This window comes from Dipodomys merriami, unplaced genomic scaffold (genome assembly GCF_024711535.1).
Source record: "Dipodomys merriami isolate MVZ:Mamm:240054 unplaced genomic scaffold, mDipMer1.0.p SCAF_3, whole genome shotgun sequence".
NCBI classification, from domain to species: domain Eukaryota; kingdom Metazoa; phylum Chordata; class Mammalia; order Rodentia; family Heteromyidae; genus Dipodomys; species Dipodomys merriami.
Window position 1 is genome coordinate 78,023,254 of NW_027204492.1, and position 72,089 is coordinate 78,095,342.

The window sequence follows — 72,089 nt, forward strand, 5'->3', positions numbered from 1 at the left end:
TATGCCTGCCACGCCTGAATGTTTGCAACCGCGGCAGAGCTAGGCAGGCGCAATTGTGCAGCAATACAAACTGCATAATTTGGCCAAATTTCACGGGTGTACAAGAAACGGCGGGGGATTTACAAGGAGATGTTCACCCAGAACAGCCGGAGGCCTGCCGGCAGCAATATTCCGGAATTCTTCCTAAGAAATCTTGAAAGCAGTGAAACGCTCCTATGTTGCAATAACTCAGAAGCTCATACTGAGTGTTGTTGGCAGAGGTCAATCGGCTCAACACAACCGTGGACTAATTAGAGCCAGATGAAGGCAGTGCCGTCCATAGTGCTGGATGGACAGTGGTGGCGTGCCAAACAACTGAGCTCTAGTTCTCAACATTTTCACAAAGTACCCTAAGTTGAGGTTCAACTTACTGCTCTGGTTGAGTAGAGTGTAGCCGTCAAAACTGGAATCAGTAGCACTCAGGTGAGAAGAACGGGAAGCAGATATACCCAGTCCGTTGGCAGTGTCCGACGAGGACTAGCCTATCTGGCTGCCAAGCCTGAATGTTTGCAACCACGGCAGAGCTAGGCAGGCGCAATTGTGCAGCAATGCAAAGTGCATGACCTGGCCAAATTTCACGGGTGTATAAGAAATAACAGGGGATTTACAAGGAGATGTTCGCCCGGAAGAGCCGGAGGCCTGCCGGCATCAACATTACGGAATTCTTCTTGTGAATCTTTGAAAGCAGTGAAATGCTCCTATGGTGCAACAACTCAGAAACTCATTCTGAGTGTTCCCGGCAGAGGTCATTTGGCTGAACACAACCGTGGACTAATTAGAGCCAGATGTAGGCAGTGCAGTCCATAGTGCTGGATGGACAGTGGTGGCATGCCAAACAACTGAGCTCTAGTTCTCAACACTTTCACAAAATACCCAAAGTTGTGGTTCAACTTACTGCTCCGGTTGAGTAGAGTGTAGCCGTCAAATCTGGAATCAGTAGCCCTCAGGTAAGAAGAACAGGAAGCAGATATACCCAGTCCGTTGGCAGTGTTCGACGGGGACCAGCCTATCTGGCTGCCACGCCTGAATTTTTGCAACTGCGGCAGAGCTAGGCAGGCGCAATTGTGCAGCAATGCAAACTGCATAACCTGGCCAAATTTCACGGGTGTACAAGAAACGACGGGGGATTTAGAAGGAGATGTTCACCCGGAACAGCCGGAGGCCTGCCGGCAGCAACATTCCGGAATTCTTCCTAAGAAGCCTTGAAAGCAGTGAAACGCTCCCATGTTGCAACAATTCAGAACCTCATTCTGAGTGTTCCCGGCAGAGGTCATTCGGCTGAACACAACCGTGGACTAATTAGAGCCAGATGTAGTCTGTGCCGTCCATTGTGCTGGATGGACAGTGGTGGTGTGCCAAACAACTGAGCTCTAGTTCTCAACACTTTCACAAAAGGCCCTAAGTTGAGGTTCAACTTACTGCTCTGGTTGAGTAGAGTGTAGCCGTCAAAGCTGGAATCAGTAGCACTCAGGTGAGAAGAACGGGAAGCAGATATACCCAGTCCGCTGGCAGTGTCCTACGGGGACCAGCCTATCTGGCTGCCACGCCTGAATGGTTGCAACCTCGGCAGAGCTAGGCAGGTCCAACTGTGCAGCAATGCAAACTGCATAACCTGGCCAAATTTCACGGGTGTACAAAAAACCACGGGGGATTTATCAGGAGATGTTCACCCGAAACAGCTGCAGGCCTGCCGTCAGCAAGATTCCGGAATTCTTCCTGTGAAGCTTTGAAAGATGTGAAACGTTCCTATGTTGCAATAACTCAGAACCTCATTCTGAGTGTTCCCGGCAGAGGTCATTCGGCTGAACACAACCGTGGACTAATTAGAGCCATATGTACGTGCCGCGGACCGGGTTCTGTCGGGACGACGGAGGATACCTAGGGGAGGAACCTGGAATAGGACGGGGAGATGGCAAACAGACAACTTACACACATTAGGAGTGGATGCTGAGTGCTGAGTGCTGAGTGCGATTTAATGCAGAGGATAACAAACTTTTATAGCAAAAGTCTCCATAAGAAAGGGCAAAAGGTTACATAATCTTGCTGCAGGGCTTCATTCTTGGGCGGTCACCAGCTGGTCGCCTGAAAGGGCAAAAGGTTACACAACCTTGCTGCAGGGCTTCGTCCTTGGGTGGTCACCAACTGGTCGCCTGATAGGCACTTGTTTCCAGCTTTACCTCTATTTTTAAGAAATACAATGGGTTTCGATGATTGTCACCAATTAACCCCTACTTTTTTCTATAGAGGCCTTAACTGTCCCATTAAGATCTTTCCTGTTCCTTCTTTAATAGTAAACACCAAGGAGACTTAGATTTAGCAAGTCTCTTAGTAAATGAGGAAGTTCTTTCTCCTAAGTAGTTATCTCAGCAATTGCCATACATTCTTTCTGTTCTAGCCGCGCCTACAACTTTTTGTAAATTTCTTACAATTCTTTCTGGAGTGACTTTGTGAAACCCCCAATACTTTTATATTTACTTATAACTTGTCTACTAGCCTCCATAAGAGGGGTTTCAGGGTAGCACTTAACTCTGGTGAGTTAGTCATATTTTTAAGACACTCATCAGATATTGGAGTCGTCAACACTCTTAAGAAAGAGCTTTCAATAAGGGAACGTTGACAATGAGTAAGTACAATGAGCAGTAGAAACAGTAAAAGATTAATAGGCACTCTTATGAGGAAAAGATAGGCAGAAACACATCTTTTCCAGGGGTTTTTGCCAGCCTTTTCCCAGGAGTAGGCATCTTAGAAGCCCTATTCTCCGAGGTAGACTTCGGTGAAGTCCCAAAACTTGGAGATAGGTTTCTGTAAAGCCCCATTCTCTGAGGTAGACTTCGGTGAAGTCCAAAAACTCAGAGATAGGTCTCGAGGCCCCTATCATGGTCTGATAGATGGTTTCCCATGCTAAGCAGACTCTACTGGGGACGGCGTGGCATGTACGCAGTGCCGACCATAGTGCTGGATGGACAGTGGTGGCGTGCCCAACAACTGAGCTCTAGTTCTCAACACTTTCACAATGTGCCCTAAGTTGAGGTTCAACTTACTGCTCCGGTTGAGTAGAGTGTAGCCATCAAAGCTGGAATCAGTAGCACTCAGGTGAGAAGAACGGGAAGCAGATATACCCAGTCCGCTGGCAGTGTCCTACGGGGACCAGCCTATCTGGCTGCCACGCCTGAATGTTTGAAACCTCGGCAGAGTTAGGCAGGCGCAATTGTGCAGCAATGCAAACTGCATAACCTGGCCAAATTTCACGGGTGTACAAGAAACCACAGGGGATTTACAAGGAGATGTTCACCCAGAACAGCCGGAGGCCTGCCGCCATCAATATTCCGGAATTCTTCCTAAGAAGGCTTGAAAGCAGTGAAATGCTCCTAGTATGCAACAAATCAGAACCTCATTCTGAGTGTTCCCGGCAGAGGTCATTCGGCTGAACACAACTGTGGACTAATTAGAGCCAGATGTAGGCAGTGCCGTCCATAGTGCTGGATGGATAGTGGTGGCGTGCCAAACAACTGACTCTAGTTCTCAACACTTTCACAAAGTGCCCTAAGTTGAGGTTCAACTTACTGCTCCGGTTGAGTAGAGTGTAGCCGTCAAAGCTGGAATCAGTAGCACTCAGGTGAGAAGAACGGGAAGCAGATATACCCAGTCCGCTGGCAGTGTCCTACGGGGACCAGCCTATCTGGCTGCCACGCCTGAATGTTTGCAACCGTGGCAGAGCTAGGCAGACGCAATTGTGCAGCAATGCAAACTGCATAATCTGGCCAAATTTCACAGGTGTACAAGAAACCACGGGGGATTGACAAGGAGATGTTCACCCGGAACAGCCGGAGGCCTGCCGGCAGCAACAATCTGTAATTCTTCTTGTGAAGCCTTGAAAGCAGTGAAACGCTCCTATGTTGCAATAACTCAGAACCTCATTCTGAGTGTTCCAGGCAGAGGTCATTCGGCTGAACACAACCGTGGACTAATTAGAGCCAGATGTAGGCAGTGCCGTCCATAGTGCTGGATGGACAGTGGTGGCGTGCCCAACAACTGATCTCTAGTTCTCAACACTTTCGCAAAGTGCCATAAGTTGACATTCAACTTACTGCTCCGGTTGAGTAGAGTGTTGCCGTCAAAGCTGGAATCAGTAGCACCCAGGTGAGAAGAACGGGAAGCAGATATACCCAGTCCGCTGGCAGTGTCCTACGGTTACCAGCCTATCTGGCTGCCACGCTTGAATGTTTGCAACCGCGGCAGAGCTAGGCAGGCACAATTGTGCAGCAATGCAAACTGCATAACCTGGCCAAATTTCACGGGTGTACAAGAAACCAAGGGGGATTGACAAGGTGATGTTCACCTGGAACAGCCGGAGGCCTGCCGTCAGCAAGATTCCGGATTTCGTCCTAAGAAGCCTTGAAAGCAGTGAAACGCTCCTATGTTGCCACAACTCAGAACCTCATTCTGAGTGTTCCCGGCAGAGGTCATTCGGCTGAACACAACCGTGGACTAATTAGAGCCAGATGTAGGCAGTGCCGTCCATAGTGCTGGATGGAGAGTGTTGGCGAGCCAAACAACTGAGCTCTAGTTCTCAACAATTTCACAAAGTGCCCTAAGTTGAGGTTCACCTTACTGCTCCGGTTGACTAGAGTGTAGCACATAAAGCTCGAATCAGTAGCACTCAGGTTAGAAGAACCGGAAGCAGATATACCCAGTCCGTTGGCAGTGTCCGATGGGGACCAGCCTATCTGCCTGCCACACCTGAATGTTTGCAACCGCGGTAGAGCTATGCAGGCGCAATTGTGCAGCAATGCAAACTGCATAACCTCCCCAAATTTCACGGGTGTACAAGAAAGGATGGGGGATTTAGAAGGAGATGTTCACCCGGAACAGCCGGAGGCCTGCCGGCAGCAATATTCCGGAATTCTTCCTGTGAGGCCTTGAAAGCAGTGAAACGCTCCTATGTTCCAACAACTCAGAACCTCATTCTGAGTGGTCCCGGCAGAGGTCATTAGGCTGAACACAACCGTGGACTAATTAGAGCCTTGTAGGCAGTGACGTCCATAGTGCTGGATGGACAGTGGTGGCGTTCCAAACAACTGAGCTCTAGTTCTCAATACTTTCACAAAGTTTCCTAAATTGAGGTTCAACTTACTGCTCCGGTTGAGTAGAGTGCAGCAGATAAAGGTGGAATCAGTAGCACTCAGGTGAGAAGAACGGGAAGCAGTTATACCCAGTTCACTGGCAGTGTCCTACGGGGACCAGACAATCTGGCTGCCACGCCTGAATGTTTGTAACCGCGGCAGAGCTAGTCAGGTGCAATTGTGAAGCAATGCAAAATGCATAACCTGGCCAAATTTCACGGGTGTACAAGAAACCACGGGGGATTTACAAGGAGATGTTCACCCGGAACAGCCGGAGGCCTGCCGGCAGCAAGATTCCGGATGTCTTCCTAAGAAGCCTTGAAAGCAGTGAAACGCTCCTATGTTCCAACAACTCAGAACATCATTCTGAGTGTTCCCGGCAGAGGTCATTCGGCTGAACACAACCGTGGACTAATTAGAGTCAGATGTAGGCAGTGCCAACCATAGTGCAGGATGGACAGTGGTGGCGTGCAAAACAACTGAGCTCTAGTTCTCAACACTTTCGCAAAGTGCCCTAAGTTGAGGTTCAACTTACTGCTCCGGTTGAGTAGAGTGTAGCCGTCACAGCTGGAATCAGTAGCACCCAGGTGAGAAGAACGGGAAGCAGATATACCCAGGCCGCTGGCAGTGTCCTACGGTTACCAGCCTATCTGGCTGCCACGCTTGAATGTTTGCAACCGCGGCAGAGCTAGGCAGGCGCAATTGTGCAGCAATGCAAACTGCATAACCTGGCCAAATTTCACGGTGTACAAGAAACCACGGGGGATTTACAAGGAGATGTTCACCCGGAACAGCCGGAGGTCTGCCGGCAGCAACATTCTGGAATTCTTCCTAAGAAGCCTTGTAAGCAGTGAAACGCTCCTATGTTGCAATAACTCAGAACCTCATTCTGAGTGTTCCCGGCAGAGGTCATTCGGCTGAACACAACCCTGGACTAATTAGAGCCAGATGTAGGCAGTGCCGTCCATAGTGCTGGATGGACAGTGGTGGCCTGCCAAAAAACTGAGCTCTAGTTCTCAACACTTACACAAAGTGCCATAAGTTGAGGTTCAACTTACTGCTCCGGTTGAGTAGAGTGTAACGGTCAAACCTGGAATCAGTAGCACTCAGGTGAGAACAACGGGAGTGTCCTATGGTGACCAGCCTATCTGGCTACCACGCCTGAATGTTTGCAACCACGACAGAGCTAAGCAGGCGCAATTGTGCAGCAATGCAAACTGCATGACCTCCCCAAATTTCACAAGTGTACAAGAAACGACATGGGATTTACAAGGAGATGTTCATCCGGAACAGCCGGAGGCCTGCCGGCAGCAACATTCTGGAATTCTTCCTAAGAAGCCTTGAAATCAGTGAAACGCTCCTATGTTCCAAGAACTCAGAACATCATTCTGAGTGTTCATGGCAGAGTTCATTCGGCTGAACGCAACCGTGGAATAATTAGAACCAGATGTAGGCAGTGCCGTCCATAGTGCTGGATGGACAGTGGTGCGTGCCAAACAACTGAGCTCTAGTTCTCAACACTTTCACAAAGTGCCATAAGTTGAGGTTCAACTTACTGCTCCGGTTGAATAGAGTGTAGCCGTCAAAGCTGGAATCAGTAGCACTCTGGTGAGAAGAACGGGAAGCAGATATACCCAGTCCGCTGGCAGTGTCCTAGGGGAACCAGACTATCTGGCTGCCACGCCTGAATGTTTGCCACCTCGGCAGAGCTAGGCAGGCGCAATTTTGCAGCAATGCAAACTGCATAACCTGGCCAAATTTCACGCATGTACAAGAAACCACTGGGGATTTACGAGTAGATGTTCAGCCGGAACAGCAGGAGGCTTGCCAGCAAAAAGATTCCGGAATTCTTCCTAAGAAGCCTTGAAAGCAGTGAAACGCTCCTATGTTGCAATAACTCAGAATCTCATTCTGAGTGTTCCTGGTAGAGGTCATTCGGCTAAACACAACAGTGGACTAATTAGAGCCAGATGTAGGCAGTGCGGTCCATAGTGCTTAATGGACAGTGGTGGCGTGCCAAACAACTGAGCTCTAGTTCTCAACACTTTCACAAAGTGCCATAAGTTGAGGTTCAACTTACTGCTCTGGTTGAGTAGAGTGTAGCCGTCAAAGCTGGAATAAGTAGCACTAAGGTGAGAAGAACGGGAAGCAGATATACCCAGTCCGCTGGCAGTGTCTTACGGGGACCAGCCTATCTGGCTGCCACGCCTGAGTATTTGCAACCGAGGCAGAGCTACGCAGGCGCAAATGAGCAGCAATGCAAACTGCATGACCTGGCCACGCCTGAATGTTTGCTATTGTGGCAGAGCTAGGCAGGCCCATTTGTGCAGAAATGCAAGTGCATAACCTGGGCAAATTTCACGGGTGTACAAGAAACCCCGGGTTATTTACAAGGAGATGTTCACCCGAAACAGCCGGAGGACTGCCGGTAACAATATTCCGGAATTCTTTCTAAATTGACTTGAAAGCAGTGAAACGCTCCTATGTTCCAACAACTCAGAACCTCATTCTTAGTGTTCCCGGAAGAGATCATTCGGCTGAACACAACCGTGGAATAATTATAACCAGATGTAGGCAGTGCCGTCTGTAGTGCTGGATGGACAGTGGTGGCATGTCAAACAACTGAGCTTTAGTAATTAACACTTTCACAAAGTACCATAAGTTGAGGTTCAACTTACTGCTCTGAGTGAGTAGAGTGTAGCCGTCAAAGCTGGAATCAGTAGCACTCAGGTGAGAAGAACGGGAAGCAGATATAACCAGTCCGCTGGCAGTGCACTACGGGGACCAGCCTGTAAGATTGCCACGCCTGAATGTTTGCAACCGCGGCAGAGCTAGGCAGGCGCAATCATGCAGCAATGCAAACTGCATAACCTGGCCAAATTTCCCGGGTATTCAAGAAACCACGGGGAATTTACAAGGAGATGTTCTCCCGGAACAGCCAAAGGCCTGCCGGAAGCAAGATTCCGCAATTCTTCCTAAGAAGCCTTGAAAGCATTGAAACGCTCCTATGTTGCAATAACTCAGAATCTCATTCTGAGTGTTCCTGGTAGAGGTCATTCGGCTAAAAACAACAGTGGACTAATTAGCTCCAGATGTAGGCAGTGCGGTCCATAGTGCTTAATGGACAGTGGTGGCGTGCCAAACAACTGAGCTCTAGTTCTCAACACTTTCACAAAGTGCCATAAGTTGAGGTTCAACTTACTGCTCTGGTTGAGTAGAGTGTAGCCATCAAAGCTGGAATAAGTAGCACTAAGGTGAGAAGAACGGGAAGCAGATATACCCAGTCCGCTGGCAGTGTCTTACGGGGACCAGCCTATCTGGCTGCCACGCCTGAGTATTTGCAACCGAGGCAGAGCTACGCAGGCGCAAATGAGCAGCAATGCAAACTGCATGACCTCCCTAAATTTCCCGGGTGTACAAGAAACCAGGGAGTAATTACAAGGAGATGATCACCCCGAACAGCCGGAGGCCTGCGGGCAGCAAGATTCCGGAATTCTTCCTAAGAAGTCTTGAAAGCAGTGAAACGCTCTTATGTTGCAATAACTCAGAACCTCAATCTGAGTTCTCCCGGCATAGGTCATTCGGCTGAACACAACCGTGGACTAATTAGAGCCAGATGTAGGCAGTCCGGTCCATAGTGCTGGATGGACAGTGGTGGCGTGCCAAACAACTGAGCTCTGGTTCTCAACATTTTCACAAAGTGCCATAAGTTGAGGTTCAACTTACTGCTCCGGTTGAGTAGAGTGTAGCCGTAAAAGCTGGAATCAGTAGCACTCAGGTGAGAAGAACAGGAAGCAGATATACCCAGTCCGATGGCAGTGCCCTACGGGGACCAGACTATCTGGCTGCCACGCCTGAATGTTTGCAACCGTGGCAGAGCTAGGCAGGCGCACTTGAGCAGAAATGCAAACTGCATGACCTCCCCAAATTTCCCGGGTGTACAAGAAACCACGGGGGATTTACATGGAGATGTTCACCCGGAACAGCCGGAGGCCTGTCGGCAGCAACATTCCTGAATTCTTCCTAAGAAGCCTTGAAAGCAGTGAAATGCTCCTATGTTGCAATAAGTCAGAACCTCATTCTGAGTGTTTCCGGCAGAGGTAATTGGGCTGAACACAACCGTGGACTAATTAGAGCCAGATGTAAGCAGTGCCATCCATAGTGCTGGATGGACAGTGGTGGCGTGCCAAACAACTGCGCTCTAGTTCTCAACACTTTCACAAAGTGCCATAAGTTGAGGTTCAACTTACTGCTCCGGTTGAGTAGAGTCTAGCCGTCAAAGCTGGAATCAGTAGCACTCAGGTGAGAAGAACGGGAAGCAGATATACCCAGTCCACTGGCAGTGTCCTATGGGGACCAGCCTATCTGGCTGCCACGCCTGAATGTTTGCAACAATGGCAGAGCTAGGCAGGCCCAATTGTGGAGCAATGCAAACTGCATATCCTCCCCAAATTTCACGGGTGAACAAGAAACCACGGGGGATTTACAAGGAGATGTTCACCCGGAACAGCCGGAGGCCTGCCGGTAGCAAGATTCCGGAATTCTTCCTAAGATGCCTTGAAAGCAGTGAAACGCTCCTTTGTTGCAATAACTCAGAACCTCATTCTGAGTGTTCCCAGCGGAGGTCATTCCAACACAACCGTGGACTAATTAGAGCCAGATGTAGGCATTGCCGTCCATAGTGCTGGATGGACAGTGGTGGCGTGCCAAACAACTGAGCTCTAGTTCTCAACACTTTTCCAAAGTGCCATAAGTTGAGGTTCAACTTACGGCTCCGGTTCAGTAGACTGTAGCCCTCAAAGCTGGAATCAGTAGCACTCAGGTGAGAAGAACGGGAAGCAGATATACCCAGTCTGCTGGCATTGTCAAACGGAGACCAGCCTATCTGGCTGCCATGCCTGAATGTTTGCAACCTCGGAAGAGCTAGGCAGGGGTCACTGTGCAGCAATGCAAACTGCATAACCTGGCTAAATTTCACGGGTGTACAAGAAACCAGGGAGGAATTACAAGGAGATGTTCACCCGGAACAGCCGGAGGCCTGCTGGCAGCAACATTGTGGAATTCTTCCTAAGAAGCCGTGAAAGCAGTGAAATGCTCCTCTGTTGCAATAACTCAGAACCTCATTCTGAGTGTTCCCGGCAGAGGTCATTCCAACACACCCGTGGACTAATTAGAGCCAGATGTATGCAGTGCGGTCCATAGTGCTGGATGGACAGTGGTGGCGTGCCAAACAAATGAGTTCTAGTTCTCAACACTTTCACAAAGTGCCATAAGTTGAGGTTCGACTTACTGCTCTGAGTGAGTAGAGTGTAGCCGTCAAAGCTGGAATCAGTAGCACTCAGGTGAGAAGAACGGGAAGCAGATATACCCAGTCCGCTGGCAGTGTCCTACGGGGACCTGCGTATCTGGCTGCCATGCCTGAATGTTTGCAAGCACAGCGGAGCTAGGCAGGCGCAATTGTGCAGCAATGCAAACTGTATATACTCCCCAAATTTCACGGGTGTACAAGAAACGACGGGGGATTTAGAAGGAGATGTACACCCGGAACAGCCGGAGGCCTGCCGGCAGCAACATTCCGGAATTCTTCCTAAGAAGCCTTGAAAGCAGTGAAACGCTCCTATGTTGCAACAACTCAGAACCTCATTCTGAGTGTTCCCGGCAGAGGTCATTCGGCTGAACACAACCGTGGACTAATTAGAGCCAGATGTAGGCAGTGCCGTCCATAGTGCTGGATGGACAGTGGTGGCGTGCCAAACAACTGAGCTCTAGTTCTCAACACTTTCACAAAGTGCCATAAGTTGAGGTTCAACTTACTGCTCCTGTTGAGTAGAGTGTAGCCGTCAAAGCTGGAATCAGTAGCACTTAGGTGAGAAGAACCGGAAGCAGATATACCCAGTCCGCTTGCAGTGTCTTACGGGGACCAGCCTATCTGGCTGCCACGCCTGCATGTTTTAAACCGCAGCAGAGCTAGGCAGGCGCAATTGTGCAGCAATGCAAACTGCATAACCTGGCCAAATTTCCCGGGTGTACAAGAAACCACAGGGGATTTACAAGGAGATGTTCACCCGGAACAGACGGAGGCCTCCCGGCAGCAAGATTCCGGAATTCTTCCTGTGAAGCCTTGAAAGCAGTGAAACGCTCTTATGTTGCAATAACTCAGAACACCATTCTGAGTGTTCCCGGCAGAGGTCATTCGGCTGAACACAACCGTGGACTAATTAGAGCCAGATGTCGGCAGTGCCGTCCATAGTGCTGGATGGACAGTGGTGGCTTGCCAAACAACTGAGCTCTAGTTCTCAACACTTTCACAAAGTGCCCTAAGTTGAGGTTCAACTTACTGTTCCGGTTGAGTAGAGTGTAGCCGTCAAAGCTGGAATCAGTAGCACTCAGGTGAGAAGAACGGGAAGCAGATATACCCAGTCCGCTGGCAGTGTCCTACGGGGACCAGCGTATCTGGATGCCACGCCTGAATGTTTGCAACCGCGGCAGAGCTAGGCAGGCCCAATAGTGCAGCAATGCAAACTGCATAACCTGGTCAAATTTTACAGGTGTACAAGGAACCACGGGGGATTTACAAGGAGATGTTCAGCCGGAACAGCAGGCCGTCTGCCGGCAGCAACATTCCGGACTTCTTCCTGTGAAGCCTTGAAAGCAGTGAAACGCTTCTATGTTGCAATAACTCAGAACCTCATTCTGAGTTTTCCTGGCAGAGGTCATTCTGCTGAACACAACCGTGGACTAATTAGAGCCAGATGTAGGCAGTGCCGGCTCTATTGCTGGATGGACAGTGGTGGCGTGCCCAACAACTGAGCTCTAGTTCTCAACACTTTCACAAAGTGCCCTAAGTTGAGGTTCAACTTACTGCTCCGGTTGAGTAGAGTGTAGCCGTCAAAGCTGGAATCAGTAGCACTCAGGTGAGAAGAACGGGAAGCAGATATACCCAGTCCGCTGGCAGTGTCCTACGGGGACCAGCCTATCTGGCTGCCACGCCTGAATGTTTGCAACCACGGCAGAGCTAGGCAGGCGCAATTGTGCAGCAATGCAAACTGCATAACCTCTCCAAATTTCCCGGGTGTACAAGAAACCACGGGTGATTGACACGGAGATGTTCACCTGGATCAGCCGGAGGCCTGCCAGCAGCAAGATTCCGAAATTCTTCCTGTGAAGCTTTGAAAGCTGTGAAACGTTCCTATGTTGCAACAACTCAGAACCTCATTCTGAGTGTTCCCGACAGAGGTCATTCGGCTGAACACAACGGTGGACTAATTAGAGCCAGATGTAGGCAGTGCCTTCCATAGTGCTGGATGGACAGTGGTGGCTTGCCAAACAACTGAGCTCTAGTTCTGAACACTTTCATAAAGTGCCCTAAATTGAGGTTCAACTTACTGCTCCTGTTGAGTAGAGTGTAGCCGTCAAAGCTGGAATCAGTAGCACTCAGGTGAGAGAATGGGAAGCAGATATACCCAGTATGCTGGCAGTGTCCTACGGGGACCAGCCTATCTGTCTGCCACGCCTGAATGTTTCCAACCCCTGCAGAGCTAGGCAGGCACAATTGTGCAGTAATGAAAACTGCATAACCTCCCCAAATTTCACGTGTGTACAAGAAACCACAGGCGATTTACAAGGAGATGTTCACCCGGAACAGCCGGAGGCATGCCGACAGCAACATTCCGGACTTCTTGTGAAGCCTTGAAAGCAGTGAAACGCTCCTTTGATGCAACAACTCAGAACGTAATTCTGAGTGTTTCCGGCAGAGGTCATTCGGCTGAACACAACCGTGGAATAATTAGAGCCAGATGTAGGCAGTGCCGTCCATAGTGCTGGATGGACAATGGTGGCGTGCCAAACAACTGAGCTCTAGTTCTCAACACTTTAACAAAGTGCCCTAAGTTGAGGTTCAACTTACTGCTCGGGTTGAGTAGAGTGTAGCCGTTTAAGCTGGAATCAGTAGCACCCAGGTGAGAAAAACGGGAAGCAGATATACCCAGTCCGCTGGCAGTGTCCTTCGGGGACCAGCCTATCTGGCTTCCACGCCTGAATGTTTCCAACCCCGGCAGAGCTAGGCAGGCGCAATTGTGCAGCAATGCAAACTGCATAACCTCCCCAAATTTCACGGGTGTACAAGAAACGACGGGGGATTTAGAAGGAGATGTTTACCCGTATCAGCCAGATGCCTGCCGGCAGCAAGATTCCGAAATTCTTCCTGTGAAGCATTGAAAGCTGTGAAACGCTCCTATGTTGCAACAACTTAGAACCTCATTCTGAGTGTTCCCAACAGAGGTCATTCGGCTGAACACAACCGTGGACTAATTAGAGCCAGATGTAGGCAGTGCCGTCCATAGTGCTGGATGGACAGTGGTGGCGTGCCAAACAACTGAGCTCTAGTTCTCAACACTTTCACCAAGTGCCCTAAATTGAGGTTCAACTTACTGCTCCGGTTGAGTAGAGTGTAGCCATCAAAGCTGGAATCAGTAGCACCCAGGTGAGAAGAACGGGAAGCAGATATACCCAGTCCGCTGGCAGTTTCCTTGGGGACCAGCTTATCTGGCTGCCACGCCTCAATGGTTGCAACCTCCGCAGAGGTAGGCAGGCCCAACAGTGCAGCAATGCAAACTGCATAACCTAGCCAAATTTCACGGGTGTACAAGAAACTACGGGGGATTTACAAGGAGATGTTCACCCGGAATAGCCGGAGGTCTGCAGGCAGCAAGATTCCGGAATTCTTCCTAAGAAGCCTTGAAAGAAGTGAAACGCTCCTCTGTTGCAATACCTCAGAACCTCATTCTGAGTGTTCCCGGCAGAGGTCATTCGGCTGAACACAACCTGTAGGGAGCCGAGGCGAGACTCCGCCCACTCCCTTGCAGTTTTGAGGATTACCACTCCAGACGGTGCTTGGCGGGACGCCTGGGCTGTGTGCGTGCGCGAGCCCGGTAGTTTCCCCAGCCAATCCCATGACACCTGGTGACGGTAAAAGGCAGGCGACCAACAATAGAAAAGACCCGTGTTCGAATTCCCTATATAAGCGGCTGTGTTTCGGGTGCACGCTCTCTCGCGCCCAAGCTCTCCTACAACTAAAAGGCTCTCCAATAAAGCGTGATCTGAGAAGACTCCTGGAGTGGTGGTTGTTTTTCCTCGCTGGTCGAGTAGACGGTCACTACAACTGGTGCTGAAACCCGGGAACGAACCTGGGACGGGACCCGCGCGAGAGGCTGAATTGGAGCCAGAACTCAACACGCGGAGAGGAGACGTCGGTAAATATCCCCCGGTATGCTGTTCACTGTAGATTTAGATATTTATTGGTTGCTTGCATTGCTTCTTCCCTTGTGGCTTGTCTTTTTGATGGTGCGCACTTGCCTCGAGGAGGGAGGGTTTGATTTAATCCAGGAAGGACGCAAAGTACTAACGCAGCATCAGGATAGTCTATCAGAGTCAGCATACAGTAAGGGGGAGGAAAATAGGCCTAAAAGAAAAAGGGAAAAAAGACAAAAGGATCCTAAAGAATTAAAGCAAGAGGGGCTGCAGCCCTCACAAAAGGAGAAGGGTTTTAGGGAGGGGCTCTCGAGGAGACCCCCGCGCCCTTCTTTAAAAGCAAACCGGTTCTCAGCCCTACATGTGGAAGGGCGGGACCAAGAATATAGTAATCTTGTGAGTGACTCAGAGGAAGAAATGTTAGAGGAGGAGGGAGAGCAGCTCGATCCAGCTGATAGTGAAGAGTTAGAAGAGGCTGCGGCGGAGCACGTGGCAGACAGATATGGAGGGTGGCGCCCCCTGGGGTGGGAGTACCGCAGCAGCCAGGGAGAGGAAACGGAGCTGCCCCTCACCCGTCGGCCCCCCCGCCGTGCCCGCCGGCAGGGAAGAGTCACTTTATAAAAGGCAGCACCTGGTCGCCGTTAGCGGCCGCCTTTCCAGTTTTTGAAAATCCCATTACTAATGAGAGAATTCTTGAGCCGGTTTCCTACTCCCAGTTAAAAGATTTAGTTGAGGCAGTCAGGACTTATGGGGTGACGGCCAATTATACCACTGCCTTGCTTCAAAGGCTAACTATTAATGCTATGATTCTGTGGGAGCAAAAACTGTTCAATATTTTCCTGAATTAGTGGCTAAACAGGCAATTTTGATCTGAGAAAAAAAATAAAAATAAAAAAATAAAAATAAAAAATAAAAAAATAAAAATAAAAAAAGCAGGCAATTTTGGGTATAAAGTGTTGTTTAATGCATTTTGCAAAAATTCCAGATAAATTAATTATTCCATACACCCGTGAACAAGTTAAAGTTTTAGCAGCCACAATGGATATGTGGGCAATTCTTGTTTGCTCATTTCCAAATGTAATTGATAATCATTATCCTAAGCATCCTCTGCTTGCCATAGTTAACAAAAATTTAGTGTATTTTCCTGTTGTCACTTCAAAGGAGCCCTTGGTTGATGCTCTGACCATCTTTACGGATGGATCAAAATCTGGACAAGGTGCCTTTTTTGTTCAAGGACACAAACAGCCGGTAGTTTTTAATTTTCGGCCGAATGTCCCACAGGCTGTTGAATGTTTAATTGTGCTTGAAGTTTTTAAAAGATTTGATCAACCTTTTAATTTATTTTCTGATTCGTTATATGTTGTAAATGCCGTTGCTTCTCTTGAAGTTGCTGCTTCAGTTAAGCAGGCCAGTACAATTTCTAATGTTTTGTTACAGATTCAATCCCTTATCTTAAACAGAAAACATCCTTTTTATATTGGACATATTCGTGCCCACTCCATGTTGCCAGGCCCGATGGCAAAGTGTAATGATTTGGTGGACCAGGCAACTCGGGCTGTGGCTCTGGTCGCTGCTGATCCTGTAGAATTGGCAAAAGACTTTCATAGATTGTATCATGTACCTGCTAATACCCTTAGGAAAAGATATAATTTGTCCAGGCATGTGGCAAGAGATATTGTTAAAGCCTGTAAATCTTGTGTTACCTTTCTTCATCCTCCCCATGTGGGGGTAAACCCCAGGGGGTTGAGACCAAACGCCCTATGGCAAATGGATGTTACTCATCTGACGGAATTTGGTAAGTTGAAATATTTACATGTGTCTGTGGACACCTTTTCCGGTGTCATTCATGCCACACCTCTGGCAGGAGAAAAGGTGTCTCACGTCAGAATACACTGCTTAGAAGCTTGGGCAGCTTGGGGAAAGCCCCTTAGACTCAAGATGGATAATGGCCCTGCTTATACTTCCCATGGTTTTCGCGCCTTTTGCGCACAAATGCAGGTTGCCCACACCACCGGATTGCCCTACAATCCTCAAGGACAAGGTATAGTGGAAAGAGCTAATAGAAGCATAAAAGAAATGCTTCAAAAACAAAAAGGGGGAGTTGCTGAGTCCGCGTCCCCCAGGGAAAGACTTTCTCTTGCGCTCTTTACCCTTAATTTTTTAATTCTAAATGACAACGATCAGTCTGCCGCAGATCGGCATATGACAAGAGACTCCATGGATACTAAAGACATGGTTATGTGGAAGGATGTTATTAATAATAAATGGTATGGACCGGATCCGGTAATAACGAGATCCAGGGGAGCTGTTTGTGTTTTTCCACAGAGTCAAGAAGTACCTCACTGGGTGCCAACGAAACTGACCAGGCCAGTGGAGACTGCAGAAGAACCCCATCTTGAAGATGCCATCCACTCGTCTCCTGATACAGCTGATCTTCCTGCTGTTAGCAACAGTGCTAATAGCAATCCCTGTGATAGCTAAACCAATGATGCTGTGGGCTGTTACAATTTACTGACTGGATTGCCTCTGTGGTGTCCTTTGTCAAAGAGCGGGTGGGAGTCGGAATGTTTTTAGCCTGCTGCTTGGGAGGATGCGTGGTCTGCCTATGGTTGGTCTGTTGCCTTCGAGCCCAAACCAGAAGGGACAAGGTTGTTATCTTGCAAGCATTAGCCGCTTTGGAGAGTGGATCCTCACCCCAGATTTGGCTGTCGGCCCTGAGAGGCAGTAAAGCCTTACCATCCTGCATAGCCTTAGCACCCCGAGGGATCAGGGGATCCCATTGCACCGGGACAGGTATGCAATTTGCAATTTGGGACAGGGTGCAAGGCAAGTGCACTGCACTTGAGGAGATGGTTCTCATCTCCTCAAGAAGAGCATGCTGGGTTGCAAGTGGGTTGATGCCCAAGATCCCACCTCTGCAAAAAAGGCATCGGACGGGCCTGGTCATCACTGGGGAAGGCGCCCCTCAGGCGAAGGCCAGTGCAAGGTCCTCTCATTAATGTCTTAGACAGAGGCCCAACCTCTACTCTTACCTGTTGCCATAAAACAAAGAAGGGGGAACTGTAGGGAGCCGAGGCGAGACTCCGCCCACTGCCTTGCAGTTTTGAGGATTACCACTCCAGACGGTGCTTAGCGGGACACCTGGGCTGTGCACGTGCGCGAGCCCGGTAGTGTCCCCAGCCAATCCCATGACACCTGGTGACGGTAAAAGGCAGGCGACCAACAATAGAAAAGACCCGTGTTCGAATTCCTTATATAAGCGGCTGTGTTTCGGGTGCACACTCTCTCGCGCCCAAGCTCTCCTACAACTAAAAGGCTCTCCAATAAAGCGTGATCTGAGAAGACTCCTGGAGTGGTGGTCGTTTTTCCTCGCTGGTCGAGTAGACGGTCACTACAACAACCCTGGACTAATTAGAGCCAGATGTAGGCAGTGCCGTCCATAGTGCTGGATGGACAGTGGTGGCGTGCCAAACAACTGAGCTCTAGTTCTCAACACTTTCACAAAGTGCCATAAGTTGAGGTTCAACTTACTGCTCCGGTTGAGTAGAGTGTAGCCGTCAAAGCTGGAATCAGTAGCACCAAGGTGAGAAGAACGGGAAGAAGATATACCCAGTCCACTGGCAGTGTCCTACGGGGACCAGCCTATCTGGCTGGCACGCCTGAATGTTTGCAACCGAGGGAGAGCAAGGCAGGCGCAATTGTGCAGCAATGCAAACTGCATAACCTCCCCAAATTTCACGGGTGTACAGTAAACCACGGGGGATTTACAAGGAGATGTTCACCCGGAACAGCAGGAGGCATGCCGGAATCAACATTCCGGAATTCTTCCTAAGAAGCCTTGAAAGCAGTGAAAAGCTCCTATGATGCAACAACTCAGAACCTCATTCTGAGTGTTCCCGGCAGAGGTCATTCGGCTGAACACAACCTTGGATTAATTAGAGCCAGATGTAGGCAGTGCCGTCCACAGTGCTGGATGCACAGTGGTGACGTGCCAAACAACTGAGCTCCAGTTCTCAATACTTTCACAAAGTGCCCTAAGTTAAGGTTCAACTTACTGCTCCGGTTGAGTAGATTGTAGCAGATAAACCTGGAATCAGTAGCACTCAGGTGAGAAGAACGGGAAGCAGATAAACCCAGTCCGTTGGCAATGTTCTCGGGAACCAGCCTATCTGGTTGCCACGCTTGAATGTTTGCAACCGCGGCAGAGCTAGGCAGGCACAATTGTGCAGCAATGCAAACTGCATGACCTGGCCAAATTTCCCGGGTGTACAAGAAACCACAGGGGATTTACAAGAAAATATTCACCCGGAAGAGCCGGAGGCCTGCCGGCATCAACATTCCGGAATTCTTCCTGTGAAGCCTTGAAAGCAGTGAAACGCTCCTATGATGCAACAACTCAGAACCTCATTCTGAGTGTTCCCGTCAGAGGTCATTCGGCTGTACACAACCGTAGACTAGTTAGAGCCAGATGTAGTCAGTGCCGTCCATATTGCTGGAAGGAAAGTGGAGGCATGCCAAACAACTGAGCTCTAGTTCTCAACACTTTCACAAAGTGCCCTAAGTTGAGGTTCAACTTACTGCTCCGGTTGAGTAGAGTGTAGCCGTCAAAGCTGGAATCAGTAGCACTCAGGTGAGAAGAACGGGAAGCAGATATACCCAGTCCGTTGGCAGTGTTCGATGGGGACCACACTATCTGGCTGCCACGCCTGAATGTTTGCAACCGTGGCAGAGCTAGGCAGGCGCAATTGTGCAGCAAAGCAAACTGCATAACCTCCCCAAATTTCACGGGTGTACAAGAAACGACAGGGGATATAGAAGGAGATGTTAACCCGGAACAGCCGGAGGCCTGCCGGCAGGAAGATTCCGGAATTCTTCCTAAGAAGCCTTGAAAGCAGTGAAACGCTCCTATGATGCAACAATTCAGAACCTCATTCTGAGTGCTCCCGGCAGAGGTCATTCGGCTGAACACAACTGGGGACTAATTAGAGCCCGATGTAGGCAGTGCCGTCCATAGTGCTGGATGCACAGTGGTGACGTGCCAAACAACTGAGCTCCAGTTCTCAATACTTTCACAAAGTGCCCTAAGTTGAGGTTCAACTTACTGCTCCGGTTGAGTAGAGTTAGCAGATAAAGCTGGAATCAGTAGCACTCAGGTGAGAAGAATGGGAAGCAGATATACCCAGTCCGCCAGCAGTGTCCTACGGGGACCAGCCTATGTGGCTGCCACGCCTCAATGGTTGCAACCTCGGCAGAGCTAGGCAGGCGCAATTGTGCAGCAATGCAAACTGCATAACCTGGCCAAATTTCCCGGGTGTACAAGAAACCACGGGTGATTTACAAGGAGATGTTCTCTCGGAACAGCCGGAGGCCTGCTGGCAGCAAGATTCCGGAATTCTTCCTAAGAAGCCTTGAAAGCAGTGAAACGCTCCTATGTTGCAATAACTCAGAACTTCATTCTGAGTGTTCCGGGCAGAGGTCATCCGGCTGAACACAACCGTGGACTAATTAGAGCCAGATGTAGGCAGTGCCGTCCATACTGCTGGATGGATAGTGGTGGCGTGACAAACAACTGAGCTCTAGTTCTCATCATTTTCACAAAGTGCCCAAAGTTGAGGTTCAACTTACTGCTCCTGTTGAGTAAAGTGTAGGTGACAAAGCTGGAATCATTAGCACTCAGGTGAGAAGAACGGGAAGCAGATATCCCCAGTCCATTGGCAGGGACCGACGAGGACCAGCCTCTCTGGCTGCCATGCCTGAATGTTTGCAAGCACGGCAGAGCTAGGCAGGCGCAATTGTGCATCAAAGCAAACTGCATGACCTGGCCAAATTTCACGGGTGTATAAGAAATCACAGGGGATTTACAAGGAGACGTTCGCCCGGAAGAGCCGGAGGCCTGCCGGCATCAACATTACGGAATTGTTCCTAAGAAGCCTTGAAAGCAGTGAAATGCTCCTATGGTGCAACAACTCAGAACCTCATTCTGAGTGTTCCCGGCACAGGTCATTCGACTGAACAAAACCGTGAACTAATTAGAGCCAGATGTAAACAGTGCCGTCCATAGTTCTGGATGGACAGTGGTGGCGTGCCAAACAATTGAGCTCTAGTTTTCAACACTTTCACAAAGTGCCATAAGTTGAGGTTCAACTTACTACTTTGGTTGAGTAGAGTGTAGCCGTCAAAGCTGGAATCAGTAGCACTCAGGTGAGAAGAACGGGAAGCAGATATACCCAGTCCGCTGGCAGTGTCCTACGGGTACCAGCCTATATGCCTGCCACACCTGAATATTTGCAACCGCGGCAGAGCTAGGCAGGCGCAATTTTGCAGCAATGCAAACTGCATAACCTGGCCAAATTTCACGGGTGTACAAGAAACGACGGGGGATTGACAAGGAGATGTTCACCCGGAACAACCGGAGGCCTACCGGCAGCAATATTCCAGAATTCTTCCTAAGAAGTCTTGAAAGCAGTGAAACGCTTCTATGTTGCAACAACTCAGAACCTCATTCTGAGTGTTCCCGGCAGAGGTCATTCACCTGAACACAACCTTGGACAAATTAGAGCCAGATGTAGGCAGTGCCGTCCATAGTGCTGGATGGACAGTGGTGGCGTGCCAAACAACTGAGCTCTAGTTCTCAACACTTTCACAAAGTGCCCTAAATTGAGGTTCAACTTACTGTTCTGGTTGAGTAGAGTGTAGCAGATAAAGCTGGAATCAGTAGCACTCAGGTGAGAAGAACGGGAAGCAGATATACCCAGTCCGCTGGCAGTGTCCTACGGGGACCTGCCTATCTGGCTGCCACACCTGAATGTTTGCAACCGCGGCAGAGCTAGGCAGGCGCAATTGTGCAACAATGCAAACTGCATAACCTGGCCAAATTTCCCGGGTGTACCAGAAACCACGGGGGATTTACAAGGAGATGTTCACTCGGAACAGCCGGAGGCCTGCTGGCAGCAAGATTCCGGAATTCTTCCTGTGAAGCCTTGAAAGCAGTGAAACGCTCCTATGTTGCAACAACTCAGAACCTCATTTTGAGTGTTCCCGGCAGAGGACATTCGGCTGAACACAACCGTGGACTAATTAGAGCCAGATGTAGGCAGTGCCGTCCATAATTCTGGATGGACAGTGGTGGCTTGCCAAACAACGGAGCTCCAGTTCTCAACACTTTCACAACGTGCCCTAAGATGAGGTTCAACTTAATGCTCCGTTTGAGTAGAGTGTAGCCGTGAAAGCTGGAATCAGTAGCACTCAGGTGAGAAGAACGGGAAGCAGATATACCCAGTCCGCTGGCAGTGTCCTACGGGGACCAGCCGATCTGGCTGCCACGCCTAAATATTTGCAACCGCGGCAGAGCTAGGCAGGCGCAATTGTGCAGCAATGCAAACTGCATAACCTGGCCAAATTTCACGGGTGTACAAGAAACCACGGGGAATTTACAAGGAGATGCTCACCCGGAACAGCCGGAGGCCTGCCGGCAGCAACATTTCTGAATTTTTCCTGTGAAGCCTTGAAAGCAGTGAAACGCTCCTATGTTTCAATAACTTAGAACCTCATTCGGAGTGTTCCTGGCAGAGGTCATTCGGCTGAAAACAACCGTGGACTTATTAGAGCCAGATGTAGGCAGTGCCGTCCATAGTGCTGTATGGACACTGGTGGCGTGCCAAACAAGTGAGCTCTAATTCTCAACACTTTCACAAAGTGCCATAAGTTGAGGTTCAACTTACTGCTCCGGTTGAGTAGAGTGTAGCAGATAAAGCTGGAATCAGTAGCAATCAGGTGAGAAGAACGGGAAACAGATATACCCAGTCCACAGGCAGTGCCTTACGGGGACCAGCCTATCTGGCTGCCACGCCTGAATGTTTGCAAGCACAGCAGAGCTAGGCAGGCGCAATTGTGCAGCAATGCAAACTGCATAACCTGGCCAAATTTCACGGGTGTACAAGAAACCACGGGGGATTTACAAGGAGATGTTCACCCGGAACAGCCGGAGGCCTCCCGGCAGCAAGATACCGGAATTCTTCCTGTGAAGCCTTGAAAGCAGTGAAACGCTCCTATGTTGCCATAACTCAGAACACCAATCTGAGTGTTCCCGGCAGAGGTCATTCGGCTGAACACAACCGTGGACTAATTAGAGCCAGATGTAGGCAGTGCCGTCCATAGTGCTGGATGGACAGTGGTGGCTTGCCAAACAACTGAGCTCTAGTTCTCAACACTTTCACAAAGTGCCCTAAGTTGAGGTTCAACTTACTGCTCCGGTTGAGTAGAGTGTAGCCGTCAAAGCTGGAATCAGTAGCACTCAGGTGAGAAGAACTGGAAGCAGATATAGCCAGTCTGCTTGCAGTGTCCTACGGGGACCAGCCTATCTGGCTACCACGCCTGAATGTTTGCAACCCGAGCATAGCTAGGCAGGCGGAATTGTGCAGCAATGCAAACTGCGTAAGCTGGCCAAATTTCACGGGTGTACAAGAAACCACGGGGGATTTAGAAGGAGATGTTCACCGGGAACAGCCGGAGGCCTGCGGCATCAACATTCCGGAATTCGTTCTAAGAAGCCTTGAAAGCAGTGAAACGCTCCTATGTTCCAACAACTCAGAACCTCATTCTGAGTGTGTCCGGCAGAGGTCATTCGGCTGAACACAACCGTGGACTAATTAGAGCCAGTTGTAGGCAGTGCCATACATAGTGCTGGATGGACAGTGGTGGCTTGCCAAACAACTGAGCTCTAGTTCTCAACACTTTCACAAAGTGCCCTAAGTTGAGGTTCAACTTACTGCTCGCGTTGAGTAGAGTGTAGGCGTTAAAGCTGGAATTAGTAGCAATCAGGTTAGAAGAACGGGAAGCAGATATACCCAGTCCGCTGGCAGTGTCCTTCGGGGACCAGCCTATCTGGCTGCCACGCCTGAATGTTTGCAACCCCGGCAGAGCTAGGCAGGCGCAATTGTGCAGCAATGCAACCTGCATAACCTGGCCAAATTTCACGGGTGTACAAGAAACCACGGGGGATTTAGAAGGAGATGTTCACCCGGAACAGCCTGAGGCCGGCCGGCAGCAACATTCCGGAATGCTTCCTAAGAAGCCTTGAAAGCAGTGAAACGCTGCTCTATTGCAATAACTCAGGACCTCATTCTGAGTGTTACCGGCAGAGGTCATTCGGCTGAAATCAACCGTGGACTAATTAGAGCCAGATGTAGGCAATGTAGTCCATAGTGCTGGATGGACAGTGGTGGCGTGCCAAACAACTGAGCTCTAGTTCTCAACACTTTCACAACGTGCCCTAAGTTGAGTTTCACCTTGCTGCTCCTGTTGAGTAGAGTGTAGCCGTCAAAGCTGGAATCCGTAGCACTCAGGTTAGAAGAACGGGAAGCAGATATACCCAGTCCGCTGGCAGTGTCCTACGGGGACCAGCCTATCTGGCTGCCACGCCTGAATGTTTGCAACCGCGGCAGAGCTAGGCAGGCGCAATTGTGCAGCAATGCAAACTGCATAACCTGGCCAAATTTCACGGGTGTACAAGAAAACATGGGGGATTTACAAGGAGATGTTCACCCGAAACAGCTGGAGGCCTGCCAGCAGCAAGATACCGGAATTCTTCCTAAGAAGCCTTGAAAGCAGTGAAACGCTCCTATGTTGCAATAACTCAGAACCTCATTCTGAGTGTTCCCGGCAGAGGTCATTCGGCTGAACACAACCGTGGACTAATTAGAGCCAGATGTAGGCAGTGCTGTCCATAGTGCTGGATGGACAGTGGTGGCGTGCCAAACAACTGAGCTCTAGTTCTCAACACTTTCACAAAGTGCCATAAGTTGAGGTTCAACTTACTGCTCAGGTTGAGTAGAGTGCAGCAGATAAAGCTGGAATCAGTAGCACTCAGGTGAGAAGAACGGGAAGCAGATATACCCAGTCCGCTGGCAGTGTCCTACGGGGACCAGACTATCTGGCTACCACGACTGAATGTTTGCAACCGCGGCAGAGCTAGGCAGGCGCAATTGTGAAGCAATGCAAACTGCATAACCTGGCCAAATTTCACGGGTGTACAAGAAACCACGGGGGATTTAGAAGGAGATGTTCAACTGAAACAGCCGGAGGCCTGCCGGCAAAAAGATTCCGGAATTCTTCCTGTGAAGCCTTGAAAGCAGTGAAACGCTCCTCTGTTGCAATAACACAGAACCTCATTCTGAGTGTTCCCGGCAGAGGTCATTCGGCTGAACACAACTGTGGACTAATTAGAGCCAGATGTAGGCAGTGCCGTCCATAGTGCTGGATGGATAGTGGTGGCGTGCCAAACAACTTAGCTCTAATTCTCAACACTTTCACAAAGTGCCATAAGTTGAGGTTCAACTTACTGCTCCGGTTGAGTAGAGTGTAGCCGTCAAAGCTGGAATCAGTAGTACCCAGGTGAGAAGAACGGGAAGCAGATATACCCAGTCCGCTGGCAGTGTCCTACGGGGACCAGCCTATCTGGCTGCCACTCCTGAATGTTTGCAACCGCGGCAGAACTAGGCAGGCCCAATCGTGCAGCAATGCAAACTGCATAACCTGGTCAAATTTTACAGGTGTACAAGAAACCACGGGGGATTTACAAGGAGATGTTCAGCCGGAACAGCAGGAGGTCTGCCGGCAGCAACATTCTGGAATTCTTCTTGTGAAGCCTTCAAAGCAGTGAAACGCTTCTATGTTGCAATAACTCAGACCCTCATTCTGAGTGTTCCTGGCAGAGGTCATTCGTCTGAACACAACCGTGGACTAATTAGAGCCAGATGTAGGCAGTGCTGTCCATAGTGCTGGATGGACAGTGGTGGCTTGACAAACAACTGAACTCTAGTTCTCAACACTTTCACAAAGTGCCATAATTTGAGGTTCAATTTACTGCTCCGGTTGAGTAGAGTGTAGCCGTCAAAGCTGGAATCAGTAGCACTCAGGTGAAAAGAACGGGAAGCAGATATACCCAGTCCGCTGGCAGTGTCATACGGGGACCAGCCTATCTGGCTGCCACGCCTGAATGTTTGCAACCGCGGCAGAGCTAGGCAGGCGCAATTGTGCAGCAATGGAAACTGCATAACCTGGCCAAATTACCCGGGTGTACAAGAAACCACGGGGGATTGACAAGTAGATGTTCACCCGGAACAGCCTGAGGCCTGCCGGCAGCAAGTTTCCGAAATTCTTCCTAAGAAGCCTTGAAAGCAGTGAAAGGCTCCGATGTTGCAACAACTCAGAACCTCATTCTGAGTGTTCCCGGCAGAGGTCATTCGGCTGAAATCAACCGTGGACTAATTAGAGCCAGATGTAGGCAGTGCCGTCCATAGTGTAGGATGGACAGTGGTGGCGTGCCCAACAACTGAGCTCTAGTTCTAAACACTTTGACAAAGTGCCATAAGTTGAGGTTCAACTTAATGCTCTGGTTGAGTAGAGTGTAGCCGTCAAAGCTGGAATCAGTAGCACTCAGGTGAGAAGAACGGGAAGCAGATATACCCAGTCTGCTGGCAGTGTCCTACGGGTACCAGCCTATATGCCTGCCACGCCTGAATGTTTGCAACCGCGGGAGATCTGGGCGGGCGCAATTGTGCAGCAATGCAAACTGCATAACCTCCCCAAATTTCACGGGTGTACAAGAAACCACAGGGTATTTACAAGGAGATGTTCACCCGGAACAGACGGAGGCCTGCCGGCATCAACATTCCGGAATTCTTCCTAAGAAGCCTTGAAAGCAGTGAAACGCTCCTATGATGCAACAACTCAGTACCTCATTCTGAGTGTTCCCGGCAGAGGCCATTCAGCTGAACACAACCGTGGACTAATTAGAGCCAGATGTAGGCAGTGCCGTCCCTAGTGCTGGATGGACAGTGGTGGAGTGCCAAACAACTGAGCTCTAGTTCTCAACACTTTCACAAAGTGCCCTAAGTTGAGGTTCAACTTACTGCTCCGGTTGAGTAGAGTGTAGCTGTCAAAGCTGGAATCAGTAGCAGTCAGGTGAGAAGAACGGGAAGCAGATATACCCAGTCCACTGGCAGTGTCTTACGGGGACCAGCCTATCTGGCTGCCACGCCTGAATGGTTGCAACCTCGGCAGAGCTAGGCAGGCCCAATTGTGCAGCAATGCAAACTGCATAACCTGGCCAAATTTCACCGGTGTACAAGAAACTACAGGGGATTTACAAGGAGATGTTCACCCGGAACAGCCGGAGGCCTGCCGGCATCAACATTACGGAATTCTTCCTGTTAAGCCTTGAAAGCAGTGAAACGCTCCTCTGTTGCAATAACTCAGAACCTCATTCTGAGTGTTCCCGGCAGAGGTCATTCGGCTGAACACAACCGTGGACTAATTAGAGCCAGATGTCGGCAGTGCCGTCCATAGTGCTGGATGCACAGTGGTGACGTGCCAAACAACTGAGCTCTAGTTCTCAACACTTTCACAAAGTGCCATAAGTTGAGGTTCAACTTACTGCTCCGGTTGAGTAGAGTGTAGCAGATAAAGCTGGAATCAGTAGCACTCAGGTGAGAAGAACGGGAAGCAGATATACCCAGTCCGCTGGCAGTGTCCGACTGGGACCAGCCTGTCTGGCTGCCACGCCTGAATGTTTGCAACGGCTGCAGAGGTAAGCAGGCGCAATTGTGCAGCAATGCAAACTGCATAACCTTCCCAAATTTCATGCGTGTACAAGAAACCACAGGGGATTTACAAAGAGATGTTCCCCCAGAACAGCCGGAGGCCTGCCGGCATCAATATTCCGGAATTCTTCCTAAGAAGGCTTGAAAGTAGTGAAACGCTCGTAGTATGCAACAACTCAGAACCTCATTCTGAGTGTTCCCGGCAGAGGTCATTCGGCTGAACACAACCGTGGACTAATTAGAGCCAGATGTAGGCAGTGCCGACCATAGTGCTGGATGGACAGTGGTGGCGTGCCAAACAACTGACTCTAGTTCTCAACACTTTCACAAAGTGCCCTAAGTTGAGGTTCAACTTACTGCTGCGGTTGAGTAGAGTGTAGCCGTCAAAGCTGGAATCAGTAGCACTCAGGTGAGAAGAACGGGAAGCAAATATACCCAGTCCGTTGGCACTGTCCGACGAGGACCAGCCTATCTGGCTGCCACGCCTGAATGTTTGCAACCGTGGCAGAGCTACGCAGGCCCAATTGTGCAGCAATGTAAACTGCATGACCTGGACAAATTTAACGGATGTATAAGAAATCACAGGGGATTTAAAAGGAGATGTTCGCCTCGAAGAGCCGGAGGCCTGCCGGCATCAACATTACAGAATTCTTCCTAAGAAGCCTTGAAAGCAGTGAAACGCTCCTATGTTTCAACAACTCAGAACATCATTCTGAGTGTTCCCGGCAGAGGTCATTCAGCTGAAATTAACCGTGGACTAATTAGAGCCAGATGTAGGCAGTGCCGTCCATAGTGCTGGATGGACAGTGGTGGCGTGCCAAACAACGGAGCTCTAGTTCTCAACACTTTCACAAAGTGCCTTAAGTTGAGGTTCAATTTACTGTTCCGGTTGTGTAGAGTGTAGCCGTCAAAGCTGGAAACAGTAAAACTCAGGTGAGAAGAACGGGACGCAGATATACCCAGTCCGCTGGCAGTGTCCTATGGGGACCAGCCTATCTGGTTGGTACGCCTGAATGTTTGCAACCGCGGCAGAGCTAGGCAGGCGCAATTGTGCAGCAATGCAAACTAAATAACCTTCCCAAATTTTACGGGTGTGCAAGAAACGACGGGGGACTTAGAAGGAGATGATCACCCTGAACAGCCAGTGGCCTGCCGGCAGCAAGATTCCGGAATTCTTCCTAAGAAGCCTTGAATGCAGTGAAACGCTGCTATGTTCCAAAAACTCAGAACCTCATTCTGAGTGTTCCAGGCAGAGGTTATTCGGCTGAACACAACTGTGGACTAATTAGAGCCAGATGTAGGCAGTGCCGTCCATAGTGCTGGATGGACAGTGATGCCTTCCAAACAACTGAGCTCTAGTTCTCAACCCTTTCACAAAGTGCCATAAGTTGAAGTTCAACTTACTGTTCCGGTTGAGTAGAGTGTAGCAGATAAAGCTGGAATCAGTAGCACTCTCGTGAGAAGAACGGGAAGCAGATATACCCAGTTCTTTGGCAGTGTCGGACGGGGTCCAGCCTATCTGGCTGCCACGCCTGAATGTTTGCAACCGCGACAGAGGTAGGCAGGAGCAATTGTGCAGCAATGCAAACTGCATAACCTCCTCAAATTTCACGGGTGTACAAGAAACCACGGGGGATTTACAAGGAGATGTTCACCGGGACCAGCAGGAGGACTGCCGGCAGCAAGATTTAGGAATTCTTATTGTGAAGCCTTGAAAGCAATGAAAAGCCCCTATGTTGCAATAACTCAGAACCTCATTCTGAGTGTTCCCGGCAGAGGTCATTCGTCTGAACACAACCGTGGACTAATTAGAGCCAGATGTAAGCAGTGCAGTTCATAGATGAGATGGACAGTGGTAGCGTGCCAAACAAGTGAGCTCTAGTTCTCAACACTTTCACAAAGTGCCATAAGTTGAGGTTCAACTTACTGCTCCGGTTGAGTAGAGTGTATCCGTCAAAGCTGGAATCAGTAGCACTCTGGTGAGAAGAATGGTAAGCAGATATACCCTGTCCACTGGCAGTGTCCTACGGGGACCAGCCTATCTGGCTGCCACGCCTGAATGTTTGCAACTTCGGCAGAGCTAGGCAGGCGCAATTTTGCAGCAATGCAAACTGCATAACCTGGCCAAATTTCACGCATGTACAAGAAACCACTGGGGATTTAAGAGTAGATGTTCAGCCGGAACAGCAGGAGGCTTGCCAGCAAAAAGATTCCGGAATTCTTCCTAAGAAGCCTTGAAAGCAGTGAAACGCTCCTATGTTGCAATAACTCATTCTGAGTTTTCCTGGCAGAGGTCATTCGGCTGAACACAACCGTGGACTAATTAGAATCAGATGTAGGCAGTGCCGTCCATAGTGCTGGATGGACAGTGGTGGCGTGCCAAACAACTGAAATCTAGTTCTCAACACTTTCACAAATTGCCATAAGTTGAGGTTCAACTTACTGCTCCCGTTGAGTAGAGTGTACCTGTCAAAGCTGGAATCAGTAGCACTCAGGTGAGAAGAAATGGAGTGTCCTACGGGGACCAGCGTATCTGGCGGCCACGCCTGAATATTTGCAACCGCGGCAGAGCTAGGCAGGCGCAATTGTGCAGCAATGCAAACTGCATATCTTGGCCAAATTTCACGCACGTACAAGAAACCATGGGGGATTTACAAGGAGATGTTCACCCGGAACAGCAGGAGGCCTGCCGGCAGCAAGATTCCGGAATTCTTCCTAAAAAGCCTTGAAAGCAGTGAAACGCTCCTATGTTGCAACAAGTCAGAACCTCATTCTGAGTGTTCCCAGCAGAGGTCATTCGGCTGAACACAATCGAGGATTAATTAGAGCCAGATGTAAGCAGTGCCGTCCATAGTGTGGGATGGACCGTGGTGGCGTGCCAAAGAACTGAGCTCTAGTTCTCAACACTTTCACAAAGTGCCATAAGTTGAGGTTCAACTTACTGCTCCGGTTGAGTAGAGTGTAGCCGTAAAAGCTGGAATCAGTAGCACTCAGATGAGAAGAAAGGGAAGCAGATATCCCCAGTCCGCTGGCATTGTCCTATGGGGACCAGCCTATCTGGCTGCCACGCCTGAATGTTTGCTAGCGCGGCAGAGCTAGTCAGGCGCAATAGTGCAGCAATGCAAACTGCATAACCTGGCCAAATTTCCCGGGTGCAGAAGAAAGCACGGGGCATTGACAAGGAGATGTTCACCCGGAACAACCGGAGGCCTGCCGGCAGCAAGTTTCCGAAATTCTTCCTGTGAAGCCTTGAAAGCAGTGAAACGCTCCTATGTTGCAATAACTCAGAAGCTCATTCTGAGTGTTCCCGGCAGTGGTCATTGGGCTGAACACAACCGTGGACTAATTAGAGCCAGATGTAGGTAATGCTGTCCATAGTGCTGGATGGACAGTGGTGGCGTGCCAAACAACTGAGCTCTAGTTCTCAATACTTTGACGAAATGCCCTAAGTTGAGGTTCATCTTACTGCTCCGGTTAAGTAGAGTGTCCCAGTCAAGGCTTTATTCAGTAGCATTGAGGTGAGAAGAACGGGAAACAGATATACCCAGTCCGCTGTCAGTGTCCTACGGGGACCAGCCTATCTGGCTGCCACGCCTGAATGTTTGCAACCGCGGCAGAGCTAGCTCGTCGCAATTGTGCTGCAATGCAAAGTGCATAAACTGGCCAAATTTCATGGGTGTACAAGAAACCACGGGGGATTGACAAGGAGATGTTCACCCGGAACAGCCGGAGGCCTGCCGGCATCAAGATTTCGAAATTCTTCCTAAGAAGCCTTGAAAGCAGTGAAACGCTCCTATGTTGCAACAACTCAGAACCTCATTCTGAGTGTTCCCGGCAGAGGTCATTCGGCTGAACACAACCGTGGACTAATTAGAGCCAGATGTAGGCAGTGGCGTCCATAGTGCTGGATGGAGAGTAGTGGCGTGCCAAACAACTGAGCTCTAGTTCTCAATACTTTGACGAAATGCCCTAAGTTGAGGTTCATCTTACTGCTCCGGTTAAGTAGAGTGTCCCAATCAAGGCTTTATTCAGTAGCATTGAGGTGAGAAGAACGGGAAACAGATATACCCAGTCCGCTGTCAGTGTCCTACGGGGACCAGCCTATCTGGCTGCCACGCCTGAATGTTTGCAACCGCGGCAGAGCTAGCTCGTCGCAATTGTGCTGCAATGCAAAGTGCATAAACTGGCCAAATTTCACGGGTGTACAAGAAACCACGGGGGATTGACAAGGAGATGTTCACCCGGAACAGCCGGAGGCCTGCCGGCAGCAAGATTTCGAAATTCTTCCTAAGAAGCCTTGAAAGCAGTGAAACGCTCCTATGTTGCAACAACTCAGAACCTATTTCTGAGTATTCCCGGCAGAAGTCATTCGGCTGAACACAACCGTGGAATAATTAGAGCCAGATGTAGGCAGTGGCGTCCATAGTGCTGGATGGAGAGTAGTGGCGTGCCAAACAACTGAGCTCTAGTTCTCAATACTTTGACAAAATGCCCTAAGTTGAGGTTCATCTTACTGCTCCGGTTAAGTAGAGTGTCCCAGTCAAGGCTTTATTCAGTAGCATTGAGGTGAGAAGAACAGGAAACAGATATACCCAGTCCGCTGGCAGTGCCCTACGGGGACCAGCCTATCTGGCTGCCACGCCTGAATGTTTTCAACCGCGGCAGAGCTAGGCAGGCGCAATTGTGCAGCAATGCAAACTGCATAACCTGGCCTGCCGGCAGCAAGATTCCGGAATTCTTCCTCTGAAGCCTTGAATGCAGTGTAACGCTCCTCTGTTGCAACTACTCAGAACCTCATTCTGAGTGTTCCCGGCAGAGGTCATTCGGCTGAACACAACCGTGGAATAATTAGAGCCAGATGTAGGCAGTGCCATCCATAGTCCTGGATGGACTGTGTTGGCGTGCCAAACAACTGAGCTTTAGTTCTCAACACTTTCACAAAGTGCCATAAGTTGAGGTTCAACTTACTGCTCCGGTTGAGTAGAGTGTAGCCTTCAAAGATGGAATCAGTAGCACTCAGGTGAGAAGAACGGGAAGCAGATATACCCAGTCCGCTGGCAGTGTCCTACGGAGAACAGCCTATCTGGCTGCCACGCCTGAATGTTTGCAACCGCGGCAGAGCTAGGCAGGCGCAATTGTGCAGCAATGCAAACTGCATAACCTGGCCAAATTTCACGGGTGTACAAGAAACCACCGGGGATTGACAAGGAGATGTTCACCCTGAACAGCAGGAGGCCTGCCGGCAGCAACATTCCTGAATTCTTCCTGTGAAGCCTTGAAAGCAGTGAAACGCTCCTATGTTGCAATAACTCACAACCTCATTCTGAGTGTTCCTGGCAGAGGTCATTCAGCTGAACACAACCGTGGACTAATTAGAGCCAGATGTAGGCAGTGCCGTCCATAGTTCTGGATGGACAGTGGTGGCGTGCCAAACAACTGAGCTCTAGTTCTCAACACTTTGACAAAGTGCCATAAGTTGAGGTTCGACTTACTGCTCGGCTTCAGTAGAGTGTAGACGTCAAAGCTGGAATCAGTAGCACTCAGGTGATAAGTACGGGAATCTGATATACGGAGTCCACTGGCACTGTCCTACGGGGACCAGGCTCTCTGTCTGCCACGCCTGAATGTTTGCAACCGGGGCAAACCTAGGCAGGCGCAATTGTGCAGCAATGCAATCTGCATAACCTGGCCAAATTTCACCGGTGTACTAGACACCACGGGGGATTTACAAGGATCTGTTCTCCCAGAACATCCGGAGGCTTGCCGGCAGCAACATTCCGGAATGCTTACTAAGAAGCCTTGAAAGCAGTGTAACGCTAATATGTTGCAATCACTCAGAACCTCATTCTGAGTGTTCCCGGCAGAGGTCATTCGGCTGAACACAACCGTGGCCTATTTAGAGCCCGATGTAGGCAGTGCCGTCCATAGTTCTGGATGGACAGTGGTGGCGTGACAAACAACTGAGCTCTACGTCTCAACACTTTCACAAAGTGTCATAAGTTGAGGTTCAAATTACTGCTCCGGTTGAGTAGAGTGTAGCAGATAAAGCTGGAATCAGTAGCACTCAGGTGAGAAGAACGTGAAGCAGATATACACAGTGTGCTGGCAGTATCCGACGGGGACCAGCCTATCTGGCTGCCACGCCTGAATGTTTGCAACCGCGGCAGAGCTAGGCAGGCGCAATTGTGCAGCAATGCAAACTGCATAACCTGGCCAAATTTCACGAGTGTACAAGAAACCACGGGGGATTTACAAGGAGATGTTCACCCAGAACAACCGGAGGTCTGGCAGGAGCAAGATTCCGGAATTCTTCCTAATAAGCCTTTAAAGCAGTGAACCGCTATTATGTTGCATAACTCAGAACCTCATTCTGAGGGTTCCCGGCAGAGGTCATTCGGCTGAACACAACCGTGGCCTAATTAGAGCCAGATGTAGGCAGTGCCATCCATAGTTCTGGAAGGACAGTGGTGGCGTGCCAAACAACTGAGCTCTAGTTCTCAACACTTTCACAAAGTGCCAGAAGTTGAGGTTCAACTTACTGCTCCGGGTGAGTAGAGTGAAGCTCTCAAAGCTGGAATTAGTAGCACTCAGGTGAGAAGAACGAGAAGCACATATACATAGTCCGCTGGCAGTGTCCTACAAGGAGCAGCCTATCTGCTGCCACGCCTGAATGTTTGCAAACGCGTAGGCAGGCGCAATTGTGCAGCAATGCAAACTGCATAACCTGGCCAAATTTCACGTGTGTACAAGCAACCACGGAGGATTTACAAGGAGATATTCATCCTTAACAGACGGAGGCCTTCCGGCAGCAACATTCCGGAATGCTTCCTAAGAAGCCTGGAAAGCAGTGAAACGCTCCTATGTTGCAATAACTCAGAACCTCATTCTGAGTGTTCCGGGCAGAGGTCATTCGGCTGAACACAACCGTGGACAAATTAGAGCCAGATGTAGGCAGTGCTGTCCATAGTGCTGGATGGACAGTGGTGGTGTGACAAACAACTGAGCTCTAGCTCTCAACACTTTCACAATGTGCCATAAGTTGAGGTTCCACTTACTGCTCCAGTTGCGAAGAGTGTAGCCGTCAAAGCTGGAATCAGTAGCACTCAGGTGAGAAGAACGGGAAGCAGATATACCCAGTCCGTTGGCAGTGTTCGATGGGGACCACACTATCTGGCTGCCACGCCTGAATGTTTTTAACCGCGGCAGAGCTAGGCAGGCGCAATTGTGCAGCAAAGCAAACTGTATAACCTCCCCAAATTTCACGGGTGTTCAAGAAACAACGGGGGAAATAGAAGGAGATGTTATCCCGGAACAGCCGTAGGCCTGCCAGCAGGAAGATTCCGGAATTCTTCCTAAGAAGCCTTGAAAGCAGTGAAACTCTCCTATGTTGCAATAACTAAGAACCTCATTCCGAGTGTTCCCGGCAGAGGTCATTGGGCTGAACACAACCGTGGCCAAATTAGAGCCAGATGTAGGCAGTGCCGTCCATATTGCAGGATGGACAGTGGTGGCATGCCAAACAACTGAGCTCTAGTTCTCAACACTTTCACAAAATGCCCTAAGTTGAGGTTCAACGTACTGCTCCGGTTGAGTAGAGTGTAGCAGTCAATGCTGGAATAAATAGCACTCAGGTGAGAAGGGGAAAAGGATATACCCAGTCCGCTGGCAGTGTCTTCCGGGGACCAGCCTATCTGGCTGCCACGCCTGAATGTTTGCAACAGCGGCAGAGCTAGGCAGGCGCAATTGTGCAGCAATGCAAATTGCATAACCTCCCCAAATTTCATGGTTGTACAAGAAACCACGGGAGATTTACAAGGAGATGTTCACCCGGAACAGCCGGAGGCCTGCCGGCATCAACATTCCGGAATTCTTCCTAAGAAGCCTTGAAAGCAGTGAAACGCTCCTATGATGCAACAACTCAGAACCTTATTCTGAGTGCTCCCAGCAGAGGTCATTCGGCTGAACACAACCGGGGACAAATTAGAGCCCTATGTAGGCAGTGCCGTCCATAGTGCTGGATGCACAATGGTGACATGCCAAACAACTGAGCTCTAGTTCTCAACACTTTCACAAAGTGTCATAAGTTGAGGTTCAACTTACTGCTCCGGTTCAATAGAGTGTAGCCATCAAAGCTGGAATCAGTAGCAATCAGGTGAGAAGAACGGGTAGCAGATATACCCAGTCCGCTGGCAGTGTCCTACGGGGACCAGCCTATCTGGCTGCCACGCCTGAATGTTTGCAACCGCGGCAGAGCTAGGCAGGCGCAATTTTGCAGCAATGCAAACTGCATAACCTGGCCAAATTTCACGGGTGTACAGGAAACCACGGGGGATTTACAAGGAGATGTTCACCTGGAAAAGCCGGAGGCCTGCCGACAGGAAGATTCAAGAATTCTTCCTAAGAAGCCTTGAAAGCAGTGAAATGCTCCTATGTTGCAATAACTCAGAACCTCATTCTGAGTGTTCCCGGCAGAGGTCATTCGGCTGAACACAACCGTGGACTAATTAGAGCCAGATGTAGGCAGTGCCGTCCATAGTGCTGGATGAACAGTGGTGGCGAGCCAAACAACTGAGCTCTAGTTCTCAACATTTTCACAAAGTGCCATAAGTTGTGGTTCAACTTACTGCTCCCGTTGCTTAGAGTGTAGCCGTCAAAGCTGGAATACGTAGCACTCAGGTGAAAAGAACGGGAAGCAGATATACCCAGTCCGCTGGCAGTGTCCTACGGGGACCAGCCTATCTGTCTGCCAGACCTGAATGTTTTCCACCGCTGCAGAGCTAGGCAGGCGCAATTGTGCAGCAGTGTAAACTGCATAACCTGGCCAAATTTCACGGGTATACAAGAAAGCACGGGGGATTTACAAGGAGATGTACATCCGGAACAGCCGGAGGCCTGCCGGCAGCAGGATTCCGGAATTCTTCATGTGAAGCCTTGAAAGTAGTGAAACGCTACTTTGTTGAAATAACTCAGAACGTCATTCTGAGTGTTCCCGGCAGAGGTCATTCGGCTGAACACAACCGTGGACAAATTAGAGCCAAAATTAGGCACTGCCGTCTATAATCCTGGATGCACAGCCTTGGCATGCCAAATATCTGAGCTCTAGTTCTCAACAATTTCACAAAGTGCCATAAGTTGAGGTTCAACTTACTGCTCCGGTTGAGTAGAGTGTAGCCGTCAAAGCTGGAATCAGTAGCACTCAGGTGACAAGAACGGGAAGCAGATATACCCAGTACGCTGGCAGTGTCCTATGCGGACCAGCGTATCTGGCTGCAGCGCCTGAATGTTTGCAACGGCGGTAGAGCTAGTCAGGCGCAATTGTGCAGCAATGCAAACTGCATAACCTGGCCAAATTGCACGGGTGTACAAGAAACCAAAGGGAATTTACAAGGAGATGTTCACCAGGAACAGCCTGTGGCCTGCCGGAAGCAACATTCCTTAATTCTTCCTGGGAAGCCTTGAAAGCAGTGAAACGCTCCTATGTTGCAACAACTCAGAACCTCATTCTGAGTGTTCCCGGCAGAGGTCATTCGGCTGAACACAACCGTGGACTAATTAGAGCCAGATGTAGTCAGTGCAGTCCATAGTGCTGGATGGACAGTGGTGGCATGCTAAACACCTGAGCTCTAGTTGTCAACACTTTCACAAAGTGCCATAAGTTGCGATTGAACTTACTGCTCCGGTTGAGTAGATTGTAGTAGTCAAAGCTGGAATCAGTAGCACTCAGGTGAGAAGAACGGGAAGCAGATATACCCAGTCTGCTGGCAGTGTCCTACGGGGACCAAACTATCTGGCTGCGACGCCTGAATGTTTGCAACCGCGGCAGAGCTAGCTCGTCGCAATTGTGCTGCAATGCAAAGTGCATAAACTGGCCAAATTTCACGGGTGTACAAGAAACCACGAGGGATTGACAAGGAGATGTTCACCCGGAACAGCCGGAGGCCAGCCGGCAGCAAGTTTCCGAAATTCTTCCTGTGAAGCCTCAAAGCAGTGAAACGCTCCTCTGTTGCAATAACTCAGTACCTCATTGTGAGTGTTCCCGGCAGAGGTCATTCGGCTGAACACAACCATGGACTAATTAGAGCCAGATGTAGGCAGTGCCGTCCTTAGTGCTGGATGGACAGTGGTGGCGTGCCAAACAACTGAGCTCTAGTTCTCAACACTTTCACAAAGTGCCATAAGTTGAGGTTCAACTTACTGCTCCGGTTGAGTAGAGTGTAGCAGATAAAGCTGGAATCAGTAGCACTCACGTGAGAAGAACGGGAAGCAGATATACCCAGTTCGTTTGCAGTGTCCGACGGGGACCAGCCTATCTGGCTGCCACGCCTGAAAGTTTGCAAAAGCGGCAGAGCTAGGCAGGCACAATTGTGCAGCAATGCAAACTGCATAACCTCCCCAAATTTCACTGGTGTACAAGAAACGACAGGGTATTTAGAAGGAGATGTTCACCCGGAACAGCCGGAGGCGTGCCGGCAGCAACATTCCGGAATTCTTCCTATGAAGCCTTGAAGCAGTGAAATGCTCCTCTGTTGTAATAACTCCGAACCTCATTCTGAGTGTTCCAGGCAGAGGTCATTCGGCTGAACACAACCGTGGACTAATTAGAGCCAGATGTAGTCAGTGCCGTCCATAGTGCTGGATGGACAGTGGTGGCGTGCCAAACAACTGAGCTCTACTTCTCAACACTTTAACAAAGTGCCCTAAGTTGAGGTTCAACTTACTGCTCCGGTTGAGTAGAGTGTAGCCGTCAAAGCTGGAATCAATAGCACTCAGGTGAGAAGAACGGGAAGCAGATATACCCAGTCTGCTGGCAGTGTCCTACGGGGACCAGCCTATCTGGCTGCCACGCCTGAATGTTTGCAACCGCGGCAGAGCTAGGCAGGCGCAATTGTGCAGCAATGCAAACTGCATAACCTCCCCAAATTTCACGGGTGTACAAGAAAGGACGGGGGATTTAGAAGGAGATGTTCACCCGGAACAGCCGGAGGACTGCCGGCAGCAAGATTCCGGAATTCTTCCTGTGAAGCTTTGAAAGTAGTGAAACGCTCCTATGTTCCAACAACTCAGAACATCATTCTGAGTGTTCCCGGCAGAGGTCATTCGGCTGAACACAACCGTGGACTAATTAGAGCCAGATGTAGGCAGTGCCGTCCATAGTGCTGGATGGACAGTGGTGGCGTGCCAAACAACTGAGCTCTAGTTCTCAACACTTTCACAAAGTGCCCTAAGTTGAGGTTCAACTTACTGCTCCAGATGAGTAGAGTGTAGCACATAAAGCTGGAATCAGTAGCACTCAGGTGAGAAGAACGGGAAACAGATATACCCAGTTCGTTGGCAGTGTCCTACGGGGACCAGCCTATCTGGCTACCACGCCTGAATGTTTGCAACAGCGGCACAGCTAGGCAGGCGCAATTGTGCAGAAATGCAAACTGCAAAACCTGTTCAAATTTCTCGGGTGTACAAGAAACCACGGGGGATTTACAAGGAGATGTTCACCCGGAACAGCCGGAGGCCTGCCAGCAGCAAGATTCCGAAATTCTTCCTAAGAAGCATTGAAAGCAGTGAAACGCTCCTATGTTGCAACAACTCAGAACCTCATTCTGAGTGTTCCCGGCAGAGGTCATTCGGCTGAACACAACCGTGGACTAATTAGAGCCAGATGTAGGCAGTGCCGTCCATAATGCTGGATGGAGAGTGGTGGCGTGCCAAACAACTGAGCTCTTGTTCTCAACACTTTCACAAAGTGCCCTAAGTTGAGGTTCAACTTACTGCTCCGGTTGAGTAGAGTGTAGCCGTGAAAGCTGGAATCAATAGCACTCAGGTGAGAAGAACGGGAAGCAGATATACCCGGTCTGCTGGCACTGTCCTAAGGGGACCAGCCTCTCTGGCTGCCACGCGTGAATTTTTGCAACCGCGGCAGAGCTAGGCAGGCGCAATTGTGCAGCAATGCAAACTGCATAACCTGGCCAAATTTCACGGGTGTACAAGAAACCACGGGGGATTTACAAGGAGATGTTCATATGGAACAGCCGGAGGCCTGCCGGCAGCAAGATTCCGGAATTCTTCCTGTGAAGCCTTGAAAGCAGTGAAACCCTCCTATGATGCAACAACTCAGAACCTCATTCTTAGTGTTCCCGGCAGAGGTCATTCGGCTGACCACAACCGTGGACTAATTAGAGCCAGATGTAGGCAGTGCTGTTCATAGTGGTGGAAGGACAGTGGTGGCGTGCCAAACAACTGAGCTCTAGTTCTCAACACTTTCACAAAGTGCCCTAAGTTGAGGTTCAACTTACTGCTCCGGTTGAGTAGAGTGTAGCCGTCAAAGCTGCAATCAGTAGCACCCAGGGGAGAAGAACGGGAAGCAGATATACCAAGTTCATTGGCAGTGTACGACGGGGAACAGCCTATCTGGCTGCCACGCCTGAATGTTTGCAACCGCGGCAGAGCTAGGCAGGCGCAATTGTGCAGCAATGCAAACTGCATAACCTGGCCAAATTTCACGGGTGTACAAGAAACCACCGGCGATTGACAAGGAGATATTCATCCGGAACATCCGGAGGCCTGCCGGCAGCAAAATTCCGAAATTCTTCCTAAGAAGCCTTGAAAGCAGTGAAACGCTCCTATGTTCCAACAACTCAGAACCTCATTCTGAGTGTTCCCGGCAGAGGTCATTCGGCTGAACACAACCGTGGACTAATTAGAGCCAGATGTAGGCAGTGCCGTCCATAGTGCTGGATCGACAGTGGTGGCGTGCCAAACAACTGAGCTCTAGTTCTCAAGACTTTCACAAAGTGCCCTAAGTTGGGCTTCAACTTACTGCTCCGGTTGAGTAGAGTGTAGTAGATAAAGCTGGAATCAGTAGCACTCAGGTGACAAGAACAGGAAGCTAATATACCCAGTCCACTGACAGTATCTTACGTGGACCAGCGTATCTGGCTGCCACGCCTGAATGTTTGCAAGCACGGCAGAGCTAGGCAGGCGCAACTGTGCAGCAGTGCAAACTGCATAACCTGTCCAAATTTCACGGGTTTACAAGAAACCACGGGGGATTTAAAAGGAGATGTTCATCCGGAACAGCCGGAGGCCTGCCGGCAGCAAGATTCCGGAATTCTTCCTGTGAAGCTTTGAAAGCAGTGAAACGCTCCTATGTTCCAACAACTCAGAACATCATTCTGAGTGTTCCCGGCAGAGGTCATTCGGCTGAACACAACCGTGGACTAATTAGAGCCAGATGTAGGCAGTGCCGTCCATAGTGCTGGATGGACAGTGGTGGCGTGCCAAACAACTGAGCTCTAGTTCTCAACACTTTCACAAAGTGCCCTAAGTTGGGCTTAAACTTACTACTCCGGTTGATTAGAGTGTAGTAGATAAAGCTGGAATCAGTAGCACTCAGGTGAGAAGAACAGGAAGCTAATATACCCAGTCCACTGACAGTATCCTACACGGACCAGAGTATCTGGCTGCCACGCCTGAATGTTTGCAAGAACGGCAGAGCTAGGCAGGCGCAATTGTGCAGGAGTGCAAACTGCATAACCTGGCCAAATTTCACGGGTGTACAAGAAACCACGGGGAATTTACAAGGAGATGTTCATCCGGAACAGCCGGAGGCCTGCCGGCAGCAAGATTCCGGAATTCCTCCTGTGAAGCCTTGAAAGCAGTGAAACGCTCCTATGATGCAACAACTCAGAACCTCATTCTGAGTGTTCCCGGCAGAGGTCATTCGGCTGAACACAACCGTGGACTAATTAGAGCCAGCTGTAGGCAGTGCCGTTCATAGTGCTGGAAGGACAGTGGTGGGGTGCCAAACAACTGAGCTCTAGTTCTCAACACTTTCACAAAGTTCCCTAAGTTGAGGTTCAACTTACTGCTCCGGTTGAGTAGAGTGTAGCCGTCAAAGCTGGAATCAGTAGCACCCAGGGGAGAAGACCGGGAAGCAGATATACCAAGTTCGTTGGCAGTGTCCTACGGGGACCAGCCTATCTGGCTGCCACGCCTGAATGTTTGCAACCGCGGCAGAGCTAGGCAGGCGCAATTGTGCAGCAATGCAGACTGCATAACCTCCCCAAATTTCACGGGTGTACAAGAAACGACGGGGGATTTAGAAGGAGATGTTCACCCGGAACAGCCGGAGGACTGCCGGCAGCAAGATTACGGAATTCTTCCTGTGAAGCTTTGAAAGCAGTGAAACGCTCCTATGTTCCAACAACTCAGAACATCATTCTGAGTGTTCCCGGCAGAGGTCATTCGACTGAACACAACCGTGGACTAATTACAGCCAGATGTAGGCAGTGCGGTCGATAGTGCTGGATGGAGAGTGGTGGCGTGCCAAACAACTGAGCTCTAGTTCTCAACACTTTCACAAAGTGCTCAAAGTTGAGGTTCAACTTACTGCTCTGGTTGAGTAGAGTGTAGGCGTCACAGCTCGAATCAGTAGCACTCAGGTGAGAAGAACGGGAAGCAGATATACCAGTCTGCTGGCAGTGTCCTACGGGGACCAGCCTATATGGCTGCCACCCCTGAATGTTTGCAACCGCGGCAGAGCTAGGCAGGAGATATTGTGCATCAATGCAAACTACATAACATCCCCAAGTTTCACGGGTGTACCAGAAACGACGGGGGATTTAGAAGGAGATGTTCAACCGAAACAGCAGGAGGCCTGCCGGCAGCAAGATTCCGGAATTCTTCCTAAGAAGCCTTGAAAGCAGTGAAACGCTCCTATCATGCAACAACTCAGAACCTCATTCTGAGTGTTCCCGGCAGAGGTCATTCGGCTGAACACAACCGTGGACTAATTAGAGCCAGCTGTAGGCAGTGTCGTTCATAGTGTTGGAAGGACAGTGGTGGCGTGCCAAACAACTGAGCTCTAGTTCTCAACACTTTCACAAAGTGCCCTAAGTTGAGGTTCAACTTACTGCTCCGGTTGAGTAGAGTGTAGCCGTCAAAGCTGGAATCAGTAGCACCCAGGGGAGAAGAACGGGAAGCAGATATACCAAGTTCGTTGGCAGTGTCCGACGGGGACCAGCCTATCTGGCTGCCACGCCTGAATGTTTGCAACCGCGGCAGAGCTAGGCAGGCACAATTGTGCAGCAATTCAAACTGCATAACCTGGCCAAATTTCACGGGTGAACAAGAACCCACCGGGGATTGACAAGGAGATGTTCACCCGGAACAGCCTGAGGCCTGCCGCCAGCAAGATTTCGAAATTCTTCCTAAGAAGCCTTGAAAGCAGTGAAACGCTCCTATGTTCGAACAACTCAGAACCTCATTCTGAGTGATCCCGGCAGAGGTCATTCGGCTGAACACAACCGTGGACTAATTAGAGCCAGATGTAGGCAGTGCCGTCCACAGTGCTGGATGGACAGTGGTGGCGTGCCAAACAACTGAGCTCTAGTTCTCAACACTTTCACAAAGTGCCCTAAGTTGGGCTTCAATTTACGGCTCCGGTTGAGTAGAGTGTAGTAGATAAAGCTGGAATCAGTAGCACTCAGGTGAGAAGAACAGGAAGCTAATATACCCAGTCCACTGACAGTATCTTACGCGGACCAGCGTATCTGGCTGCCACGCCTGAATGTTTGCAAGCACGGCAGAGCTAGGCAAGCGCAATTGTGCAGGAGTGCAAACTGCCTAACCTGGCCAAATTTCACGGGTGTACAAGAAACCACGGGGGATTTAAAAGGAGATGTTCATCCGGAACAGCCAGAGGCCTGCCGGCAGCAAGATTCTGGAATTCTTCCTGTGAAGCCTTGAAAGCAGTGAAACGCCCCTATGATGCAAGAACTCAGAACCTCATTTTGAGTGTTCCCGGCAGAGGTCATTCGGCTGAACACAACCGTGGACTAATTAGAGCCAGCTGTATGCAGTGCCGTTCATAGTGCTGGAAGGACAGTGGTGGCGTGCCAAACAACTGAGCTATAGTTCTCAACACTTTCACAAAGTGCCCTAAGTTGAGGTTCAACTTACTGCTCCGATTGAGTAGAGTGTAGCAGTGAAAGCTGGAATCAGTAGCACCCAGGGGAGAAGAACGGGAAGCAGATATACCAAGTTCGTTGGCAGTGTCCGACGGGGACCAGCCTATCTGGCTGCCACGCCTGAATGTTTGCAACCGCGGCAGAGCTAGGCAGGCGCAATTGTGCAGCAATGCAAACTGCATAACCTCCCCAAATTTCACGGGTGTACAAGAAACCACCGGGGATTGACAAGGAGATGTTCACCCGGAACAGCCGGAGGCCTGCCACCAGCAAGATTTCGAAATTCTTCCTAAGAAGCCTTGAAAGCAGGGAAACGCTCCTATGTTCCAACAACTCAGAAACTCATTCTGAGTGTTCCCGGCAGAGGTCATTCGGCTGAACACAACCGAGGACTAATTAGAGCCAGATGTAGGCAGTGGCATCCATAGTGCTGGATGGACAGTGGTGGCGTGCCAAACAACTGAGCTCTAGTTCTCAACACTTTCATAGAGTGCCCTAAGTTGAGGTTCAACTTACTGCTCCGGTTGAGTAGAGTGGAGCCGTCAAAGCTGGAATCAATAGCACTCAGGTGAGAAGAACGGGAAGCAGATATACCCAGTCTGCTGGCAGTGTCCTACGGGGACCAGCCTATGTGGCTGCCACGCCTGAATGTTTGCAACCGCGGCAGAGCTAGGCAGGCGCAATTGTGCAGCAATGCAAACTGCATAACCTCCCCAAATTTCACGGGTGTACAAGAAACGACGGGGGATTTAGAAGGAGATGTTCACCCGGAACATACGGAGGCCTGCCGGCAGCAAGATTCCGGAATTCTTCCTAAGAAGCCTTGAAAGCAGTGAAACGCTCCTATGTTCCAACATCTCAGAAGATCATTCTGAGTGTTCCCGGCAGAGGTCATTCGGCTGAACACAACCGTGGACTAATTAGAGCCAGATGTAGTCAGTGCCGTCCATAGTGCTGGATGGACAGTTTTGGCGTGCCAAACAACTGAGCTCTAGTTCTCAACACTTTCACAAAGTGCCCAAAGTTGAGGTTCAACTTACTGCTCCGGTTGAGTAGAGTGTAGCCGTCAAAGCTGGAATCAGTAGCACCCAGGGGAGAAGAACGGGAAGCAGATATACCAAGTTCGTTGGCAGTGTCCGACGGGGACCAGCCTATCTGGCTGCCACGCCTAATTGTTTACAACCCGGCAGAGCTAAGCAGGCACAATTGTGCAGCAATGCAAACTGCATAACCTGGCCAAATTTCACGGGTGTACAAGAAACCACGGGGGATTTACAAGGAGATGTTCACCCTGAACAGCCGGAGGCCTGCCGGCAGCAAGATTCCGAAATTCTTCCTAAGAAGCATTGAAAGCAGTGAAACGCTCCTATGTTCCAACAACTCAGAACCTCATTCTGAGTATTCCCGGCAGAGGTCATTCGGCTGAACACAACCGTGGACTAATTAGAGACAGATGTAGGCAGTGCCGTCCATAGTGCTGGACGGACAGTGGTAGCTTGCCAAACAACTGAGCTCTAGTTCTCAACACTTTCACAAAGTGCCCTAAGTTGAGGTTCAACTTACTGCTCCGGTTGAGTAGAGTGTAGCCGTCAAAGCTGGAATCAGTAGCACTCAGGTGAGAAGAACAGGAAGCAGATATACCAGTCTGCTGGCAGTGTCCTACGGGGACCAGCCTATCTGGCTGCCACGCGTGAATGTTTGCAACCGCGGAAGAGCTAGTCAGGCGCAATTGTGCAGCAATGCAAACTGCATAACCTGGTCAAATTTCACGGGTATACAAGAAACCACCGGGGATTGACAAGAAGATGTTCACCCGGAACAGCCGGAGGCCTGCCGGCAGCAAGATTCCGAAATTCTTCCTGTGAAGCCTTGAAAGCAGTGAAACGTTCCTATGTTGCAATAACTCAGAACCTCATTCTGAGTGTTCCCGGCACAGGTCATTCGGCTGAACACAACCGTGGACTAATTAGAGCCAGATGTAGGCAGTGCAGTCCATAGTGCTGGATGGACAGTGGTGGCGTGCCAAACAACTGAGCTCTAGTTCTCAACACTTTCACAAAATGCCCGAAGTTGAGGTTCAACTTACTGCTCCGGTTGAGTAGAGTGTAGCAGATAAAGCTGGAATCAGTAACACTCATGTGCGAAGAACGGGAAGTAGATATACCCAGTTCGTTGGCAGTGTCCGACGGGGACCAACCTATCTGGCTGCCACGCCTGAATGTTTGCAACCGCGGCAGAGCTAGGCAGGCGCAATTGTGCAGCAATGCAAACTGCATAACCTCCCCAAATTTCACAGGTGTACAAGAAACGACGGGGGAATTATAAGGAGATGTTCTCCAGGAACAGCCGGAGGCCTGCCGGCAGCAAGATTCCGGAATTCTTCCTAAGAAGCCTTGAAAGCAGTGAAACGCTCCTATGTTTCAACAACTCAGAACATCATTCTGAGTGTTCCCGGCAGAGGTCATTCAGCTGAAATCAACCGTGGACTAATTAGAGCCAGATGTAGGCAGTGCCGTCCATAGTGCTGGATGGACAGTGGTGGCGTGCCAAACAACTGAGCTCTAGTTCTCAACACTTTCACAAAGTGCCCCTAAGTTGAAGTTCAACTTACTGCTCCGGTTGAGTAGAGTGTAGCCGTCAAAGCTGGAATCAGTAGCACCCAGGTGAGAAGAACGGGAAACAGATATACCCAGTCCCCTGGCAGTGTCCTAAGGGGACCAGCCTATCTGGCTGCCACGCCTGAATGTTTGCAACCGCGGCAGATCTAGGCAGGCGCAATTGTGCAGCAATGCAAACCGCATAACCTCCCCAAATTTCACGGGTGTACAAGAAACGATGGGGGATTTACAAGGAGATGTTCACCCGGAACAGCCGGAGGCCTGCCTGCAGCAAGATTCCGGAATTCTTCCTAAGAAGCCTTGAAAGCAGTGAAACGCTCCTATGTTGCAACAACTCAGAACTTCATTCTGAGTGTTCCTGGCAGAGGTCATTAGGCTGAACACAACCGTGGACTAATTAGAGCCAGATGTAGGCAGTGCTGTCCATAGTGCTGGATGGACAGTGGTGGCGTGCCAAACAACTGAGTTCTAGTTCTCAACACTTTCACAAAGTGCCCAAAGTTGAGGTTCAACTTACTGCTCTGGTTGAGTTGAGTGTAGCACATAAAGCTGGAATCAGTAGCACTCAGGTGAGAAGAATGGGAAGCAGATATACCCAGTTCGTTGGTAGTGTCCGACGGGGAGCAGCCTATCTGGCCGCCACGCCTGAATGTTTGCAACCGCGGCAGAGCAAGTCAGGCGCAATTGTGCAGCAATGCAAACTGCATAACCTCCCCAAATTTCACGGGTGTACAAGAAACGACGGGGGATTTAGAAGGAGATGTTCACCCGGAACAGCCGGAGGACTGACGGCAGCAAGATTCCGGAATTCTTCCTGTGAAGCTTTGAAAGCAGTGAAACGCTCCTATGTTCCAACAACTCAGAACATCATTCTGAGTGTTCCCGGCAGAGGTCATTCAGCTGAAATCAACCGTGGACTAATTAGAGCCAGATGTAGGCAGTGCCGTCCATAGTGCTGGATGGAGAGTGGTGGCGTCTCAAACAACTGAGCTCTAGTTCTCAACACTTTCACAAAGTGCCCTAAGTTGAGGTTCAACTTACTGCTCCGGTTGAGTAGAGTGTAGCCGTCAAAGCTGGAATCAGTAGCACCCAGGTGAGAAGAACGGGAAACAGATATACCCAGTCCCCTGGAAGTGTCCTAAGGGGACCACCCTATCTGGCTGCCACGCCTGAATATTTGCAACCGCGGCAGAGCTAGGCAGGCGCAATTGTGCAGCAATGCAAACTGCATAACCTGTTCAAATTTCTCGGGTGTACAAGAAACCACGGGGGATTTACAAGGAGATGTTCACCCGGAACAGCCGGAGGCCAGCCGGAAGCAAGATTCCGAACTTCTTCCTAAGAAGCATTGAAAGCAGTGAAACGCTCCTCTGTTGCAAGAAATCAGAACCTCATTCTGAGTGTTCCCGGCAGAGGTCATTCGGCTGAACACAACCGTGGACTAATTAGAGCCAGATGTAGGCAGTGCCGTCCATAGTGATGGATGGACAGTGGTGGCGTGCCAAACAACTGAGCTCTAGTTCTCAACACTTTCACAGAGTGCCCTAAGTTGGGCTTCAACTTACTGCTCCGGTTGAGTAGAGTGTAGCAGATAAAGCTGGAATCAGTAGCACTCAGGTGAGAAGAACTGGAAGCAAATATACCCAGTCCGCTGGCAGTGTCCTACGGGGACCAGCCTATCTGGCTGCCACGCCTGAATGTTTGCAACCGCGGCAGAGCTACGCAGGTGCAATTGTGCAGCAATGCAAACTGCATAACCTCCCCAAATTTCACGGGTGTACAAGAAACCACTGGGGATTTAGAAGGAGATGTTCACCCGCAACAGCCGGAGGCCCGCCGGCAGCAAGATTCAGGAATTCTTCCTAAGAAGCCTTGAAAGCAGTGAAACGCTCCTATGTTCCAACAACTCAGAACCCCATTCTGAGTGTTCCCGGCAGAGGTCATTCGGCTGAACACAACCGTGGACTAATTAGAGCCAGATGTAGGCAGTGCCGTCCATAGTGCTGGATGGACAGTGTTGGCGTGCCCAACACCTGAGCTCTAGTTCTCAACACTTTCACAAAGTGCCCTAAGTTGAGGTTCAACTTACTGCTCCGGTTGAGTAGAGTGTAGCAGATAAAGCTGGAATCAGTAGCACTCAGGTGAGAAGAACGGCAAGCAGATATACCCAGTCCGTTGGCAGTGTCCGATGGGGACAAGCCTATCTACCTGCCACGCCTGAATGTTTGCAACCGTGGCAGAGCTAGGCAGGCGCAATTGTGCAGCAATGCAAACTGCATAACCTCCCCAAATTTCACGGGTGTACAAGAAACGACGGGGGATTTAGAAGGGGATGTTCACCCGGAACAGCCGGATGCCTGCCGGCAGCAAGATTACGGAATTCTTCCTAAGAAGCCTTGAAAGCAGTGAAATGCTCCTATGATGCAACAACTCAGAACCTCATTCTGAGTGTTCCCGGCAGAGGTCATTCGGCTGAACACAACCGTGGACTAATTAGAGCCAGCTGTAGGCAGTGCCGTTCTTAGTGCTGGAAGGACAGTGGTGGCGTGCCAAACAACTGAGCTCTAGTTCTCAACACTTTCACAAAGTGCCCTAAGTTGAGGTTCAACTTACTGCTCCGGTTGAGTAGAGTGGAGCAGATAACGCTGGAATCCGTAGCACTCAAGTGAGAAGAACTGGAAGCAGATATACCCAGTTCGTTGGCAGTGTCCGACGGGGACCAGCCTATCTGGCTGCCACGCCTGAATGTTTGCAAACGAGGCAGAGCTAGGAAGGCTCAATTGTGCAGAAATGCAAACTGCATAACCTCCCCAAATTTCACGGGTGTACAAGAAACGACGGGGGATTTAGAAGGAGATGTTCACCCGGAACAGCCGGAGGTCTGTCGGCAGCAAGATTCCGGAATTCTTCCTGTGAAGCCTTGAAAGCAGTGAAACGCTCCTATGTTCCAACAACTCAGAATATCATTCTGAGTGTTCCTGGCAGAGGTCATTCGGCTGAACAAAACCGTGGACTAATTAGAGCCAGATGTAGGCAGTGCAGTCCATAGTGCTGGATGGAGAGTGGTGGCGTGCCAAACAACTGAGCTCTAGTTCTCAACACTTTCACAAAGTGCCCAAAGTTGAGGTTCAACTTACTGCTCCGGTTGAGTAGAGTGTAGCACATAAAGCTGGAATCAGTAGCACCCAGGGGAGAAGATCGGGAAGCAGATATCCCAGTCTGCTGGCAGGGTCCTACGGGGACCAGCATATCTGGCTGCCACGCCTGAATGTCTGCAACCGCGGCAGAGCTAGGGAGGCGCAATTGTGCAGCAATGCAAACTGCATAACCTCCCCAAATTTCACGGGTGTACAAGAAACGACGGAGTATTTAGAAGGAGAAGTTCACCCGGAACAGCCGGAGGCCTGCTGGCAGCAAGATTCCGGAATTCTTCCTAAGAAGCCTTGAAAGCAGTGAAACGCTCCTATGTTGCAACAACTCAGAACTTCATTCTGAGTGTTCCCGGCAGAGGTCATTCGGCTGAACACAACCGTGGACTAATTAGAGCCAGATGTAGGCAGTGCCGTCCATAGTGCTGGATGGACAGTGGTGGCGTGCCAAACAACTGAGCTCTAGTTCTCAACACTTTCACAAAGTGCCCTAAGTTGAGGTTCAACTTACTGCTCCAGATGAGTAGAGTGTAGCACATAAAGCTGGAATCAGTAGCACTCAGGTGAGAAGAACGGGAAACAGATATGGCCAGTTCGTTGTCAGTGTCCTACGGGGATCAGCCTATCTGGCTGCCACGCCTGAATGTTTGCAACAGCGGCAGAGCAAGGCAGGCGCAATTGTGCAGAAATGCAAACTGCATAACCTGTTCAAATTTCTCGGGTATACAAGAAACCACGGGGGATTTACAAGGAGATGTTCACCCGGAACAGCCGGAGGCCTGCCGGCAGCAACATTCCGGAATTCTTCTTATGTAGCCTTGAAGCAGTGAAATGCTCCTCTGTTGTAATAACTCAGAACCTCATTCTGAGTGTTCCCGGCAGAGGTCATTCGGCTGAACACAACCGTGGACTAATTAGAGCCAGATGTAGTCAGTGCTGTCCATAGTGCTGGATGGACAGTGGTGGCGTGCCAAAAAACTGAGTTCTAGTTCTCAACACTTTTACAAATTGCCCTAAGTTGAGGTTCAACTTACTGCTCCGGTTGAGTAGAGTGGAGCAGATAACGCTGGAATCAGTAGCACTCAGGTGAGAAGAACGGGAAGCAGATATACCCAGTTCGTTGGCAGTGTCCGATGGGGACAAGCCTATCTACCTGCCACGCCTGAATGTTTGCAACCGCGGCAGAGCTAGGCAGGCGCAATTGTGGAGCAATGCAAACTGCCTAACCTCCCCAAATTTCACGGGTGTACAAGAAACGACGGGGGATTTAGAAGGAGATGTTCACCCGGAACAGCCGGAGGCCTGCCGTTAGCAAGATTCCGGAATTCCTCCTAAGAAGCCTTGAAAGCAGTGAAACGCTCCTATGTTCCAACAACTCAGAACATCATTCTGAGTGTTCCCGGCGGAGGTCATTCAGCTGAACACAACCGTGGACTAATTAGAGCCAGATGTAGGCAGTGCAGTCCATAGTGCTGGATGGAGGGTGGTGGCGTGCCAAACAACTGAGCTCTAGTTCTCAACACTTTCACAAAGTGCCCTAAGTTGAGGTTCAACTTACTGCTCCGGTTGAGTAGAGTGTAGCCGTCAAAGCTGGAATCAATCGCACTCAGGTGAGAAGAACGGGAAGCAGATATACCCAGTCTGCTGTCAGTGTCCTACGGGGACCAGCCTATCTGGCTGCCACGCCTGAATGTTTGCAACCGCGGCAGAGCTAAGCAGGCGCAATTGTGCATCAATGCAAACTGCATAACCTCCCCAAGTTTCACGAGTGTACAAGAAACGACGGGGGATTTAGAAGGAGATGTTCACCCGGAACAGCCGGAGGCCTGCCGTTAGCAAGATTCCGGAATTCTTCCTAAGAAGCCTTGAAAGCAGTGAAACGCTCCTATGATGCAAAAACTCAGAACCTCATTCTGAGTGTTCCAGGCAGAGGTTATTCGGCTGAACACAACCGTGGACTAATTAGAGCCAGCTGTAGGCAGTGCCGTTCATAGTGCTGGAAGGAGAGTGGTGGCGTGCCAAACAACTGAGCTCTAGTTCTCAACACTTTCACAAAGTGCCGTAAGTTGAGGTTCAACTTACTGCTCCAGTTGAGTAGAGTGTAGCCGTCAAAGGTGGAATCAGTAGCACCCAGGGGAGAAGAACGGGAAGCAGATATACCAAGTTCGTTGGCAGTATCCGACGGGGACCAGCCTATCTGGCTGCCACGGCTGAATGTTTGCAACCGCAGCAGACCTAGGCAGGCTCAATTGTGCAGCAATGCAAACTGCATAACCTGGCCAAATTTCACGGGTGTACAAGAAACCACCGGGGATTGACAAGGAGATGTTCACCGGGAACAGCCGGAGGCCTGCCGGCAGCAAAATTCCGAAATTCTTCCTGAGAAGCCTTGAAAGCAGTGAAACGCTCCTCTGTTGCAGTAACTCAGAACCTCATTCTGAGTGTTCCCGGAAGAGGTCATTCTGCTGAACACAACCGTGGACGAATTAGAGCCAGATGTAGGCAGTGCCGTCCATAGTGCTGGATGGACAGTGGTGGCGTGCCAAACAACTGAGCTCTAGTTCTCAACACTTTCACAAAGTGCCCTATGTTGGGCTTCAACTTACTGCTCCGGTTGAGTAGAGTGTAGTAGATAAAGCTGGAATCAGTAGCACTCAGGTGAGAAGAACAGGAATCTAATATATACAGTCCACTGGCAGTATCCTACGCGGACCAGCGTATCTGGCTGCCACGCCTGATTGTTTTCAAGCACGGCAGAGCTAGGCAGGCGCAATTGTGCAGCAGTGCAAACTGCATAACCTGGCCAAATTTCACGGGTTTACAAGAAACCACGGGGGATTTAAAAGGAGATGTTCATCCGGAACAGCCGGAGGCCTGCCGGCAGCAAGATTCCGGAATTCTTCCTGTGAAGCCTTGAAAGCAGTGAAACGCTCCTATGTTGCAATAACTCAGAAGCTCATTCTGAGTGTTCCCGGCAGAGGTCATTTGGCTGAACACAACCGTGGAATAATTAGAGCCAGATGTAGGCAGTGCCATCCATAGTGCTGGATGGACAGTGGTGGCGTGCCAAACAACTGAGCTCTAGTTCTCAACACTTTCACAAAGTGCCCTAAGATGGGCTTCAACTTACTGCTCCGGTTGAGTAGAGTGTAGTAGATAAAGCTGGAATCAGTAGCACTCAGGTGAGAAGAACAGGAAGCTAATATACACAGTCCACTGGCAGTATCCTACGCGGACCAGCGTATCTGGCTGCCACGCCTGAATGTTTGCAAGCACGGCAGAGCTAGGCAGGCGCAATTGTGCAGCAGTGCAAACTGCATAACCTGGCCAAATTTCACGGGTTTACAAGAAACCACGGGGGATTTACAAGGAGATGTTCATCCGGAACAGCCGGAGGCCTGCCGGCAGCAAGATTCCGGAATTCTTCCTAAGAAGCCTTGAAAGCAGTGAAACGCTCCTATGTTCCAACAACTCAGAACATCATTCTGAGTGTTCCCGGCAGAGGTCATTCGGCTGAACACAACCGTGGACTAATTAGAGCCAGATGTAGGCAGTGCAGTCCATAGTGCTGGATGGAGAGTGGTGGCGTGCCAAACAACTGAGCTCTAGTTCTCAACACTTTCACAAAGTGCCCTAAGTTGAGGTTCAACTTACTGCTCCGGTTGAGTAGAGTGTAGCCGTCAAAGCTGGAATCAATAGCACTCAGGTGAGAAGAACGGGAAGCAGATATACCCAGTCTGCTGGCAGTGTCCTACGGGGACCAGCCTATCTGGCTGCCAGGCCTGAATGTTTGCAACCGCGGCAGAGCTAAGCAGGCGCAATTGTGCAGCAATGCAAACTGCATAACCTCCCCAAATTTCACGGGTGTAGAAGATACTCCGGGGGATTTAGAAGGAGATGTTCACCCGGAAGAGCTGGAGGACTGCCGGCAGCAAGATTCCGGAATTCTTCCTGTGAAGCTTTGAAAGCAGTGAAACGCTCCTATGTTCCAACAACTCAGAACATCATTCTGAGTGTTCCCGGCAGAGGTCATTCGGCTGAACACAACCGTGGACTAATTAGAGCCAGATGTAGGCAGTGCCGTCCATAGTGCTGGATGGACAGTGGTGGCGTGCCAAACAACTGAGCTCTAGTTCTCAACACTTTCACAAAGTGCCCAAAGTTGAGGTTCAACTTACTGCTCTGGTTGAGTAGAGTGTAGGCGTCAAAGCTGGAATCAGTAGCACTCAGGTGAGAAGAACGGGAAGCAGATAAACCAGTCTGCTGGCAGTGTCTTACCGGGACCAGCCTATCTGGCTGCCACGCCTGAATATTTGCAACCGCGGCAGAGCTAGGCAGGCGCAATTGTGCATCAATGCAAACTGCATAACCTCCCCAAGTTTCACGGGTGTACAAGAAACGACGGGGGATTTAGAAGGAGATGTTCACCGGGAACAGCCGGAGACCTGCCGGCAGCAAGATTCCGGAATTCTTCCTAAGAAGCCTTGAAAGCAGTGAAACGCTCCTATGTTCCAACAACTCAGAACCTCATTCTGAGTGTTCCCGGCAGAGGTCATTCGGCTGAACACAACCGTGGACTAATTAGAGCCAGATGTAGGCAGTGCCGTCCATAGTGCTGGATGGAGAGTGGTGGCGTGCCAAACAACTGAGCTCTTGTTCTCAACACTTTCAGAGAGTGCCCTAAGTTGGGCTTCACCTTACTGCTCCGGTTGAGTAGAGTGTAGTAGATAAAGCTGGAATCAGTAGCACTCAGGTGAGAAGAACAGGAAGCTAATATACCCAGTCCACTGGCAGTATCCTACGCGGACCAGCGTATCTTGCTGCCACGCCTGAATGTTTGCAAGCTCGGCAGAGCTAGGCAGGCGCAATTGTGCAGCAATGCAAACTGCATAACCTGCTCAAATTTCACTGGTATACAAGAAACCACCGGGGATTGACAAGGAGATGTTCACCCGGAACAGCCGGAGGCCTACCGGCAGCAAGATTCCGAAATTCTTCCTGTGAAGCCTTGAAAGCAGTGAAACGCTCCTATGTTGCAATAACTCAGAACCTCATTCTGAGTGTTCCCGGCAGAGGTCATTCGGCTGAACACAACCGTGGACTAATTAGAGCCAAATGTAGGCAGTGCCGTCCATAGTGCTGGATGGACAGTGGTGGCGTGCCAAACAACTGAGCTCTAGTTCTCAACACTTTCACAAAATGCCCGAAGTTGAGGTTCAACTTACTGCTCCGGTTGAGTAGAGTATAGCAGATAAAGCTGGAATCAGTAGCACTCAGGTGCGAAACGGGAAGCAGATATACCCAGTTCGTTGGCAGTGTCCGACGGGGACCAACCTATCTGGCTGCCACGCCCGAATGTTTGCAACCGTGGCAGAGCTAGGCAGGCGCAATTGTGCAGCAATGCAAACTGCATAACCTCCACAAATTTCACGGGTGTACAAGAAACGACGGGGGAATTATAAGGAGATGTTCAACAGGAACAGCCGGAGGCCTGCCGGCAGTAAGATTCCGGAATTCTTCCTAAGAAGCCTTGAAAGCAGTGAAATGCTCCTATGTTCCAACAACTTAGAACATCATTCTGAGTGTTCCCGGCAGAGGTCATTCGGCTGAAATCAACTGTGGACTAATTAGATCCAGATGTTGGCAGTGCCGTCCATAATCCTGGATGGACAATGATGACGTGCCAAACAACTGAGCTCTAGTTCTCAACACTTTCACAAAGTGCCCTAAGTTGAGGTTCAACTTACTGCTCCGGTTGAGTAGAGTGTAGCACATAAAGCTGGAATCAGTAGCACTCAGGTGAGAAGAACAAGAAACCAATATACCCAGTCCACTGGCAGTGTCCTACGCGGACCAGCCTATCTGGCTGCCACGCCTGAATGTTTGCAAGCACGGCAGAGCTATGCAGGCGCAATTGTGCAGCAATGCAAACTGCATAACCTGGCCAAATTTCACGGGTGTACAAGAAACCACGGGGGATTTACAAGGAGATGTTCACCCGGAACAGCCGGAGGCCTGCCGGCAGCAAGATTCCGGAATTCTTGCTGTTAAGCCTTGAAAGCAGTGAAACGCTCCTATGTTGCAATAACTCAGAACATCATTCTGAGTGTTCCCGGCAGAGGTCATTCGGCTGAACACAACCGTGGACTAATTAGAGCCAGAAGTAGGGAGTGCCGTCCATAGTGCTGGATGGACAGTGGTGGCGTGCCCAACAACTGAGCTCTAGTTCTCAACCCTTTCACAAAGTGCCCTAAGTTGAGGTTCATCTTACTGGTCCGGTTGAGTAGAGTGTAGCAGATAACGCTGGAATCAGTAGTACTCAGGTGAGAAGAACGGGAAACAGATATACCCAGTTCGTTGGCAGTGTCCTACGGGGACCAGGCTATCTGGCTGCCACGCCTTAATGTTTGAAACAGCGGCAGAGCTAGGCAGGCACAATTGTGCAGAAATGCAAACTGCATAACCTGTTCAAATTTCTCGGGTGTACAAGAAACCACGGTGGATTTACAAGGAGATGTTCACCCGGAACAGCCAGAGGCCCGCTGGCAGCAAGATTCAGGAATTCTTCCTAAGAAGCCTTGAAAGCAGTGAAACGCTCCTATGTTCCAACAACTCAGAACCTCATTCTGAGTGTTCCCGGCAGAGGTCATTCGGCTGAACACAACCGTGGACTAATTAGAGCCAGATGTAGGCAGTGCCGTCCATAGTGCTGGATGGACAGTGGTGGCGTGCCAAACAACTGAGCTCTAGTTCTCAACACTTTCACAAAGTGCCCTAAGTTGAGGTTCAACTTATTGCTCCGGTTGAGTAGAGTGTAGCCGTCAAAGCTGGAATCAATAGCACTCAGGTGAGAAGAACGGGAAGCAGATATACCCAGTCTGCTGGCAGTGTCCTACGGGGACCAGCCTATCTGGCTGCCACGCGTGAATGTTTGCAACCGCGACAGAGCTAGGCAGGCACAATTGTGCAGCAATGCAAACTGCATAACCTGGTCAAATTTCACGGGTATACAAGAAACCACCGGGGATTGACAAGGAGATGTTCACCCGGAACAGCCGGAGGCCAGCCGGCAGCAAGATCCCGAAATTCTACCTGTGAAGCCTTGAAAGCAGTGAAACGCTCCTCTGTTGCAATAACTCAGAACCTCATTGTGAGTGTTCCCGGCAGAGTTCATTCGGCTGAACACAACCGTGGACTAATTAGAGCCAGATGTAGGCAGTGCCGTCCATAGTGCTGGAAGGACAGTGGTGGCGTGCCAAACAACTGAGCTCTAGTTCTCAACACTTTCACAAAATGCCCGAAGTTGAGGTTCAACTTACTGTTCCGGTTGAGTACAGTGTAGCAGATAAAGCTGGAATCAGTAGCACTCAGGTGCGAAGAACGGGAAGCAGATATACCCAGTTCGTTGGCAGTGTCCGACGGGGACCAGCCTATCTGGCTGCCACGCCTGAATGTTTGCAACCATGGCAGAGCTAGGCAGGCGCAATTGTGCAGCAATGCAAACTGCATAACATCCCCAAATTTCACGGGTGTACAAGAAACGACGGAGGAATTAGAAGGAGATGTTCACCAGGAACAGCCGGAGGCCTGCCGGCAGCAAGATTCCGGAATTGTTCCTAAGAAGCCTTGAAAGCAGTGAAACGCTCCTATGTTCCAACAACTCAGAACATCATTCTGAGTGTTCCCAGCAGAGGTCATTCGGCTGAAATCAACCGTGGACTAATTAGAGCCAGATGTAGGCAGTGCCGTCCATAATGCTGGATGGACAGTGGTGGCGTGCCAAACAACTGAGCTCTAGTTCTCAACACTTTCACAAAGTGCCCTAAGTTGAGGTTCAACTTACTGCTCCGGTTGAGTAGAGTGTAGCCGTCAAAGCTGGAATCAGTAGCACCCAGGTGAGAAGAACGGGAAACAGATATACCCAGTCCCCTGGCAGTGTCCTACGGGGACCAGCCTTTCTGGCTGCCACGCCTGAATGTTTGCAACCGCGGCAGAGCTAGGCAGGCGCAATTGTGCAGCAATGCAAACTGCATAACCTGGCCAAATTTCAAGGGTGTACAAGAAACCACCGGGGATTGACAAGGAGATGGTCACCCGGAACCGCCAGAGTCCTGCCGGGAGCAAGATTTTGAAATTCTTCCTAAGAAGCCTTTAAAGCAGTGAAACGCTCCTATGTTGCAATAACTCAGAAGCTCATACTGAGTGTTCCTGGCAGAGGTCATTCGGCTGAACACAACCGTGGACTAATTAGAGCCAGATGAAGGCAATGCCGTCCATAGTGCTGGATGGACAGTGGTGGCGTGCCAAACAACTGAGCTCTAGTTCTCAACACTTTCACAAAATGCCCTAAGTTGAGGTTCAACTTACTGCTCCGGTTTAGTAGAGTGTAGGGGTCAAAGCTGGAATCAGTAGCACTCAGGTGAGAAGAACGGGAAGCAGAATACCCAGTCCGTTGGCAGTGTCCAACAAGGACCAGCCCATCTGGCTGCCACGCCTGAATGTTTGCAACCGCGGCAGAGCTAGGCAGGCGCAATTGTGCAGCATTGCAAACTGCATGACCTAGCCAAATTTCACGGGTGTATAAGAAATCACAGGGGATTTACAAGGAGATGTTCGCTTGGAAGAGCCGGAGGCCTGCCGGCAGCAATATTCCGGAATTCTTCCTAAGAAGTCTTGAAAGCAGTGAAACGCTCCTATGTTGCAATAACTCAGAAGCTCATACTGAGTGTTCCTGGCAGAGGTCATTCGGCTGAACACAACCGTGGACTAATTAGAGCCAGATGAAGGCAATGCCGTCCATAGTGCTTGATGGACAGTGGTGGCGTGCCAAACAACTGAGCTCTAGTTCTCAACACTTTCACAAATTGCCCTAAGTTGAGGTTCAACTTACTGCTCCGGTTGAGTAGAGTGTAGCCGTCAAAGCTGGAATCAGTAGCACTCAGGTGAGAAGAACGGGAAGCAGATATACCCAGTCCGTTGGCAGTGTCCGACAAGGACCAGCCCATCTGGCTGCCACGCCTGAATGTGTGCAACCGCGGCAGAGCTAGGCAGGCGCAATTGTGCAGCATTGCAAACTGCATGACCTAGCCAAATTTCACGGGTGTATAAGAAATCACAGGGGATTTACAAGGAGATGTTCGCTTGGAAGAGCCGGAGGCCTGCCGGCAGCAAGATTCCGGAATTGTTCCTAAGAAGCCTTGAAAGCAGTGAAATGCTCCTATGTTCCAACAACTCAGAACCTCATTCTGAGTGTTCCCGACAGAGGTCATTTGGCTGAACACAACTGTGGACTAATTAGAGCCAGATGTAGGCAGTGCAGTCCATAGTGCTGGATGGACAGTGGTGGCATGCCAAACAACTGAGCTCTAGTTCTCAACACTTTCACAAAATGCCCTAAGTTGAGGTTCAACTTACTGCTCCGGTTGAGTAGAGTGTAGCCGTCAAAGCTGGAATCAGTAGCACTCAGGTGAGAAGAACGGGAAGCAGATATACCCAGTCCGCTGGCATTGTCCTACGGGGACCAGCCTATCTGGCTGCCACGCCTGAATGGTTGCAACCTCGGCAGAGCTAGGCAGGCGCAATTGTGCAGCAATACAAACTGCATAACCTCCCCAAATTTCACGGGTGTACAAGAAACGACGGGGGATTTAGAAGGAGATGTTCAGCCGGAACAGCCCGAGGCCTGCCGGCAGCAACATTCCGGAATTCTTCCTAAGAAGCCTTGAAAGCAGTGAAACGCTCCCATGTTGCAACAACTCAGAACCTCATTCTGAGTGTTCCCGGCAGAGGTCATTCAGCTGAACACAACCGTGGCCTAATTAGATCCAGATGTAGTCTGTGCCGTCCATAGTGCTGGATGGACAGTGGTGGTGTGCCAAACAACTGAGCTCTAGTTCTCAACACTTTCACAAAATACCCTAAGTTGAGGTTCAACTTACTGCTCCGGTTGAGTAGAGTGTAGGGGTCAAAGCTGGAATCAGTAGCACTCAGGTGAGAAGAAGGGGAAGCAGATATACCCAGTCCGCTGGCAGTGTCCTACGGGGACCAGCCTATCTGGCTGCCACGCCTGAATGGTTGCAACCTCGGCAGAGCTAGGCAGGCGCAATTGTGCAGCAATGCAAACTCCATAACCTGGCCAAATTTCACGGGTGTACAAGAAACCACAGGGTATTTACAAGGAGATGTTCACCCGGAACAGACGGAGGCCTGCAGGCATCAACATTCCGGAATTCTTCCTAAGAAGCCTTTAAAGCAGTGAAACGCTCCTATGATGCAACAACTCAGAACCTGATTCTGAGTGTTCCCGGCAGAGGTCATTCGGCTGAACACAACCGCGGACTAATTAGAGCCAGATGTAGGCAGTGCCGTCCATAGTGCTGGATGGACAGTGGTGGCGTGCCAAACAACTGAGCTCTAGTTCTCAACACTTACACAAAGTGGCCTAAGTTGAGCTTCAACTTACTGCTCCGGTTGAGTAGAGTGTAGCCGTCAAAGCTGGAATCAGTAGCACTCAGGTGAGAAGAACCGGAAGCAGATATACCCAGTCCGCTGGCAGTGTCCTACGGGGACCAGCCTATCTTTCTGCCATGCCTGAATGGTTGCAACCTCGGCAGAGCTAGGCAGGCGCAATTGTGCAGCAATGCAAACTGCATAACCTGGCCAAATTTCACGGGTGTACAAGAAACCACGGGGTCTTTTCAAGGAGATGTTCACCCGGAACAGCCGGAGGCCTGCCGCAGCAACATTCTGGAATTCTTGCTCGGAAGCCTTGAAAGCAGTGAAACACTCCTATGTTGCAACAACTCAGAACCTCATTCTGAGTGTTCCCGGCAGAGGTCATTCGGCTGAACACAACCGTGGACTAATTAGAGCCAGATGTAGGAAGTGCCGTCCATAGTGCTGGATGGACAGTGGTGGCGTGCCAAACAACTGAGCTCTCGTTCTCAACACTTTCACAAAGTGCCCTAAGTTGAGGTTCCACCTACTCCTCCGGTTGAGTAGAGTGTAGCCGACAAAGCTGGAATCAGTAGCACCCAGATGAGAAGAACGGGAAGCATATATACCCAGTCTGCTGGCAGAGTCCTTCGGGGACCAGCCTATCTGGCTGCCACGCCTGAATGTTTGCAACCGCGGCAGAGCTAGGCAGGCGCAATTGTGCAGCAATGCAAACTGCATAACCTCCCCAAAATTCACTTGTGTACAAGAAACCACGGGGGATTGACAAGGAGATGTTCACCCGGAACAGCCGGAGGCCTGTAGGCAGCCACATTCCGAAATTCTTCCTGTGAAGCCTTGATAGCAGTGAAACGCTCCCATGTTGCAACAATTCAGAACCTCATTCTGAGTGTTCCCGGCAGAGGTCATTCGGCTGAACACAACCGTGGACTAATTAGAGCCAGATGTAGGCTGTGTGGTCCATATTGCTGGATGGACAGTGGTGGCGTGCCAAACAACTGAGCTCTAGTTCTCAACACTTTCACAAAGTGCCATAAGTTGAAGTTCAACTTACTGCTCCAGTTAAGTAGAGTGTAGCCGTCCAAGCTGGAATCAGTAGCACTCAGGTGAGAAGAAGGGGAAGCAGATATACCCAGTCCGCTGGCAGTGTCCGACTGGGACCAGCCTATCTGGCTGCCACGGCTGAATGTTGGCAACCGCGGCAGAGCTAGGCAGGCGCAATTGTGCAGCAATGCAAACTGCATAACCTGCACAAATTTCACGGGTGTACAAGCAACCACGTGGGATTGACAAGGAGATGTTCACCCGGAACAGCCGGAGGACTGCCGGCAGCAAGATTCCGGAATTGTTCCTGTGAAGCTTTGAAAGCTGTGAAACGCTCCTATGGTGCAACAACTCAGAACCTCATTCTGAGTGTTCCCGACAGAGGTCATTCGGCTGAACACAACCGTGGACTAATTAGAGCCAGATGTATGCAGTGCCGTCCATAGTGCTGGATGGAGAGTGGTGGCGTGCCAAACAACTGAGCTCTAGTTCTCAACACTTTCACAAAGTGCCCTAAGTTGAGGTTCAACTTACTGCTCCGGTTTAGTAGAGTGTAGGGGTCAAAGCTGGAATCAGTAGCACTCAGGTGAGAAGAACGGGAAGCAGATGTACCCAGTCGGCTGGCAGTGTCCTACGGGGACCAGCCTATCTGGCTGCCACCCGTGAATGTTTGCATCCGCGGCAGAGCTAGGCAGGCGCAATTGTGCAGCAATGCAAACTGCATAACCTTCCCAAATTTCACGGGTGTACAAGAAACCAGAGGGGATTTACAAGGAGATGTTCACCCGGAACAACCGGAGACCTGCAGGCAGCAAGATTCCAGAATTCTTCCTAAGAAGCCTTGAAAGCAGTGAAACGCTCCTATGTTGCAATAACTCAGAACCTCATTCTGAGTGTTCCCGGCATAGGTCATTCGGCTGAACACAACCGTGGACTAATTAGAGCCAGATGTAGGCCGTGCCGTCCATAGTGCTGGATGGACAGTGGTGGCGTGGCAAACAACTGAGCTCTAGTTCTCAACACTTTCACAAAGTGCCCTAAGTTGAGGTTCAACTTACTGCTCCGGTTGAGTAGAGTGTAGCAGATAAAGCTGGAATCAGTAGCACTCATGTGAGAAGAACGGGAGGCAGATATACCGAGTCTGCTGGCAGTGTCCTACGGGGTCCAGACTAGCTGGCTGCCACTCCTGAATGTTTGCAACCGCGGCAGAGCTAGTCAGGCGCAATTTTGCAGCAATGCAAACTGCATAACCTCCCGAAATTTCACGGGTGTACAAGAAACCTCGGGGGATTTACAAGGAGATGTTCAACCGGAACAGCCGGAGGCCTCCCGTCAGCAACATCCGGAAATCTTCCTGTGAAGCATTGAATGCAGTGAAACGCTCTTATGTTGCAACAACTCAGAACCTCATTCTGAGTGGTCCCGGATGGGTCATTCGGCTGAACACAACCGTGGACTAATTAGAGCCAGATGTAGGCAGTGCCGTCCATAGTGCTGGATGGACAGTGGTGGCGTGCCCAACAACGGAGCTCTAGTTCTCAACACTTTCACAAAGTTCCCTAAGTTGAGGTTCAACTTACTGCTCCGGTTGAGAAGAATGTAGCCGTCAAAGCTGGAATCAGTAGCACTCAGGTGAGAAGAACCGGAAGCAGATATACCCAGTCCGCTGGCAGTGTCCTACGGGGACCAGCCTATCTGGCTGCCACGCCTGAATGTTTGCAACCGCGGCAAAGCTACCCAGGCGCAATTGTGCAGCAATGCAAACTGCATAACCTGTCCAAATTTCACGGGTGTACAAGAAACGATGGGGGATTTACAAGGAGAAGTTCACCCGGATCAGCCGTAGGCCTGTCGGCAGCAAGATTCCGAAATTCTTCCTGGGAAGCCTTGAAAGCAGTGAAAGGCTCTGCTGTTGCAAAAACTCAGAACCTCATTCTGAGTGTTCCCGGCATAGGTCATTCGGCTGAACACAACCGTGGACTAATTAGAGCCAGATGTAGGCAGTGCCGTCCATAGTGCTGGATGGACAGTGGTGGCGTGCCAAACAACTGAGCTCTAGTTCTCAACACTTACACAAAGTGCCCTAAGTTTAGATTCAACTTACTGCTCCGGTTGAGTAGAGTGTAGCCGTCAAAGCTGGAATCAGTAGCACTCAGGTGAGAAGAACGGGAGGTAGATATACCCAGTCCTCTGGCAGTGTCCTACGGGGTCCAGGCTATCTGGCTGCCACGCCTGAATTTTTGCAACCCCGACAGAGCTAGGCAGGCGCAATTGTGCAGCAAATCAAACTGCATAACCTGGCAAAATTTCACGGGTGTACAAGAAACCACGGGGTATTTACAAGGAGATGTTCAGCCGGAACAGCCAGAGGCCTCCCGGCAGCAACATCCGGAAATCTTCCTGTGAAGACTTGAAAGCAGTGAAACGCTCTCATGTTGCAACAAGTCAGAACCTCATTCTGAGTGTTCCCGGCAGAGATCATTCGGCTGAACACAACCGTGGACTAATTAGAGCCAGATGTAGGCAGTGTCGTCCATAGTGCTGGATGGACAGTGGTGGCGAGCCAAACAACGGAGCTCTAGTTCTCAACACTTTCACAAAATACCATGAGTTGAGGTTCAACTTACTTCTCCGGTTGATTAGAGTGTAGCCGTCAAAGCTGGAATCAGTAGCACTCAGGTGAGAAGAACAGGAAGCAGACATACCCAGTCCGCTGGCAGTGTTCGATGGGGACCAGACTATCTGGCTGCCACGCCTGAATGTTTGCAACCGCGGCAGAGCTAGGCAGGCGCAATTGTGCAGCAATGCAAACTGCATAACCTCCCCAAATTTCACGGGTGTACAAGAAACGACGGGGGATTTAGAAGGAGATGTTCACCCGGAACAGCCGGAGACCTGCCGGCAGGAAGATACCTTAATTCTTCCTAAGAAGCCTTGAAAGCAGTGTAACCCTCCTATGTTGCAACAACTCAAAACCTCATTCTGAGTTTTCCCGGGAGTGGTCATTCGGCTGAACACAACCATGGACTAATTAGAGCCAGATGTAGGCAGTGCCGTCCATAGTGCTGGATGGACAGTGGTGGCATGCCAAACAACTGAGCTCTAGTTCTCAACACTTTCACAAAGTGCCATGAGTTGAGGTTCAACTTACTGCTCGGGTTGAGTAGAGTGTAGCCGTCAAAGCTGGAATCAGTAGAACTCAGGTGAGAATAACGGGAAGCAGATATACCCAGTCCGTTGGCAGTGTTCGATGGGGACCAGACTATCTTGCTGCCACGCCTGAATGTTTGCAAATGCGGCAGAGCTAGGCAGGCGCAATTTTGCAGCAATGGAAACTGCATAACCTGGCCAAATTCCACGGGTGTACAAGAAACGACGGGGGATTTAGAAGTAGATGTTCATCCGGAACAGCCGGAGTCCTGCCGGCAGGAAGATTCCGGAATTCTTCCTAAGAAGCCTTGAAAGCAGTGTAACGCTCCTATGTTGCAACAACTCAGAACCTCATTCTGAGTTTTCCCGGGAGAGGTCATTCGGCTGAACACAACCGTGGACTAATTAGAGCCAGATGTAGGCAGTGCCGTCCATAGTGCTGGATGGACAGTGGTGGCGTGCCAAACAACTGAGCTCTAGTTCTCAACCCTTTCACAAAGTGACATAAATTGCAGTTCAATTTACTGTTCCGGTTGTGTAGAGTGTAGCCGTCAAAGCTGGAAACAGTAAAACTCAGGTGAGAAGAACGGGACGCAGATATACCCAGTCCGATGGCAGCGTGCTACCGGGACCAGCCTATCTGCCTGTCACGCCTAAATGTTTGCAACCGCGGCATAGCTAGGCAGGCGCAATTGTGCAGCAATGCAAACTGCATAACCTGGCCAAATTTCACGGGTGTACAAAAAACCACGGGTGATTTACATGGAGATGTTCACCCGGAACATCCGGAAGCCTGCCGGCAGCAAGATTCTGGAATTCTTCCTAAGAAGCCTTGAAAGCTGTGAAACGCTCCTATGTGCCAACAACTCAGACCCTCATTCTGAGTGTTCCCGGCAGAGGTCATTCGGCTGAACACAACCGTGGACTAATTAGAGCCAGATGTAGGCAGTGCCGTCCATAGTGCTGGATGGACAGTGGTGGCGTGCCAAACAACTGAGCTCTAGTTCTCAACACTTTCACAAAGTGCCCTAAGTTGAGGTTCAACTTACTGCTCCGGTTGAGTAGAGTGTAGCCGTCAAAGCTGGAATCAGTAGCACCCAGGTGAAAAGAACGGGAAGCAGATATACCCAGTCCGCTGGCAGTGTCCTACGGGGACCAGCCTATCTGGCTACCAAGCCGGAATGTTTGCAACCGCGGCAGAGCTAGGCAGGCGCAATTGTGCAGCAATGCAAACTGCATAACCTGGCCAAATTTCACGGGTGTACAGGAAACCACGGGGGATTTACAAGGAGTTGTTCACCTGGAACAGCCGGAGGCCTGGCGACAGGAAGATTCAAGAATTCTTTCTAAGAAGCCTTGAAAGCAGTGAAACGCTCCTATGTTGCAATAACTCAGAACCTCATTCTGAGTTTTCCTGGCAGAGGTCATTCGACTGAACACAACCGTGGACTAGTTAGAATCAGATGTAGGCTGTGCCGTCCATAGTGCTGCATGGACAGTGGTGGTGTGCCAAACAATTGAGCTCTAGTTCTCAACACTTTAACAAATTGCCCTAAGTTGAGGTTCAACTTACTGCTCCAGTTGAGTAGAGTGTAGCCGTCAAAGCTGGAATCAGTAGCACTCAGGTGAGAAGAACGGGAAGAAGATATCCCCAGTCCGCTGGCAGTGTCCTACGGGGACCAGCGTATCTGGCTGCCACGCCTGAATGTTTGCAACCGCGGCAGAGCTAGGCAGGAGCAATTGTGCAGCAATGCAAACTGCATAACCTCCCCAAATTTAACGGGTGTACACGAAACCACGGGGGATTTACAAGGAGATGTTCATCCGGAACAGCCGGAGGCCTGCCGGCAGCAGGATTCCGGAATTCTTCATGTGAAGCCTTGAAAGCAGTGAAACGCTCCTTTGTTGAAATAACTCAGAATGTCATTCTGAGTGTTCCCGGCAGAGGTCATTCGGCTGAACACAACCGTGGACAAATTAGAGCCAAAATGAGGCTCTGCCGTCTATAGTCCTGGATGCACAGTCTTGGCATGCCAAACATCTGAGCTCTAGTTCTCAACACTTTCACTAATTGCCCTAAGTTGAGGTTCAACTTACTCCTCTGGTTGAGTAGAGTGTAGCCGTCAAAGCTGGAATCAGTAGCACTCAGGTGAGAAGAACGGGAAGCAGATATACCCAGTCCGCTGGGAGTGTCCTATGGGGACCAGCTTATCTGGCTGCAACGCCTGAATGTTTGCAACGGCGGCAGAGCTAGTCAGGCGCAATTGTGCAGCAATGCAAACTGCATAACCTGGCCAAATTGCACGGCTGTACAAGAAACCAAAGGGAATTTACAAGGAGATGTTCACCCGGAACAGACTGTGGCCTGCCGGTAGCAACATTCCTTAATTCTTCCTGCGAAGCCTTGAAAGCAGTGAAACGCTCCTATGTTGCAACAACTTAGAACCACATTATGAGTGTTCCCGGCAGAGGTCATTCGGCTGAACACAACCGTGGACTAATTAGAGCCAGATGTAGGCAGTGGCGTCCATAGTTCTGGATGGACAGTGGTGGCGTGCCAAACAACTGAGCTCTAGTTCTCAATACTTTGACAAAATGCCCTAAGTTGAGGTTCATCTTACTGCTCCGGTTAAGTAGAGGGTCCCAGTCAAGGCTTTATTCAGTAGCACTGAGGTGAGAAGAACGGGAAACAGATATACCCAGTCCGCTGGCAGTGTCCTACGGGGACCAGCCTATCTGGCTGCCACGCCTGAATGTTTGCAACCGCGGCAGAGCTAGGCAGGCGCAATTGTGCTGCAATGCAAACTGCATAACCTGGCCTGCCGGCAGCAAGATTCCGGAATTCTTCCTCTGAAGCCATGAATGCAGTGAAACGCTCCTATGTTGCAACTACTCAGAACCTCATTCTGAGTGTTCCCGGCAGAGGTCATTCGGCTGAACACAACCGTGGAATAATTAGAGCCAGATGTAGGCATCGCCGTCCATAGAGCTGGAGGGACAGTGGTGGCGTGCCAAACAACTGAGCTCTAGTTCTCAACACTTTCACAAAGTGCCATAATTTGAGGTTCAACTTACTGCTCGCGTTGAGTAGAGTGTAGCCTTTAAAGCTGGAATCAGTAGCAATTAGGTGAGAAGAACGAAAAGCAGATATACCCAGTCCGCTGGCAGTGTCCTACGGGGACCAGTCTATCTGGCTGCCAGGCCTGAATGTTTGCAACCCCGGCAGAGCTAGGCAGGCGCAATTGTGCAGCAATGCATTCTGCATAACCTGGCCAAATTTGACGGGTGTACAAGAAACCACGGGGGATTTAGAAGGAGATGTTCACCAGGAACAGCCGGAGGCCTGCCGGCAGCAAGATTCCGGAATTCTTCCTAACAAGCCTTGAAAGCAGTGAAACGCTCCTATGTTGCAACAACTCAGAACCTCATTCTGAGTGTTCCTGGCAGAGGTCATTCGTCTGAACACAACCGTGGACTAATTAGAGCCAGATGTAAGCAGTGCCGTCCATAGTGCTGGATGGACAGTGGTGGCTTGCCAAACAACTGAGCTCTAGTTCTCAACACTTTCACAAAGTGCCCTAAGTTGAGGTTCAACTTACTGCTCGCGATGAGTAGAGTGTAGCCGTCAAAGCTCGAATCAGTAGCACTCAGGTGAGAAGAACGGGAAGCAGATATACCCAGTCCGCTGGCAGTGTCCTATGGGGACCAGCCTATCTGGCTGTCACGCCTGAATGTTTGCAACCGCAGCAGAACTAGACAGGCGCAATTGTGCAGCAATCTAAACTGCATAACCTGGCCAAATTTCACGGGTGTACAAGAAACCACGGGGGATTTAGAAGGATATGTACACATGGAACAGCCGGAGGCCGGCCGGCAGCAAGATTCCGGAATTCTTCCTAAGAAGCCTTGAATGCAGTGAAACGTTGCTCTGTTGCAATAACTCAGAACCTCATTCTGAGTGTTACCGGCAGAGGTCATTCGGCTGAAATCAACCGTGGACTATTTAGAGCCAGATGTAGGCAATGTCGTCCATAGTGCTGGATGGATAGTGGTGGCGTGCCAAACAACTGAGCTCTAGTTCTCAACACTTTCACAAAGTGCCATAAGTTGAGGTTCAACTTACTGCTCCGGTTGAGGAGAATGTAGCCGTCAAAGCTGGAATCAGTAGCACTCAGGTGAGAAGAACGGGAAGCAGATATACCCAGTCCGCTGGCAGTGTACTACGGGGACCAGCCTATCTGGCTGCCACGCCTGAATGTTTGCAACCGTGGCAGAGTTAGGCTGGCGCAATTGTGCAGCAATGTAAACTGCATAACCTGGCCAAATTTCATGGGTGTACGAGAAACCACGGGGGATTGACAAGGAGATGTTCACCCGGAACAGCCGGAGGCCTGCCGGCAGCAAGATTCCGGAATTTTTTCTAAAAAGCCTTGAAAGCAGTGAAACGCTCTTATGTTGCAACAACTCAGAACCTCATTCTGAATGTTCCCGACAGAGGTCATTCGGCTGAACACAACAGTGGCCTAATTAGAGCCAGATGTAGGCAGTGCCGTCCATAGTGCTGGATGGACAGTTATGGCGTGCCAAACAACTGAGCTCTAGTTCTCAACCCTTTCACAAAGTGCCATAATTTGAGGTTCAACTTACTGCTCCGGTTTAGTAGAGTGTAGCCGTCAAAGCTGGAATCAGTAGCACTCAGGTGAGAAGAACGGGAAGCAGATATACCCAGTCCGCTGGCAGTGTCCTACGGGGACCAGCCTATCTGGCTGCCACGCCTGAATGTTTGCAACCGCGGCAGAGCTAGGCAGGCGCAATTGTGCAGCAATTCAAACTGCATAACCTCCCCAAATTTCACGGGTGTACAAGAAACGACGGGGGATTTAGAAGGAGAAGTTCAACCGGAACAGCCGGAGGTCTGCCGGCAGCAAGATTTCGGAATTCTTCCTAAGAAGCCTTGAAAGCAGTGAAACGCTCCTATGTTCCAACAGCTCAGAACATCATTCTGAGTGTTCCCGGCAGAGGTCATCCGGCTGAACACAACCGTGGAGTAATTTGAGTCAGATGTAGGCAGTGCCGTCCATAGTGCTGGATGGACAGTGGTGGCGTGCCAAACAACTGAGCTCTAGTTCTCAACACTTTCACAAAGTGCCCTAAGTTGAGGTTCACCTTACTGCTCCGCTTGAGTAGAGTGTAGCCGTCAAAGCTGGAATCAGTAGCACTCAGGTGAGAAGAACGGGAAGCAGTTATACCCAGTCCATTGGCAGGGACCGACGAGGACCAGCCTATCTGGCAGCTAAGCCTGAATGTTTGCAACCGCGGCAGAGCTAGGCAGGCGCAATTGTGCAGCAATCCAAACTGCATGACCTGGCCAAATTTCACGGGTGTATAAGAAATCATAGGGGATTTACAAGGAGACGTTCGCCCGGAAGAGCCGGAGGCCTGCCGGCATCAACATTACGGAATTGTTCCTAAGAAGCCTTGGAAGCAGTGAAATGCTCCTATGGTGCAACAACTAAGAACCTCATTCTGAGTGTTCCCGGCAGAGGTCATTTGGCTGAACACAACCGTGGACTAATTAGAGCCAGTTGTAGTCAGTGCCCTCCATAGTGCTGGATGGACAGTTGTGGCATGCCAAACAACTGAGCTCTAGTTCTCAGCACTTTCACAAAATACACTAAGTTGAGGTTCAACTTACTGTTCCTGTTGAGTAGAGTGTAGCCGTCAAAGCTGGAATCAGTAGCACTCAGGTAAGAAGAACAGGAAGCAGGTATACCCAGTCTGTTGGCAGTGTTCGATGGGGACCAGACTATCTGGCTGCCACGCCTGAATGTTTGCAAGCGAGGCAGAGCTAGGCAGGCGCAATCGTGCAGCAATGCAAAGTGCATAACTTCCCCAAATTTCACGGGTGTACAAGAAATGACGGGGGATTTAGAAGGAGATGTTCACCCGGAACAGCCGGAGGCCTCCTGGCAGCAACATTCCGGAATTCTTCCTAAGAAGCCTTGAAAGCAGTGAAACGCTCCGATGTTGCAACAACTCAGAACCTCATTCTGAGTGTTCCGGGCAGAGGTCATTCAGCTGAACACAACCATGGACTAATTAGAGCCAGATGTAGGCAGTGTCGTCCATTGTGCTGGATGGACAGTGGTTGCGTGCCAAACAACTGAGCTCTAGTTCTCAACCCTTTCACAAAGTGCCATAATTTGAGGTTCAACTTACTGCTCCGGTTTAGTAGAGTGTAGCCGTCAAAGCTGGAATCAGTAGCACTCAGGTGAGAAGAACGGGAAGCAGATATACCCAGTCCGCTGGCAGTGTCCTACGGGGACCAGCCTATCTGGCTGCCACGCCTGAATGTTTGCAACCGCGGCAGAGCTAGGCAGGCGCAATTGTGCAGCAATTCAAACTGCATAACCTCCCCAAATTTCACGGGTGTACAAGAAACGACGGGGGATTTAGAAGGAGAAGTTCAACCGGAACAGCCGGAGGTCTGCCGGCAGCAAGATTTCGGAATTCTTCCTAAGAAGCCTTGAAAGCAGTGAAACGCTCCTAAGTTCCAACAGCTCAGAACATCATTCTGAGTGTTCCCGGCAGAGGTCATCCGGCTGAACACAACCGTGGAGTAATTTGAGTCAGATGTAGGCAGTGCCGTCCATAGTGCTGGATGGACAGTGGTGGCGTGCCAAACAACTGAGCTCTAGTTCTCAACACTTTCACAAAGTGCCCTAAGTTGAGGTTCACCTTACTGCTCCGCTTGAGTAGAGTGTAGCCGTCAAAGCTGGAATCAGTAGCACTCAGGTGAGAAGAACGGGAAGCAGTTATACCCAGTCCATTGGCAGGGACCGACGAGGACCAGCCTATCTGGCAGCTAAGCCTGAATGTTTGCAACCGCGGCAGAGCTAGGCAGGCGCAATTGTGCAGCAATCCAAACTGCATGACCTGGCCAAATTTCACGGGTGTATAAGAAATCATAGGGGATTTACAAGGAGACGTTCGCCCGGAAGAGCCGGAGGCCTGCCGGCATCAACATTATGGAATTGTTCCTAAGAAGCCTTGGAAGCAGTGAAATGCTCCTATGGTGCAACAACTAAGAACCTCATTCTGAGTGTTCCCGGCAGAGGTCATTTGGCTGAACACAACCGTGGACTAATTAGAGCCAGTTGTAGTCAGTGCCCTCCATAGTGCTGGATGGACAGTTGTGGCATGCCAAACAACTGAGCTCTAGTTCTCAGCACTTTCACAAAATACACTAAGTTGAGGTTCAACTTACTGTTCCTGTTGAGTAGAGTGTAGCCGTCAAAGCTGGAATCAGTAGCACTCAGGTAAGAAGAACAGGAAGCAGGTATACCCAGTCTGTTGGCAGTGTTCGATGGGGACCAGACTATCTGGCTGCCACGCCTGAATGTTTGCAAGCGAGGCAGAGCTAGGCAGGCGCAATCGTGCAGCAATGCAAAGTGCATAACTTCCCCAAATTTCACGGGTGTACAAGAAATGACGGGGGATTTAGAAGGAGATGTTCACCCGGAACAGCCGGAGGCCTCCCGGCAGCAACATTCCGGAATTCTTCCTAAGAAGCCTTGAAAGCAGTGAAACGCTCCGATGTTGCAACAACTCAGAACCTCATTCTGAGTGTTCCGGGCAGAGGTCATTCAGCTGAACACAACCGTGGACTAATTAGAGCCAGATGTAGGCAGTGTCGTCCATTGTGCTGGATGGACAGTGGTTGCGTGCCAAACAACTGAGCTCTAGTTCTCAACACTTTCACAAAGTGCCGTAAGTTGAGGTTCAACTTACTGCTCCGGTTGAGTAGAGTGTAGCCGTCAAAGCTGGAATCAGTAGCACTCAGGTAAGAAGAACAGGAAGCAGGTATACCCAGTCTGTTGGCAGTGTTCGACGGGGACCAGCCTATCTGGCTCCCACGCATGAATATTTGCAACCGCGGCAGAGCTAGGCAGGCGCAATTGTGCAGCAATGCAAACTGCATAACCTCCCCAAATTTCACGGGTGTACAAGAAACCACAGGGTATTTACAAATAGATGTTCACCCGGAACAGCCGGAGGCCTGCCGAAATCAACATTCCGGAATTCTTCCTAAGAAGCCTTGAAAGCAGTGAAACGATCCTATGATGCAAAAACTCAGAACCTCATTCTGAGTGTTCCCGGCAGAGGTCATTCGGCTGTACACAACCGTGGACTAATTAGAGCCAGATGTAGTCAGTGCCGTCCATATTGCTGGATGGTCAGTGGTGGCCTGCCAAACAACTGAGCTCTGGTTCTCAACACTTTCACAAAGTGCCCTAAGTTGAGGTTCAACTTACTGCTCCGGTTGAGTAGAGTGTAGCCGTCAAAGCTGGAATCAGTAGCACTCAGGTGTGAAGAACGGGAAGCAGATATACCCAGTCTGTTGGCAGTGTTCGATGGGGACCAGCCTATCTGGCTGCCACGCGTGAATGTTTGCATCCGCGGCAGAGCTAGGCAGGCGCAATTGTGCAGCAAAGCAAACTGCATAACCTGTCCAAATTTCATGTGTGTACAAGAAACAACGGGGGATGTAGAACGAGATGTTAACCCGGAACAGCCGGAGGCCTGCCGGCAGGAAGATTCCGGAATTCTTCCTAAGAAGCCTTGAAAGCTGTGAAACGCTCCTATGTTGCAATAACTAAGAACCTCATTCCGAGTGTTCCCAGCAGAGGTCATT